Raw genomic sequence first — 72089 nt, forward strand, 5'->3', positions numbered from 1 at the left:
CTATGAAATATGTCATAAATTTTACAATGAATGAATGCATATAGTGTCATTTATATAGATTTACGTCGAATAGTCGTACAATGAAACCTTTTGAGAAAATATATCTTTTAATATATTTCGTAGGTAAACCAAAGTATCTTCCCGTGTAATATTGTTAAGACACATCTATTCAAATATAAAAACTAAATTCGCCACGTGTCAAAATGTCTTGAGAGAAATTATAACTTTGAATTTGGGGCAGACACGCCAGTGCGAACCATTTTTATAAGAAAGTATTGATAGTGATTGATGTTTAATTTCAAAAATAAAAAGTTTAACATGCATATATCAAGATACTGTGTCCATTTACATTCACTTTAGTTCCCAAAAAAAAAATCAAGAGAACTCTTAAGAACTGAGAGAATTCATGTTACTTACAATGGATTCTCAAAAGTCCTTTATAGGTTTAGTTATGTCGTTGGAGATTCATTATTAATTCTAACAACTATTATCTTCATATTTCAATAGAAGAATGAAGACTCCGGTATCATATGTCAGTATAAGTAAACTATCTCACTGACGAGCTGATGTACAACCTTCAATGTGGGGTGAAGATCTGAAAACTGCTGAATAAAGAATGTGGCCCTTAATCATCAAGATTATATTCGTTGGTGTTTGCTTGATGTCTCGCGTCTTATTTTTTACCTTTTCTAATTAAATCCCGCAAGAAATCAGATAAAATACGTGAATAGTTAAAATAAATGTCAGTTTAGTTGAACAAAAAATGTTGAACATCATGTGTTTAAGAACATGGAAAGAGTTTGATTATCAAAAGTCACAACCTTGCTAGCTTAACTGATTTGCAACCAAGGCCTACCTGTACATAAGTTTGGTTTTTACAAACTCAACCAAAAGAAGTGCCTAGACAGTGAAACATGATATACAATGGGACAGTGCACACCGTGATTGTCACAGTTAATTATTTTACATTCAATCTATGAGCTTGGTTTACAAAAAAACAAGATGCTTATTTTTAGCTCAATTTTTGCCAAAAACAATCAATAAACAAGCAGCATGACTAATAGAGTTATAACCCTAACTTTATCTTCATTAACCAATTATCAAACTAAATATTAAAATTTTAACTTTATGTGACTTGAGTAAACTTTCAAAAAAAAAATTGATAAACATCATGAAAAATTAAGAAATTATACCTTTTTAACAACTTGTCTGGCTTCCGAAACACTCTTCAACAAGGATTATGTTTTATCCAAATCCACAGGAGATTCTAAAAGTGTTTTCTTTAAAGCATACAAGTAATAAGTTGCAAATTTTATTTGCTTTTTCATAACGAACTATGTTTATCGGTTACCAATGCAACCCGAAATTTTTAGATACTCATTAATTGTATGCTCGTCGACTAGGGAAACTGCAATCCCAGATCGTTAAGTTATACCCACTTGGTGAACATAATGAGAGTATCTTACACCTGGTTAAAGTAAAATTACCAACCTCAAAGTTGTTCGAAATGTTATAATTTATAACAAAATCCACATGTGAAATTTTAAAAAGTCGACTCACACCAACAGTGCATATAAGAATTACATGTGTGTGACCAACTAACGTTCCGATATTTTCCCTTTATTAGCTTGTAAGATAACCCGACAAATCAATATTATAATTTACAACCATAGAAGAAAGTAAAAGCAATGAAGCATATTGATAACACAAATATACCTCATCCATAATAATCTTGATTGGCGTGACCTTTTGAAGAAGCATTTTTAGGAATACTCGTGTTTTTTGTCATTTTAGGGATTAGATCATCTAGTGTAGCGGGATAAGGGTGTCCTAGTAGTTCTGATTAGTATACTAGGATAATAGGATTAGAATGCTTAGAATACTAAGTGATTAGAATACTAAGTGATTAGAATATTAGGTATCCTAGTAATTCTGAAATGACTAGTTTTTACTTACTTAAATTACTTTATAAAAAATACATTCACTTAAAACAGAAAAACAATTGAACTGAACCATGGGAAAACATAAATATAACCTAACCGGATAAAAAACGACTAAGAAAAAAAGTCGACCTAGCCAAACCTATATATTTTTCTTCGTATATGAACAACACATTAGGTTTGGCAAGAAAAAAAAATAGTTGAAATCTGCAGTTTGTTCTTCGTATATGAACAACCCATTAAATTCAGGTAGAACATAAAAATAAAACCCAGTCAAACCGTTGGAAAAATAAATAAAACCTAGCTGAAAATAATCAATTAGGGCCTAATCGAACCTATATTTTGTTATTCGTACATTGATAACACAGTAGTTTCGGTTAGGAAAAACAAAAACGTAGTCATACAGAACAAAAAAAAATAATAATAATATAATAACATAAAGGTGTATTCTCGTCATGAAAATAAATATGTGGATATGGGCCTATGAGGATCCCCTTCAAGGTAAATGTAGTTTGTCTCTATATATTAAGTCCCAAACAATATGATCATCTCTCAAGAAATGTTTCTTTTTGACATACATTATCTGCAACTTATGGGCTATAATAGGAGTGGTTTTAGGGTCGATACAAGAAATTATCGTTTTCCTCGAAGACCCCACATTCATGTAATGCATAGGGACAATCCTGTCACATCATATTCTCTTAGATTAAAAACCTTATCCTCCTATTAAGTACGACATGATTAATGAAAAGAAAAGAAAAACTTTGTACTGCAAGGGAACAACGCGATACTGCTGCCAATAGTATATTAAGAAGGAAATCAATCTGCATGATGACATGTAAGGTCTTAAAAGATGAAAAACCTTTTGATGGATAACGAAAATATCAAGCATACCAACAAATAACATATGTACAACACTTGGATGTCGACTTTGAAACTTCATTTAAAGATATATGACAAACAAAAAAGTTATTTTCAGCCATAGTTTAACAAACTTCCTTAGATGCCCATGTTGTAGCTTTTTTACCTGGCCAATAATCATCCAACACGAAAATTATTAGATCTACGAAAGACACCATGAAAAAATAAATTATTCCAATTAGAATATTGACAATGAGAAGCATCGTTACTTGATTGAAATTGCTGATGATGTTCAATATTACGTGTAGGTGTATGTTGGTGTTGGTGTTGGTATTGGTGTTGGTGTTGAAGTAATAGATAAATCATTTGGGAAACCTAAAGTAATTTTTTATTCTTCGAAGAGAAGAAAACCTAATAATTCAGATAAAGTTATTGGACTTGAATACTTGAGTTGTTGAGTGTTAACTAGATGTTTTGAAGGCATTAAATTCAGCATGTAAACCTCGATTATGGAAAACAAGATCCTCATATGAAAGTGGTCGATTAATTTGAGCTAGCTCATTCATAACCACAAATTCTTGCTCGGTAAAAGAATACAATTACAAAACCAAATCATTTCTTGAAGTTGACTAAATAAATCTTCAAACTTATAAGACTTGATCGATTTAAAAATGAGTTTATTCGTTCACAATATTTGTTTGGTTATGTCTCATATAAAATGGTCAAACACGTACAATGAACATTAAGTTATGATCAATTTGTTTATTTTATTAGATTAACAGAGAACTAATTACAAGTAAAACTAACTAGATAATTCTCTTCTTTTGCAAAAAAAATAAAATAAATAAAATAAAATAAAAACCTACAAAAGAAACGTTATACCAATTAATTGATGTATGTTAGCCAATACCCCAACATAACTACCTAAAAAAGACTAAGCTAAATAATACAAAACATCATCACTGCATTTTGAGAAAAACTAGTAAAACATGGAAGTTTCTTGAAAATCATTCATCATCACCCTGCGATGATTCAGTTCCAGTCCATGACGAAAACGAGTCATCAATAACATATGTTAATACCATATAACCAAAAAAAAAAAAATATATATATATATATATATATTAATGGGAAAAATATATCAAGATTTTACTGACTAAAAAGAGTAACTACAGCCAGAGGTTATTGATGCCAATTAATACAAGATTTAAAATGTCAACTATACTCAAAATAATAAGTATATTGTGTAATTCTTATTATGTTGCTAAGATTTGTTCTAATTAAAATTGTTGCATGCAGGATATCTTAGAGCATACGATCAATTACCAGCCAATACACGTGAATCCTTTAACAAAATTATATTACTGCTAAGAGTTGATCCTCATTCCATCGACAAGATTATCGCCAACCGACCTCCAATTGGATGAGTAAGATTTTTTTTTAACTGTAAAAATCGATGCAGCCAAATGGATAAACTATATTGTTGAATATGGATCACAATTAAGGTAAATTTCTAAGATAAAGTTCTTCTGTTAACTTAATAACTTTTTGATTCCCTCACTACAAGCACATGAGGTAAACCAACCAAACGTCTTGTAGTCACCTAACAAAGATTTATAAAATCGAAATATGTTGATCTAATAATATTAGACATATCATCAGATTCCAACAGGTGTTTACTGAGTCTGGTAAGTTATATTTGACAGCTCTTGAGGGGCCTTATATCAAAAAAGAATGACCTTAGAATAAACAAGAAGCAAATACCAAGAAATTTACGAACTAATAAAAAGTAAATAAAGTGAAAAGATAAAACCAGCTTCTCAATTGGTTCTAAATATAGATACTTCCAAGATTCTCCATCCATTGAGAATACTTAAAAGTCACATCCTGATCTCGAAGATTTTGAAGGTTATAGGCTCCGCAACTTTTCAACTTAATCAAAACATACTCGTGTGATACTGTAAGTTGATATCTTTGCAGAGATCCTTATTCATAATGTTCGACCAAGACTTTAGATTAAAAATCAAGCTAACTTTGCTTGATATCTAATCTATGTAATTTCTGAAAATGAACCTACCATTATTAAGTATATTTCTATATAAGTTACTTAGCTAGATCTTCTAGGATATACAACCATAAATAACTCACTTGCGTTAAATACAAAGATATTGTTTCCAATATGGTATACATGAACTTCTAACACTAATTATTGTTTAAGATATCCTCTAGATTTATTATCATGTTAAGGATACTAGAAACTATGCCAAGCTCTGAGTTATATCAAGAATACCTTTGTCAAGTATATCAACAATAATTTTCTTAACCAATAATCTTTTCAGTTAGTTTTGTAGACAACTTATAATTGACTAATTTATAATCCTCATTAGTATTTATCAGTAACTTACCTATGATACACACCTAACATTGTCAAGATAATCGTCCCTTAGGTAGAAGTGGAATCATGTTGTAGTGTATTAAGCATAGCCAGATTTACTCTCATATTAAGGATACTAGAAACTATGGAAATCTCTGAGATATTTCAAGAATACTTTTGTTAAGTATGTCAATAGTAATATTCTTAACCAATAATCTTTTCAGTTAGTTTTGTAGACAACTTATACTTGACTAATTTATAATCCTCATTAGCAGTTATCACTAACTTACCTATGATACACACTTGACATTGTCAAGTTGGTCATCCCTTAGGTTGAAGTGGAATCATGTTGTAGTGTATCTAACATAGCAATGGATGACTAAGTGGAACTTGGTTAGAATGTCTAGCCTTAAGTTACGAAGTTTTGATAGAATTATGAACTTAAATATATACGTCACGATTTTTGGACTTATAAATTTCCTAAGTGCTTTACCTATGAATTTGAAATTTATCCTAAAGTATTCCACTTTTGGAAAGCTAGTAATTCAATTTCTGAAACCTTGGTAGTGAGCAAACCGTGGTCGCTTGCTAAGTTCTAAAATCGAAATAGCTTAGTTTCTGAAAGTATGGTAGCGAGCATTAAAACACGTCACTGCCTCACTTCAAAAAGATAATGAAATTATTTTTAAAAAGTATGTCAGCGAGCAATGATTTTGACTTCCTCGTTTACTTATGAAAGGTCAGAATATCAGCTTTTGGAAGCTATGTGACTCAAATAGTTACATTTCTCAAGTTTCAAAAGTTCAATGGTAAGGACTAAACATCGTACATCTTCCGACCATGAGTGATGTGAAAGTTAGAAAATCCCATGTTTAGATATATACGATGAGTTAGAATAACACTAGTCATGTATTTCACTACTTCGAAACTTTGGTCAAGTCAACATCTCTGTTTTATACTTTGTTTCTTTCTAGTAGATGAATATATATATATTTATATATAGTGTATAATCATTGAAAAGAAATCAAATATTAAAATATTAACATCTGACAACGGATGATGTCTTCGTGTAATCTTCAGTTCTTTGTCATCAATTTTTCAGGGGTAACTTAAGTGTTTCATCATACACCTCTACACTCTAAGTCTAACCTATTTCAAATTCCAGCTTCGGTAAGCAATTAAATAATGAGTTTTGGCATCTAAATAAACTTGACAACGTACTTTTCGTACCAACGCCTTTGGGTTCAAACGATCATGCTTTAGTTATTTTCCATTTGTCAATATAATGAAAAAACTCTATTACATATGGATATGGATATATATAAATAAAAAGGTAGACTTCAAGCTCAACTCTAGGTCTAGGAATACTCTAGAATGTATATGACTGAAGTATCATACTCCTTGAGGACCAGATCACTAAGGAGGTGCTTCCTTGAGCCTATAGATATGTAATCTCAGCCTCAAAGCTAGGGATACCACCTCCAACCTAACTTCAAGATTCTTGCAATGAAGTACAAGTTCTTTCTATAATGACTCGACCCTCCACTGATATTTCCCCCACTTGGCCATTGCGGTCATCCGGAAGTATGACGTTTTTTGCAGGCATTGTTGCGGTCATCTAGGAGCAGCTTTCTGGGAGGTTATACATCCTTGGATTACTCCCGCCCAAGCATGCTTAACTGCAGATTTATTTTCAGCCCAAGAGCTAATAGTGCTGAAAAAGCCTCGATCAAAGGTAGACGTTCATTGCTTATTGTGAGACCAGAGTCCATCCAAAGAATACTCTCCCACCAGACCCATCATTGGTGTTTGGAAACGTCAAACCATTATTTATACTCCATTCAGTGAACCCTACCTCCCAAATTTGGGTATTACAGTACCACCATCTTAACTGGAGGTCCTCGGCTCCGGAATATATAACCCAGATCCTCGACGTTCCCTGCCCCTCATGAGGCAAGCACCTAACCCAACCCATCCAACGTATCTTCTCACCCTCGATAGGTGACCTGTCATCGGGTCTAATGACCTGACCCTCCATCGATATTAGTCTCACTTGGACACTATGATCGCCCGACATTGTGGGGTTCTCTGCGGGCACAATTGCGGTTATCCAGTAGCGTCCCGGAAGGTCCCCCATACCTGTGTTATTCCTGTCCAAGCACGCTTTACCGCGGAGTTCTTTTCAACTCTGGAGCTGATTGTGCTGAAAAGGCATCAGTATAATGTAGACGTTTCTTGCCTCTTGTTAAACTAGTATCCATCCAAACCACCTAGCATACTCTTTTACCCGAGCACAAACGTCCCATACCAAGTTGTAATGATCCCAATTATCACTGATATTTCCCACTTATTCACTGCGTTCCAACAATGTGGGATTTTTATTGTTTCTACGGCGGTTATCCGCAATTTCTCGTGAGGTCACGCAACCTGTGACTACTTCAGGTCGAGCACGCTTAACTGAGAAGTTTTTTCTCGCAACTCAGTCAAGTGAACCATCAGGCGTCGGTGTTTAAAAATGTCAAACAATTACTTATTTTCCATTCGGTAAATCCTACTTGCTAAATTGAGGTATTACACTTTCTCGTGTTTCTGTACTTGCCTTTGAGATTAATAGTGAGTTACGCACTACATTTTCTACTTGATTGATTACGGTTCCGGCCTATCGACACTACTAATCCGTGGCCAAAGAATAAAATGCCTTGTTTAAATTACCAGAAGTTTGGATTTCATTTCATCTAAGTCAAAAAAATAGATATGATTCTTATGAAAATTAGAGGTTCGAGCATTATCAATGCCTTCCCACCTTCTACGGTACTGGGTTTGTTTTGTGAGACATGTTTTTTCGGTAGTACCGATGAACTAAACTAGAAAAATTACTGGGACAAATAAAGGTGTATATAAATCAAGTGATGGCTGCCAAGGATTACTCTTTAGTGCAGGTTAATTCATTGCTTTGTGTAATTAATTTTGAAACTTTTATATTTTCGTCGAATGGATAGAAGAATTTTCTCCAATGAGTGACATGATGCAACTAAGTCCTCTCGCCTTCTTGTACACGGTACTTTGTGCATACAATATCCAAAACCTCACATCACCAAAGAACTTTCAAAATACATTGTGAAGCTTTCTTTTCATTGATAAGGATTTTTGGATTCCCTCGATTTCTTTTGCATGTTGGACTCAAAACCAAATAACACTCTTCCACATCTCAATAATAGCAAGTTAGGGCCAAAAAAACGATGTTTTTTTTTTCTATTGCAACTATCAAATGACTTAATCTCCTATGAAGATTATATAACCCGGTATTATCAATATATATCTTTTTAATAAAATGGTAAAATGGTTAAACTAAAAAGTTGCTTAGCTTCATCATCTACTAAAAAGTTGGTCCCCAGCCCAAACCACTTGAAATCTTCCTCTGGGGATCATTTAGGAATCAAAACGAAAAGTCTCCGATGAAGAGAAAGACATCCAAAAATCTCATATTCAAAAGTTAAAAAGAGACTATTCAAAACGTAGGGACACAGCCATTGAGAAAGTGCCAAGGAAACAAGAGAAAAGTTGTTGTAAGAAGACTTTATAAGAAGACTCTGTTTGACCATTGACTAATCATTCATTGGCTAAATGCCGGCCCAAAACCGCGGCTTCCCACTGTCAACTCTTCCTTTCTCTCTCTAAAATTAACCAGAGCGATCAATTCTCTATTTCCTTCTCTCTCTGAAATTCTTATTGATCGAATTATAGTCTGATTTTTGTATTAAGAAGAAGATGAATGATTTGTTAGCAGGATCGTTTGCTAGATTCAGAAGCGATGATGTCGAACAAGGTGGTGGTGGTGGTGGAAATATACAGATGGGAGGAGGAGGAACAGTGGTAGGTGTAAACCTAGACAAATTCTTTGAAGATGTTGAAAGTGTTAAGGATGAATTAAAAGAAGTAGAAAGAATACATCAAAAACTTTCAGATGCAAATGAAGAAAGCAAAACAAGTCATAATGCTAAATCAATCAAAGAAATAAGATCTCGTATGGATTCAGATATTTCATTAGCTTTAAAAAAAGCCAAACTCATTAAAGTTCGATTAGAGGCATTGGATCGAGCAAACGCATCAAATCGAAGCTTTCCGGGTTGCGGACCAGGTAGTTCATCAGATCGTACAAGAACATCAGTCGTTAATGGACTCCGCAAAAAACTCAAAGATTCAATGGATAATTTCAATTCTCTTCGTGAAAAGATTTCATCTGAGTACAAAGATACAGTCAAGAGAAGGTATTACACAGTTACCGGAGAAAATCCAGCTGATTCAATTGTTGATAACTTGATTTCGACTGGGGAAAGTGAATCGTTTTTACAGAAAGCGATTCAGGAACAAGGAAGAGGAAGAGTTTTAGATACTATAAGTGAAATTCAAGAAAGACATGATGCTGTGAAGGAAGTTGAGAAAGGATTACATGATTTACATCAAGTGTTTTTAGATATGGCTGTGTTAGTTGAGGTACAAGGTGAACAATTAGATGATATTGAAAGTCATGTTGCTAGAGCCAATTCATTTGTTAGAGGTGGAACTGAACAATTGGTAACTGCTAAGAAACATCAAAGAAGTACTAGGAAATGGACTTGTTATGCTGTTATACTGCTTCTGGTTGTGATTCTGGTTATCACTCTTCCAATTGTTCTTAAAAACACCGGCGGCGGCGGCGGCAGTAGCAACACCGCCCCCAGTAATAAGTGAAGAAATATAGTTTGGTGAAATTTTCTGTAATTTTTTGGTTTTTAATTTTTCTTTCTGATTCTGTTTTATTTTACTGTAATATGAAAATTTTATTCGTTTAGTATATCTATAATCATATTTGTATTAATTTTTTTGGGTATATTTGTTGTTAAATAAGAGATGTCAGAGTCAGAATTATGTGATCCTATCACAAAATTACATGATTTAACATTGTGTATTCTTTTCTTTCACAAGTTGGAGGCAAACACCATGTCAAAGGTGGTGGTCTTAATAGAAAAATGGAGAGTGGTTTGCTCGTTCCAAACCATATTCACCAATTGATGGATGGGCACAAGTAATTAAAGGTATTCCTGCATAAAATATTAAACTGAATCTGCATAATACAGAACCTTGAGCCGACTAAGTCAACATACAGAAACTACAACCCAAACAAGTTAAACAAGACTTTCCTAAAAGAAAAGTCGGAATATTTGACATGATAACATATTCTACTGTATCTTCATGAGTAGTTCTTCATCCCATTTAGAAGATCAAGCTGGTGAAACTTTCTCCTGTCTGTTTTTTTTTTTTTTTTAATTTTTTTCCCGGGAAAGGAAGGTTGGACTACCTAACCAGTAATCACGACTTACTTCATGTCTCTCAATTATTATTAAAAAAAAGGGGGAGAAAGTTGTTGTAGTGGACGGCTACAGCAGCCTTTTTCTATTTTTTACTAACACTTACACTGAGATTATTACATCTTTGGTAACTTGCATATTTTCACCACGTAACTGATTTTTTAAACCTTCTAGACAAACCAGATTATAGTATTGTTCACATGTTTAATTATTTAGCTTGCATTCAGGTGGTACTCCTTGAGGGAATCGCTTATAATCAGTGCAGTAATTATAAATCATGTAATTTCTTTGTACCCATTGCAGTTTCCTTAGATGCCCATTGCTGAGCGCTTGATGATTCCACCATCTTCCTTTCACCAATGGCAAAGAACACGATGACTTTCCGGCTGAGTACGTGCATGCATCTGTTTTAAAAGCTCGATACGAAGCGACGAATGGGGCTCGACTCCAGTCAGTCTTAACAATTCCACCTTTTGTTGCCCAGTTGTCAGCACACCAAAGACTTGAGTAAAGACGCATAGGTTGGGATTTTGGGTAGGGAACTCCTAAATGTTCAGCATTTCTGAAAACCCTGATGGGTGTGCCATCTACTGAGAAGATTATCTGATGTTCATTCCAGAGAATCGAGTAAGTATGGAAGTCTAGTCTGGGATCAAACCAAAGATAGAACTGCTGTTCACGTTCACCCTTCCCTTGTGTATAAATATTTGTATGAAGAATATAAGGCTCTCCACTAACATTCCCAAGAAACTCGAAATCTATCTCGTCATGTGTACTCCCTGACGAAGACAAGTAGTAAGCGGTGACTGTGCCGGCGGAATTACCCGGTACAACTTTGATTTGCATATCTATTTTGCCAAATAAATATTCATTTTTTGTTTGGAATCCTGCACCAGATATTTGATCAAGGGAAAGTTGTAAAAGATTTCCATTGTCAATGAATTTAGCACGATCACCACCCCAAGATAGATCGATTTCGTTATTAAATTGAGCTGAAACTAAGAGCAAGCAAGGGAAGAAAAAGAACGAAAAGAAAATCAATGGTCTGTAAATCAACATTTTGGTATCATACATATCCAAGAAATAAAATGGAGAGTGAAAGTATTTTGGGAAACTGGGGGCGGTGGGATAACAATAGCAGACTAGTATTATGCATTTATAGCTAGAAAGATTCATGAATGTAAGAGAAGATCGGCAAATTGGTTAGTCAGGATATGCATCTGCAAGAGAGGAATCTGGTGGTGGTGACTGGTGGATTTGCAGCTGGCATTTTGCATGAAACCGAAAGAGATTTTTAGATTTTCTGTAAAGATGATTATTGACGGGTGGCTTTTTTCTCAGAGAATCACCGTAATAGTTTCTTCAATTTTCTGTTCCCCCTGGATCAGATTTCGTCCAACCAACCTGCCTATGTAATGAATAAAAAAAATACAGACAGATGTACCAAAATAGACCAGAAAATTTAAGTAGTGCACCTTCTACTGAAGCTTTGAAAGCAACATATACTGTACATGTAGCGCTACCATGCATGCTTATTGCTTAATGCTTCCCGGCCCTGCTAGTATTTTAAGTTACAAAAGGAAAAAATTCGGTTTAGTCCAAAAATCAATCCAAAAGTATGGTATAGTCCAGTCCGAGTCAACTAGGTACAAATTAGTCCAAATATACGGAAAATACACTAATAACCTTTATTATTTATAATTTAGTCCAAATATTTAAAGTTTAGTCCAACTTGATTCATGATGATGTCAGCAACTTTAAATAATATAAAAATAACTTAAAAACGATTTATTTTTCGAACCGCTCGTCAAAAATTCATAAAATTTATATATTTGAAAAGTTATTTTCGATATCTACAAAAAGAATAACCATATGACTATATAATTTTCATTTTTTTAGAATTTTAATTTATATTGTTGTGTACAACTATGTACACCACTGCAAAAATCAAGAAAATTGAACATCCAGACCCACATAACAGGCAATATATCCATGAGGGGTTACAAACAAATGTGCCAAAACGTCATTAACGCTATCCATCTTCTGGGTGACTCGATCTGACAAAGTGAAAAATGGAAAAAAAAAAAATGAGGGGTTCCGAACAAATGGGATACAAATGGAGAAGAAAATAAGTAAACCAACAAAGGAGAATCCATAATGCCGAATGATAAATGTTATATTGTTATATGTATAGTTTTACTAATCAGTATGAATCTGATAAAAAAGCTCGTCGCAAACCTAGGTTATTTCAAATCTCCCATATATTTATTACATACGAGCAGCAAATTTTAAATAGTGGTTTATGTGGTCATGACAAGAAATAAAAAATGAGAAATTCTGCTTTAAAAGTTGAGGAGAAATGTATTTCGTAGGAAACTGAACTCACATGACAGAGACTCGGAATACTTTCGTCTTTCAATGTCTAAATTAACAGGTGTACAACTATGTACATATTAAGAATCAACTGATGTACAACTAAATATACATTAACAATCAACAACTATGTATACATTAACAATCAACAGGTGTACAACTATGTACACACTAACAATCAACAGGTATCTAAGTATATACACATTATAGAATCAGCATGTATATAACTATGTGACCTAGTTTACTCTCAGCAATAAGGCAACAACAAAACAAAATGAGCGAGAACACTATCAGGAATCTCCATAACCATGTGTCATTTATTCACATATGCACAACTTCGTACACCCTAGTTACAATTAAAAAAAGAAAGACAAACTCACCTAAATCAATGATTTTTCGATGTCATTCTTTGCACATCTTGAGTAATGCCTGCAGCTTTCTCTTTACCAATCCACAGATGCAATAATCATGTCGCCTAGTTTAAAATCTTCAACATCACACTTGGAAACAAAATCATGTAAGAACTATTCAAAATCTTAAAAAAGTAAAAATAACATTGATTGTTACAACATATGGTTTCAGTCCTAAATTGTTATGCAAATAAATTGGGCTTAAAACAAGATAAAAAAAAGTGAACCACGAGCATACCAATAAATCCACATAACTGTGGATCTTGTAAATGCGGAATTCATAACAATGAATTCAACATGAATGAAATAACTCCCCAGATTGCATCCTTCTTCCAGCTATTGGAGATAAAATAAAGAACGATATCTGATACTTATAGGTTAACTGAAATGCAGACAACATTATAAACATATGGTCAACAATTATATTCAAATGGAATTGAAAATTAAAATTGAAATGCATGTAACGAGTCTGAAATCTTATATATACGCAATTGTAATACATCTTACCACAAATATTAATGCCTCTAATCATTAACTAATAATATTTGTTGTCAGAAATCCTATATAATCAGCTAAATTTAGTAATACAAACAAGTACAACAAAATTTACCTCCAAAAGATGTTGTGAAGCCTCCATTCATTTCCATGTAAATTCCTAGCAAATCTGTGTAAGAGATTGTCGGCACATCCCTTCACCAAAAATCAAAAAAATGGAATCAGATGCCTTTCAATACATAATCAATAGGTGTACAATTATGTAAACATCAACGATCAAAAGGTGTACAACTATGTGCACATTAAATGAAAGACCACTTTAGGTATTACAGTTGATGTTAGCTAAAATCCGAGTCTGACTAAGTTGACCCTAAGATAAAATTCATTAAACTAGATATCAATTAAATACCTACTAAAATTAAGAATCTATGTTGTTACAGTTGGTAACATGGGCTATAATGCTAGTGACGCACTTTAGGTCTCTTGAGAACTGATTATAATTCCAACACTAGAATACAGTATTGTTACTGCTTATTCCTAAATTACTGTGTTGCAATGATACGGATACGCTATCGGATACAAGATACCAATACGCTACTATGATACACCAACTTGAAAACTAAAATACGGCGATACGGCATACTCAATATTGATCAGTAGTTTAACATAAAAATATTATATATAAGATAGAAACTTAACAAAATACATACATATGTTTGCATGATTAAAATATAATCTGTATGATTAACCTTCATTTGATCATCTATCTTTTTTCATCTCTATTTTTCATTATTTGTTGTTGTCAATCTGCATGGGCATTTGCATTGCAGGTCGAGTATCAACAAAATGTACATCTAATTCGGGGAAACCATGAAGCTGCAGACATCAATGCTTTATTTGGCTTTCGGATTGAGTGCATAGAGCGAATGGTATGTGATTTTGATAGACAACTATATAATTTTCTTATTTCGGTTTCAATTTTATCAACTGAATCATTTTGATGATAGGGTGAGCGGGACGGAATATGGGCTTGGCATCGCATAAACTGGTTGTTTAATTGGCTTCCTCTGGCAGCCCTAATCGAAAAGAATATCATTTGCATGCACGGTGGCATCGGGAGGTCAATTAATCACATAGAACAAATAGAGAGCCTTCAACGTCCTATTACAACGGAAGCGGGTTCAGTTGTTCTTATGGATTTATTATGGTTGGTACATTTCTCACTCCTGAACATTTTTCCCTTAGTGTAAGCAGCCACTTCTTATTAGATTTGTTCTTTATACTCGGTTTCATCTGATATTCTATTTATAGGTCCGACCCTACAGAGAATGATAGTGTTGAAGGGCTGCGGCCAAATTCCAGAGGTCCTGGTTTGGTTACTTTTGGGGTGAGCACCTTGACTGTATGCGTTACTTTTTTTAGATGTTCGGTTAATATTCGAATCAGCAGTATGTGTTAAGGCATACAATACGTGTGTGTTGCCTAACACACGTATATTTTGTTAAGGAAGTCTTTTGTATTTTTAGGAAACTATTTTAGGTTTGGAAGTCTTTTGTATTTTAGGAAATTGTTCTAGTTTTGGAATTCATCTTATCTTGGAGTTCAAGGAAGAGTTAGTATATATATATGTATCTTGTAAAGATCAATTGTACACACAAGTTATATCAATAGAACGTCTTGTATTCAAGTTCGTGTTCTCCTCTTATAGTTGTGTTCTCTCCCAAACAATACGTGTTCTAGCTTGGTATCAGCTTATTGATCCTATATCTTCCGCTGCATCTACTTCTTCCTCTGTCCTTTCAACCATACTCAACTCCTCTCAATCAATGATGGCTTCCTCTATCTTTTCTCAACCTCATCACATCATCACTGTCAAACTTGATGACACCAATTACTCCCTCTGGCGTGCTCAGTTTCTCCCATATCTTCAAGGTTATGAACTCGATAGTTTTGTCACAGGTGACAATCCTTGTCCGTCTCCAACTCTTCCCAACAGTGATACACCCAATCCGGCATATGCTCCTTGGCTAAAGCAAGACCGTATTCTTCTTGGCTGGATTTTTTCCTGCTGTTCTTCGACAAGTTCATCGTCTCCAAAGTTCTCATGCTGTTTGGTCCTCTCTTGAATCTCTCTTTTCTTCAAAATCAGATGCTCATATCCATCACTTGCAATGTGAAATTCGGGCTTTACGCAAAGGATCTCTTTCTATGCGAGATTATATTGATCGAGCTCGCAATATCGTTGACAACCTTGCAGCTGCCGATACTGTTGTCACTGAGTCTGAATTACGTCACTGCATTCTTGCCGGCCTAGATACTGCATATGATGCCATTGTTACCTCTCTTACAACTTCCATGGGAGCCATGAAACTAGAGGATTTTATCACATATATTCTCACGTATGAACTTCGTATTGAGAACCAAGCAAAGTCACTGCATTCTCAGCCTGTAGCTAACATTGCAGCATCCGTCCCAACTCGTTCAGCTGCTTCCAGCTTCTCTCGTCCAGCTGCTTCCAATTTTTCACATCCTCCTACTCGGTCCAGTCCATCTTCGGCCCAGCAATTCTCCTCCCTGTCAAGCCCAGCTCTTCAAGCTTCTTCCAACACTTCGAATCATTCCTCTCTTCTCGGCCCAGCACAGCCTCACAACTCACGCACAGATGTGCGTCTTCCCTGTCAACTATGTGGTCGCAAGAATCATGAAGCTAATGACTGTTGGAATCGTTTCGATCGCTCGTTTCGTCCTCCTCGACGTCAGCCACCTACCTCTGCTCTTCGTGCTTATGATGCTCAAACTGGTTTGTTATCTACACCTACGTGGACTCCTGATAGTGGTGCTACAGATCATATAGCCAATGATCTTTCTCGTCTCCAATTTTCTAATGAATATACCGGTCCGGATCAAATTCAAATGGGTAATGGCTCTTCTATTCCAATCTCTAATGTTGTATCCTCTGTTTTGGGAAATCCCAACCGTAAGTTGTGGCTTCGTAATGTTCTTCATGCACCAAAAATTTCTCATAATCTTCTGTCTATTTCTCGGTTTACTACTGATAATAATGTCTTATTTGAATTTCATCCAACTTTTTGTATTGTGAAGGATCGATGTACCGGGAAGGTTCTTCTTCGTGGCAGTAGGATGGGTGGTCTCTATCAACTTGATAATTCGTCTCAATCTTCTAAAGCCTACATAGGAGAGCGTGCTACCTTACAAGATTGGCACTCTAGATTAGGACATCCAATGATACGCACAGTGCGTAAGGTTGTTTCCCAGTTTTCTCTTCCTGTTTCTAGTCAGACTTTTAAGTTTTGTTCCTCTTGCCATGAACATCGGAGTCATAAAGTCCCTTTTCCTTCTAGTAAAACTACTTATTTGCATCCATTAGATTTAATTGTCTCTGATGTTTGGGGACCTTCTCATATTCTATCTAATGGAGGATATAAATACTATGTCATCTTTATTGATGCTTTTAGTCGCTTTACTTGGATGTTTCCTATGTCTCAGAAATCTGATGTCTTTTCAATATTCTTTTTGTTTCAAAAGCATGTTGAAAATCTCTTCAATCGAAAAATCAAAATCTTCCAATCTGACAACGCGCTGGAGTATCGAAAACTTACTCCGCATCTTCAATAACTGGGTATTTTTCATCGATTTTCATGTTCACATACTTCTGAACAAAATGGTTTAGTCGAACGACGTCATCGTCATATTCGTGAAACTGGTCTTACAATCCTAAACATGGCTTCTGTACCATCCTCATATTGGTACGACTCTTTTTACACCGCTTGTTTTCTAATGAATCGTGTTCCGTCTACTTCCATTCATAACTCCTCTCTGTATGAACTTCTTTTTGGTCTTTCACCAGATTACACTTTACTTCGGGTGTTTGGTTGCTTGTGCTATCCATACTTACATCCATATAGATCTCATAAAATGAAGCCTCTTTCTTCTCCTTATGTTTTTATTGGTTATAGTCCTTCTCAAAAAGGCTATAAGTGTCTTCATAATCCTACAGGTCGGATTTATGTTAGTCGTCATGTTGTTTTTGATGAGACCACTTTTCCTTTTGCCGCCACAGCACAGCCTTCTCCGGCGTCGACGACTTCACAGGTACCTTTTTCTATTCCCTTTTCTTCTCCCGTAAATCTTTCTCTGCCTTCTCTTCTGTCTACTGCTTACGTGCCGTCTTCTTCCCGAGACCAATCATTAGCCACCGTTCATCATCAGCCGTCAGTAATCATTAGCCGCCAGCAATCATCAACTATCAGTAATCATCAACCGTCAGCAATCATTAATCGCCAGCAGTTCTCCGCCGTCAGCAATCATCAGCCACCTCCAGCAATCATTAGCCAACATCGTCAATCATTAGCCGACAGTAATGATGATCCTCAGCCGCCAGCACCAATGATTAGCCAACAAAACCAATCATCAGCTGTCAGCCATAATGTTTCTGAGCCGTCACAGCCGCCGACAGTTCCCATTATTATGTCCGATTCAGCCACCACTGATTTTTCTTCCCCAGTTCTTCGTATGCAGTCTCCGTCTTCTGTCTCTGACACTCATCCAATGGTGACAAGGTCTAAAGCTGGTGTTTTTAAACCAAATTCCAAATATGCATTGGTATGTGATTCTCTTCTCGAACCTACTTGTATTTCACAGGCTCATAAAGATCCCCAGTGGCGTATGTCTTCCGATGATGAGATTAATGCGCTACTTCGGAATGGTACGTGGTCGTTAGTACCATATAATTCTTCTATGAACGTTATTGGATGTAAATGGGTGTTTCGTATTAAACGCAATCCAGATGGTACGATTGCACGTCGAAAATCACGATTAGTTGCAAAAGGCTATAATCAGCAAGAGGGTATTGACTATTCTGAAACATTTAGTCTGGTTGTTAAACCATGTACTATTCGTCTTATTCTTACATTGGCTTTGTCTTCCAATTGGCCAATTCATCAACTTGATGTGCAAAATGCCTTTTTACATGGAGAACTTCAAGAAGAGGTGTGTATGAAACAGCCACCGGGCTACGTAGATTCTCGTTTTCCTACGCATGTCTGCAAGTTGCATCGTTCTCTTTATGGTCTCAAAAAAGCTCCCCGTGCGTGGTATCACAGGCTTAGTACCTTTTTGTTGCAAATTGGTTTTGTCACTTCGAAGTGTGACTCGTCCTTATTTCTCTATAACGGCTCTCTTGGTACTATCTATTTACTAGTCTATGTGGATGATATTATTGTTACAGGTTCTAACTCTACAAGTATTAAGTCTATCATTGATCGTATACAACAAGAATTCGCAATCAAAGATCTTGGCTTCTTGTCTTACTTTCTTGGCATTGAAGCAGTTCGTACATCCTATGGTTTGTTTCTCTCTCAACAAAGGTATGCTCATGATCTCCTTATTCGTGCGAAAATGGATGGTGTTAAGCCTATTCACACTCCACTTAGTACTTCTGGGGACATGTCTTCTGATCACAGGACCTTGTTGACTGATGCTACTGAATATCGTAGTATTGTTGGAGCTTTACAATATTTGACTTTTACTTGTCCGGATCTAGCATATGTTGTTAATAAGTTTTGTCAATTTATGCATGCACCCACTGAGTTTCACCGGGGCTTAGTAAAGCGTATACTTCGTTATCTTAAAGAAACATCTATGTTTGGTATTCTTCTTCGGCCGTCTTCTTCTCTACAGTTATCCTTTAGCGCATATACTGATTCCGATTGGGCTGGTTCTCTTGAAGATCGACGTTCAACCAGTGGTTATTGTGTATTCTTGGGTGGTAATATTATATCTTGTAGTGCTCGTAAACAGAAAACCGTGTCACGTTCTAGTACTGAAGCAGAATATAGAGGTCTTGCTATTGCTACTGCTGAAATTATGTGGATTCAATCACTTCTATCCGAACTTCATGTTTCTACTCAATCACCTCCAGTTCTATGGTGTGATAATCTTGGTGCCACATATCTTACTGTTAATCCTATATTTCATGCAAGGACGAAACACATTGAGATTGATTATCATTTTGTGCGTGATCAGGTTGCTTTGAAACTTCTTGATGTTCGGTTTATATCTTCTAAGGATCAAATTGCCGACATTTTTACAAAAGCTTTGTCTAAAGATCGGTTTTCTCTATTAAGGTTCAAGCTAACGGTTCAACATCACCCGTTACGCTTGCGGGAAGGTGTTAAGGCATACAATACGTGTGTTGCCTAACACACGTATATCTTGTTAAGGAAGTCTTTTGTATTTTTAGGAAACTATTCTAGGTTTGGAAGTCTTTTGTATTTTAGGAAATTGTTCTAGTTTTGGAATTCATCGTATCTTGGAGTTCAAGGAAGAGTTAGTATATATATATGTATCTTATAAATATCAATTGTACACACAAGTTATATCAATAGAACGTCTTCTATTCAAGTTCGTGTTCTCCTCTTATAGTTGTGTTCTCTCCCAAACAATACGTGTTCTAGCTGTATGTTTCCTCTTGCTCTAAAGAACGGGTTGCTGATTGCAAACATTGGCTGAATCATTCTTATGGAAAAGTGAACTTCTGCTGTACACCGAAATAATACTATTTATGATTTTTATTCTCCTACTTCTGCATCACTTGTTAGTTTTCCCTAGCCTAAAACTAACTTATGCCATATATTATAGCCTGACCGGGTTATGGAGTTCTGCAATAACAATGATCTCCAGTTGATTGTGCGCGCACATGAGTGTGTAATGGATGGTTTTGAACGTTTCGCTCAGGGACATTTGATAACTCTTTTCTCGGCTACCAATTATTGTGGTACGTTACTTCCAGTATCCTTTCCTTCCGGATTAAACTCTAAAGTGATCTTATTCTTTTATTTTTTTCTGGGTAATTGCTTGCTACAGGTACTGCAAATAATGCAGGAGCTATCCTAGTTCTTGGAAGAGACCTTGTGGTCGTTCCAAAACTCATTCATCCTTTACCACCAGCAGTTACGTCACCGGAGGCATCACCAGAGCGCCATGTAGATGATACATGGATGCAGGTAATTTATATGATTAACTTGTACTCCATAAAAAACATCTTTTTAGCTGTTCTTTCCATATTGATATACATTAAAAAAAAGAATATTATCTTGTATTTCTAGGTCGTTGTTTTCTAATGAATTTGTCATTTACATTTTCCTCCATCCTCTACAAACCGACATACATACACACTATTTTCTCGTATCTTCCAGATCCTCTACTCTATCCCTTCACTATCTAAAGATATTGTGTGTGATGATATGGTTTGCAGTATTGTTAGTCAGGGAGCATACATGTTCCCACAGCTATTATGTTTTATATATAATGCTGCTTAGTCAGAAATGCAAATTTTTCTTACTTTTGATAAACTGACTGTTTTCTTTTGGGAACCATTAGGAGCTTAATGCTAATAGACCACCTACACCAACCAGAGGTCGGCCTCAAACTGCAAATGATCGTGGTTCTCTTGCTTGGATTTAAAGGTCATTCTTTCTCAGAAAATTGATATTCGGTGACAAGGTTTTGCACCCCGCTAAGCTGGTGCTAGTGAGTGCTGTCTGGGATTTGTTTTAATAAAATCTTATGTGAAGCACGAGGCATTGGAATTCGGGAAAGAATTATAAAATCAACTTCTGATTTGTTTGTGAAATCTAAGTATTCTGAGAGGAGCCTTCTGTTTCAGTTGCAGTAGTACCAGAGGATATTTTGACTTGGTAAATCACAGGTGGCATGGGTTGCATTGACCACCCTACAAAGAAAAAACAGCTACATGAGTCTTAGTATGGTCGTCCCTTGTAAATTGAACAACGAGCAAATGGGAATTTTACAGTCTTTGTTCTGGTTAGTAAATGGTATTTGCTTCATCAATTAGGTATATTATTCTTTCTTTTTGCCGTTGTTAGCCATCTTTTTTATTTTATATTTTTGGGAAGAAATATTCATATGAATCACTGCCGGTGTTCATTCATCCATGTATCATATTGTGTTTTCTTGTGTAATTTCCCTTCGTGGTTACTGCCTGTACAATGTATAACCTAACCTCCTATATATCGTGTGAAGAGAAGTGATTTTTGTCTCTTAATATAGTAACATTTGAGAAACTTGAAAGAACAGTGATAATTTTGTTTCAGATTGTCTAGTCAGAGATTTTGTTCTTGAATCTGCTTTGAAATATTTTTATCTATACCGTAGTTTTGTAAAGTAGAAATTTACGTTTACTCCCATAGTTGTTGGGCTTTGGACGTTCTAGTCTTTCAAAGGGAAAAATACGGTTTAGTCCAAAAATCAATCCAAAAGTACGGTATAGTCAGTCCGAGTCAACTAGGTACAAATTAGTCCAAATATATGGAAAATACACTAATAACCTTTATTATTTACAATTTAGTCCAAATATTTAAAGTTTAGTCCAACTTGATTCATGATGATGTCAGCAACTTTAAATAATATAAAAATAACTTAAAAACGATTTATTTTTCGAACCGCTCGTCCAAAATTTATATATTTGAAAAGTTATTTTCGATATCTACAAAAAAGAATACCCATATGACTATATAATTTTGATTTTTTTTAGAATTTTAATTTATACTGTTGTGTACAACCATGTACACCACTACAAAAATCAAGAAAATTGAACATCCAGACCCACATAACAGGCAATATATCCATGAGGGGTTACAAACAAATGTGCCAAAACGTCATTATCGCTATCCATCTTCTGGGTGACTCGATCTGACAAAGGGAAAAATGGAAAAACAATGAGGGGTTCCGAACAAATGGAGAAGAAAATAAGTAAACCAACAATGGAGAATCCATAATGCCGAATGATAAATGTTATATTGTTATATGTATAGTTTTACTAATCAGTATGAATCTGATAAAAAAGCTCGTCGCAAACCTAGGTTATTTCAAATCTCCCATATATTTATTACATACGAGCAGCAAATTTTAAATAGTGGTTTATGTGGTCATGACAAGAAATAAAAAATGAGAAATTATGCTTTAAAAGTTGAGGAGAAATGTATTTCGTAGGAAACTGAACTCACATGACATAGACTTAACAAAATACAAAATACCAATACGCTACTATGATACACCAACTTGAAAACTAAAATACGGCGATACGGCATACTCAATATTGATCAGTAGTTTAACATAAAAATATTATATATAAGATAGAAACTTAACAAAATACATACATGTGTTTGCATGATTAAAATATAATCTGTATGATTAACCTCATTGAAGAGAAAAAAAAGTCTGGATAAGAAGGAAGAAAGTCTAGAGCAAGATATGTGGACAGATTCGGAACTAATATTTTGTCACTATAGTTAAAACTTCTCATACAATCTAGTAAAATAACTAAATTTTCTAATATTTAGTCAAAGTTTTCTAACTAAGTTGTATCTTGAAGTATTGGGAGTATTAGTACGCGTATCCGTGTAAATACGTATCGATACGACTGATTATTCTTTTTAGGTGTATCGTTGTAACACAGCTAAATTACAATTCATACCCTAAGGTTAATGCCCGTACCCATGCTTCCATCTATTGTGGCCCTTCGGCACCATCCAGTGCACAACCAACGATAGTGCCATCAATCAAAAGTTGTTTCAGATCACAATGGTCCAGCAACCAAATTCGGTAAGGACATCACAATATATAACTGGTGTACAAGCATAAACACCTCGTATAGCAAGCACATAGAAAGGTGTACTTTTATGTACACCCATATAACTGGTGTACCAGAAAATACACCGGTTAAGTAGTTATCACACATCAACTTAGAAAATACACAGTAGGATCGAGTGTTCACATAACCAACTAAGAATTGCAGAGTTGGTAAGTTAAAACATGAGAAAAACTAGCTAGAATTACTTCTTAATGTACACACAACAACTTTGATATCAACTAAGAATTGGTTGGTGTATGAAATTTTGTGTGTACCTTACTTGAGTAGTTTTGGAGTTGTAGATGTCACATGAATGGACTGAGGAACACAAAGGAAGTGTTCAGGATCGCTTGTGGTCCGTTGGGGAGGCATACAGTACGTTGAGGTGCAAAAGGTCTGCACCTCACTTCTTTCTTGCATCAACGGCTGCTTTTATCCGCAATACTGCCTCATCCATCGAATCCACTTTTCAACCTTGGATATGTCAGCAAGCCTTTTGAGGTACCTTTTCAAAGAAAATAAGACGATAAGTATCAAGACCAACTAATGTAATGACAAAATCATGTTAAACATGTGTACTACTATGTACACATTAGAAATCAACAAGTGTACAACTATTTACATATGAATAATCAACAGGTATACAACTATGTGCACATTAGCGATCAACATGTGAAGAGGCATAAAAAGTCAAGGATACAATCACATAATGATTTAGGATTGTTTTCTTTTCAAAGTAGCAAAAATGCAACATATGTAAAGAAAGAGTTATGTATACTGAAAAGATTTCCAATGGACAAAGAATAAAACAAAAAATATCATATATAAGATACTATATAAGGTCATTACAAAAACAAAATGAACAGTATACAAGCGACATACATTCCTGCCCGCTTGTACAAAATATCCACCACTTGTAGAATCCTCACAGCAGAATGTGTAACTAGAGTCGGTACTTAGACATAAAGTAGGACTTGGAGAACCCTGATTGTCTTCACATATTCTAAAAGGAGTGAAAAGTGAAATGTATGAAATTCAGTTGAAATTGTAAATTACTCATGGACTCTAATAAACTGAAAACCGACATGACATGCAGCATCTATGTATGTCCAATTTACTCTTGTAAACGAAATAATTTCACCCACTTCCCTGACTAAGTACTTTATGGAACTAGATAGTCATAAATATAGAATCTAGTAAATAAATTATGTCACTTGTACTAGAGAAGTATGCAGTATGCGGATACAAGGAGGTACTTTTTTGACCTTGAAAACGACCTTCACTACCGGTACGAAACGTTTGGAGGCCCGACATTTGATAGCTAAAGTATATGCGAATAGAAGGAGGTTACTCTTTTAACTATGGGTAAAGATGTTTTTTTATGATAGATTCTAACTCTAGTATAAAAAAACGCAATATGTAACCAGCTTGAGGAGTCCATTCATTTCATAATCATTAGTGCACGTTAATACGATTTCATAAGAAAGTATATGGATAACTGTGTACAACCGAAGCAAGTTTAGGCTGGAAAGAATAAACATATATAAACCACAACCAAAACAAGCAATAACAACAACACTTGTTACCTAACCCAATTCTTTATATTAGCTCAAAAATAGGCTGAAATATCCTAAGACTAGAAAGCACTTTTTTGTTTTTTTTGTTTTGTTTATGGTACTATTATGTGTGTACAACTATGTACACATTAAAAGTCAAAATGTGTACAACTATGTACACATAAAGAATCAACATTAGTAATTACATGCTTCTGCATATAAGATTATTAAGAAGATATGAGCACTGTTAAAGATATGAGCATTAATGACGAAAAGTTTGAAGCATTGTTGCTGCATGCACTAGCAGTTACGTATTCCTACATGAGATTATTAAGAAGATATGAGCACCCAAGATATATCAACTAGCATTATTTTATAATTTGGTTCATTTATTCAATCAAATGCAAAATAAGGGTGGTACCCATGGCTACGACCCCTATCACCTCCACTGTATCCTCCTATTGCTTGTGATCTACTTGAGCCACTGCCTCTATCATCTCTCTGAGACGGTAGGGGTGCAGGAGTCTGTGCACAACGCCCTATACCAATTGCACTTCGAACAAAATGACCTATACCAATTGCATTGCGAACAAGAACCGATACAATTTATTTTTTTAAATGTCATGAATGTTCAAATTATTACGTAACCATGTAGCTGCAAAAGCTGAACCTCTAAGATCCTTATTCAATACCTTATAAATATTTTGTTTTGCGTCTGGGCTTCAAATGATGGAACCCAAAAAGTAAAATTGAGTAGTCAAAACCTTTGTTTTAAACTATCTTTGGTGCTAAGTAATCCAATGTCCCACACATTGTATGTCCGACCATCCAAAGTCCCTAACTTTCAATCGTCCCTGCAATAAAAGGAAATATGCAACCAAAATCAACTCTTTTTTTCTAGTAAACTCTACTTGAGTTCAGTATCCACAAGTCAAAATTGATAACAAAAATAACTAACAAGGGTATATGAATCATTTTCATATACTCTTTCCTGGGCAAATCCAAAGATCCACTTCCAGGAAAAACAATTAAATTCTTCATATTTTCTTCTTCTGATTGGCATACAAAAAAATACATCTTCACTTACCCCTTGTACTACCACTACTCATAACAATGCGCAATAAAATAAAAACTCATCAGAGCCCCTTGTACCATCATTACTCATAACAATTAATAGTATTCAGTGTTATTAATCTAAATTCAGAAGGTTAAGGCTGCGATTCCAATAGCAAAGAAAGAAACCAAATGCTGAAGTTTAAGAAAACTGTATGTAGGAATGTATTGTTGGAGTCGGTGGAATTATACGTTTATAGAAGTTAGAATACCAAATACTTAATTACCAACTTAATCCAAGATGAAAAATATCACTAAGTTTATAGTAAATCCGTGTAATCAGCCATGTCTTGAGACCTACCACACGTGAATATGAGATTCTGATACAAAACTTCAATTAAGATGATTTTTTGAAGTATTCATACACAACTAATAAGTTGTTTAGTTTATTAATCAATTTATGATACGGCTAAATGTAAACTAATTATGAACCATCATTTCAAAATCCAGTCAGTCTTGCTACTATTAAGAAAAATTATTAAATTCAACAAATTCAACACAAAAAATTCAACCTAATAGTGGAATTTAAATGATAAGCAGGAACATTAATTTACTACTTTTGGTCAGCAATTATTTTGTTTGACTCCAGCAATTTCCTTCTCAAATACCTCGATTCCTTCTACAATAATTTAACTGAAGTTCTCGCAACAACTGGTAATCAAACAAGCAACAATTGATGAAATAATAATAAAAGGAAAAAAAAAATCAAACACAACAAGAAGGTCGATCAAGATGAGATGATTATCAATCTAAATTCTTATTATTGATCGAAAAGGAAATTCGAATTGAAAACACAGTAATTAGGTTTTTCAAACGTGGAACAAAAATATCTGAAATCGATTTCAAATCGAAAGATTAACAGTGGCGATCAAATCAAAAGATAAGAACATATTCACCTATCTTTCAAATCGCCTTCAATGATGAAACCCGCTGAAACTAAATCTCGTCGATTTTTCCTCTTAATTTCAAGTTAATCTTCCAGAAGATAAATTGATGATTTAGGTTTTCCAAGTTGAACCGAGTGTTTTTTTTTTATTATGATGCTTTGGAGATTGAACTTCCCATGACACGACGAGAGTAGGTATTACGATTTCTTCTTCGCTCAAGAGAGCTGGTTCCATGAAAATGAAATGAAATCACAAAGAGATAATATTGCATTTGAATGATGGGTATTTTTGTCATCAAAAAAAAACAATTCTGGACTGAATCGTCCATGAAAAGACTAAGTCGTCTAAGTTTTTGTGAATTTGGATCTCCTAGTACTAGGTTTGAGAAGGGAGGACTAGAACGTCCAAAGCCCAACAACTATGGGAGTAAACGTAAATTTCTACTTTACAAAACTACGGTATAGATAAAAATATTTCAAAGCAGATTCAAGAACAAAATCTCTGACTAGACAATCTGAAACAAAATTATCACTGTTCTTTCAAGTTTCTCAAATGTTACTATATTAAGAGACAAAAATCACTTCTCTTCACACGATATATAGGAGGTTAGGTTATACATTGTACAGGCAGTAACCACGAAGGGAAATTACACAAGAAAACACAATATGATACATGGATGAATGAACACCGGCAGTGATTCATATGAATATTTCTTCCCAAAAATATAAAATAAAAAAGATGGCTAACAACGGCAAAAAGAAAGAATAATATACCTAATTGATGAAGCAAATACCATTTACTAACCAGAACAAAGACTGTAAAATTCCCATTTGCTCGTTGTTCAATTTACAAGGGACGACCATACTAAGACTCATGTAGCTGTTTTTTCTTTGTAGGGTGGTCAATGCAACCCATGCCACCTGTGATTTACCAAGTCAAAATATCCTCTGGTACTACTGCAACTGAAACAGAAGGCTCCTCTCAGAATACTTAGATTTCACAAACAAATCAGAAGTTGATTTTATAATTCTTTCCCGAATTCCAATGCCTCGTGCTTCACATAAGATTTTATTAAAACAAATCCCAGACAGCACTCACTAGCACCAGCTTAGCGGGGTGCAAAACCTTGTCACCGAATATCAATTTTCTGAGAAAGAATGACCTTTAAATCCAAGCAAGAGAACCACGATCATTTGCAGTTTGAGGCCGACCTCTGGTTGGTGTAGGTGGTCTATTAGCATTAAGCTCCTAATGGTTCCCAAAAGAAAACAGTCAGTTTATCAAAAGTAAGAAAAATTTGCATTTCTGACTAAGCAGCATTATATATAAAACATAATAGCTGTGGGAACATGTATGCTCCCTGACTAACAATACTGCAAACCATATCATCACACACAATATCTTTAGATAGTGAAGGGATAGAGTAGAGGATCTGGAAGATACGAGAAAATAGTGTGTATGTATGTCGGTTTGTAGAGGATGGAGGAAAATGTAAATGACAAATTCATTAGAAAACAACGACCTAGAAATACAAGATAATATTCTTTTTTTAATGTATATCAATATGGAAAGAACAGCTAAAAAGATGTTTTTTATGGAGTACAAGTTAATCATATAAATTACCTGCATCCATGTATCATCTACATGGCGCTCTGGTGATGCCTCCGGTGACGTAACTGCTGGTGGTAAAGGATGAATGAGTTTTGGAACGACCACAAGGTCTCTTCCAAGAACTAGGATAGCTCCTGCATTATTTGCAGTACCTGTAGCAAGCAATTACCCAGAAAAAAATAAAAGAATAAGATCACTTTAGAGTTTAATCCGGAAGGAAAGGATACTGGAAGTAACGTACCACAATAATTGGTAGCCGAGAAAAGAGTTATCAAATGTCCCTGAGCGAAACGTTCAAAACCATCCATTACACACTCATGTGCGCGCACAATCAACTGGAGATCATTGTTATTGCAGAACTCCATAACCCGGTCAGGCTATAATATATGGCATAAGTTAGTTTTAGGCTAGGGAAAACTAACAAGTGATGCAGAAGTAGGAGAATAAAAATCATAAATAGTATTATTTCGGTGTACAGCAGAAGTTCACTTTTCCATAAGAATGATTCAGCCAATGTTTGCAATCAGCAACCCGTTCTTTAGAGCAAGAGGAAACATACTGCTGATTCGAATATTAACCGAACATCTAAAAAAAGTAACGCATACAGTCAAGGTGCTCACCCCAAAAGTAACCAAACCAGGACCTCTGGCATTTGGCCGCAGCCCTTCAACACTATCATTCTCTGTAGGGTCGGACCTATAAATAGAATATCAGATGAAACCGAGTATAAAGAACAAATCTAATAAGAAGTGGCTGCTTACACTAAGGGAAAAATGTTCAGGAGTGAGAAATGTACCAACCATAATAAATCCATAAGAACAACTGAACCCGCTTCCATTGTAATAGGACGTTGAAGGCTCTCTATTTGTTCTATGTGATTAATTGACCTCCCGATGCCACCGTGCATGCAAATGATTTTCTTTTCGATTAGGGCTGCCAGAGGAAGCCAATTAAACAACCGGTTTATGCGATGCCAAGCCCATATTCCGTCCCGCTCACCCTATCATCAAAATGATTCAGTTGATAAAATTGAAACCGAAATAAGAAAATTATATAGTTGTCTATCAAAATCACATACCATTCGCTCTATGCACTCAATCCGAAAGCCAAATAAAGCATTGATGTCTGCAGCTTCATGGTTTCCCCGAATTAGATGTACATTTTGTTGATACTCGACCTGCAATGCAAATGCCCATGCAGATTGACAACAACAAATAATGAAAAATAGAGATGAAAAAAGATAGATGATCAAATGAACAATTAGTGTCAGTAAAAGCGTTCTAAATTTTAAAATGGAAATACTATCCCAGGTGGTACCTTCAAACCAAGCAGAAGGGCTATAGTTTCTAAACTGTGTTGTCCCCGATCAACATAATCACCCAAGAAGAGATAGTCAATATATCTGCAGGACATTAACAGAAAATAGCACAGATGAATGAATACTCAATCTGTTTGCAATGTGGGTCTTATATCATTCCTCAAAATCATATACACAGCAACACACCAAAAATATTTGCCAAAATCATCCAACATTTGAACATTGTAACACTATCAAAATCAGGTGTTATGTAGCATGCACATAATTAAGAAAAGCAGGGACTTACGATATGTCTCCAGCAGTTGACGGAGATCCATACTCATCAAACAGGCGCATGAGATCCCCAAACTGCCCATGCAAATCACCAAATATCTTCACAGGAGCTTTGATTTTTAGAACAGTTGGTTCAGTAGAAAATATTCGTTCCGCACAATCACAAAGCTCGGCAATTTCATTACAATCTAAGAAAAATTGCCTGCGTACAGGAGGCTTCCAACCACGAGGCTTCAGAAGATGTGCAATTACCTGAGAGGTATAAAGTTTAAGAAGGATAGTGAAACTACTAGCATATAATCACATAATTTATTTTTCGTATGTAAGAGACTTTGCCATTTGATGGTTAATACCAAAGCATCTTTAATTCAAAATATGAAGATTATAGTGCTCAAACACCATTTGAATCAAAAATTCCTCCACATTCAAACAGAATACGAAATAAATTCTACCTTCTTAGCCACACTATTGATAGACATTTGTCTATCCAATAGCTTCCTAGCCGCTGTGGCGCTCTCAGGAGTTCCATAGCTAACCCTCCTGCCTTCATTTTCAAACTGATCAATTGAAAGCTGCCTGACCATACCACCTAGAGCTCCCCCAGTCTCTGCAGCTACAACCACCTGTAGATATGTAGGGAGAATAGGGCCAGAGTTAAACTAGAATAAAGAATAACGGTGTTTTTATATCAGAAACCCTGCCAGACATAACATTCAAATATCAAACACAGGTACGGGATATTTCTACTTACAGCTCTGTGGTGTAGCCGAACGCCAGGAGCAGGGATGATATTTGACATAGGAGAATCTTGCATTTTAATTGTAGACATTTGTTTTCCGCTTGGGGTAGCTTCTGCCCCACGGTCACTCCTATCTGGTGACTGCTCAACTTCTCCATTAACTTGTCGGGCTTTAGCTGCGGCTAGGGCAGCACTAATAGCCTCGGCCTCCGCTGCTGAGGCTTCTACCAAGTACTCAACGCCTTTCGGTCTCCTGCAAAAGCACAGTCCATTCTAAGAACCCCCGTCAAAGAAACTACTAAGAACGAAGGTAGTAAGTCAGAAATTAGCATATTAATGGATGTCTATAAGTTTACCTTGGAAGCAAGGCATTGTCAGTGCTTATATCGGTGTACATATCTCCATTCACAGGAGGAGCTACAGGACTTCCCAACACAACAGCGCCACCATCTGGACTTGCTTCTGCTTGCCTCGATCTTTCATCAAGAAACCCATATCTTCCAGTTAATCTCCCTGACTGTACATTAGATGCTGCAGCTGCTGCAGCTGCATGTGAAGCTGCACTTGTTGTTTCAGCGGCAGCTTGATCTTCAGCAGCAAGAAGGTCATCCAGCAACACCCCTACAGAGATAAAACCGTAAATTTGCTGGATAGTTTCAATCGTAGAGATCAACCAAAACAAAATTCAGTAGTAGAGATGCAAAATGTAGATACATAATATGATACAAAAGCTCAAAAACCACATCTAAATGCTGGGTCGATTACTAGCTGTGCTCGAAAACCATTGTGATATTGTATTTGTAGCCAAAAGTTTACATTTCTTGAATGGTATACGCATTTAACCACAACAAGAAGACTTGCTGGGATAATAGATCGGTGTACAGATATTATAAACCATGATCAAGAAAAGGTACTTTGTCGAGAGAAATAAGATATTGTTTCTGAGTACTGTCTAGTGATGGGGCCAAGTATATACTGGCAATTTTGTCAAACCGGAACAATGGCTAGCTGGTTTAACCACTGAATATGTGATCAGGAAACCAGATACTGTGATTTGTCATTAACACTAGATTTCTAGTGATTCTCATTAGAGCACCTAAAAAGTCTGCAGTCCACCATAAATGAAAACAAGTGATCCTCATTAAACCAATGCACGGAAGTCATAACTAGTTGACCAAACACATCAAAACTGAATGCACCCTCAATAAGAGGTAAAATAACCCGGTTCTTATCTTACCACCACGAAGTCCACCATAAATGAAAACATGGTCTCCAATAGCAGCAGCTGCATGCCTACAACGTCTCGTCAACTCAACAGCAGCATCTCCACCAGCTGCATCAGCACTATATCTGCCAGTCCTGGGGGTTGTCACAACGGCTTTTGTGTCACACCAGACTCCAGCGGCAGTATCCAGCACTTAACAAGGAAAAAAAGGATAACATCCAAATCGCTCTTAGTAACTGTTTTGGGATTAATAAGGATTCTAAAAAAAGGAAGACAAGAACTCCTGAAGAGTAACAAGTATCTCAACCAAATCAAATACAAGTTATCCAATCTTTGTTCATAAGAAGAGCTAAAATAAAATCTCATCTGCATTAGAAAAAAAGTACTCTTGTTTTATTACATAGTTGTTATTTTCGGATCTCCTCTTTTAAGAAGTTATAATTAAAAAGCACAAGGATCTAAGTAAGTAATTTCAGAGACAATTATAGGCTCTGTTTCTCTAGGTATTCCTAAACAGATACACACAGATTATACATTGGCAATAAATCTCAGGTTCGATTGACCAATTCGCACTTAAAATTGACTCATAAACTGGTCACTCACTGCGGTAGAAGGTTTGTTAAGGCGTCCTGCACAGTAGTCCAACTGTACAAAATTGGGCAGCACAAGGCATAAACATGTGTTTCTTCACCAAGGCTTAAAACTTCGATGATACTCATTACTGTGCAGCACCAATAGATTTTTTATTTCTGTTTCCACCGACTTTACCCCTCTGTAATATCCATCTTAAATTGCCTACTAGTTGTCAAGATAAGTGCACCAGTTTACTCTTTGTACAGACAATTTTCAGCTCTAGCATTATATCATACTAGTTGATCTTCGAACATGAGTTTTTCCAATCTGAGAGACTTTGCAATTGTTTGTGTTGTCATTTTATTTAGACTGCAATATAACGGGTGGATTTATGACATCAAGATTCAACTAATCGAACAATTTCTTGGTTTTGGAGGGTGTGAGTCGTGTTACTTAACATGCTCAGTATTTTATTTTTCTTACACATACTTTAAAAGTGATATACTTTATATCTTCATTATGAATTTATATTTTTTTTAGGAATTCTGAGAAAGAGTTTGTAAGATGAAGTGAGTTGCATAAAAGCGCATAAGGAAAATAATTTGGACTTTGAAATATTACCAAAGGAAAGTAGAAAACTGAATACCGCATGTCCTAATATCCACTATTTAAACATGAACAGAAAACGATGGTGATATGTATCAGGTTGGCTACTGAGAAACTATAAGATTGGTAACTACAACAAAGGAGTGAAAGCAGATAATTAACAACATTATCCTTTTAAAATAGGGAATAAATCTCCTCTGTGATGGTTCTCGATGTTGAAGGTTTAACATTAACTACCCACATCTTCATACTCCATATACATTAAATTAACACACATCTGGGAGTGAGAACCAAGCATACCTGCAACACTTGATGAGTCTTCAACCATGCGCCCACCACCAAGTGCACCTCCGGACACATGAAGCCGTGCATTAACAAAAACCTAGAAAAAGGAGTAAGCACTACATAATCCAAAAAGATAAAACAACAATATATCTAATAATAAGAATCTATAAGCACACAAAATGACAAGGTAAAGTAAGAGGAACTAACTGCTGCATGTTGGTATCGTGGAGATGGCGAGACACCAGGGGCAATTGCCCATTCCCAACGCCCATCTCTATGTTTTGCAAGACCATATGCACTCGCTAATGGCTGCAAAGGACAAGTTATGAATGTTATGAGACATTTACCAGAAAGGAAAAATGGCTATATAGAATTTTTCCTTCTTCCTTTTCTACTCTAATAAGTACGCATTGAGTTGCTATTTTAGCTCACCACACTGTTCGCATCCCTCCCTCCGCAAAGCAAAAGAAGACCATCAGAACGTGCACTAGCAGTTGCATACCTACGTGAAACACCAAGCAACAATCAGATAGAAACAGATATACTCTTCCTGCTACATGCTTGCCGTAACCACGGGACCAAGAGTGCACTCAAATTAGCTGACCCTATACGAAATCTAATCAGTGAAACAACCATCTCATCAGAATCATAAATGATTCTCACACTTTTCTTTCATAGAAGCACCGCTCTCAACCTAACATCTGAAGTTCACCGCACAGCATTTATCATTCCAAGACCCATACAGATGGTAAATTGCACATATTGCGTAAAAAAAGTAGATTATTCCTCCTTAGGGAACATCAATAGAATATAACAGATGTAGTTCCCGTAACTTCACAGACAGATGAAAAACATTAATTGTTTTAGTCTTCGACGAACAGTTGGCATTGTGAAATTGATGCATCTTCATTAATACTTTACAAGCTTACTAACAATGAAAAAACACTAGTGTCAATGGTATTTTATCCAACTAACTCAAATATTTGACCATCTGGAGTAAAATTATACATAGAGTAAGAAAAAGTAAACTCGGCATCTAGCACCACCTAAGCCGGCATTTCTTAGTGTAGAATGTATAGATGTTCCTTTTTCTTCTTTTTCCTCTTTTTGCTGATTCGTTATTTTTCCTCTTTTTGCTGATTCTTTATTTTTCCTCTTTTTGCTGATTCGTTACGTACAAATCAGGTAAGAAAGTCACAAGCATTTACATAGGATAAAGTAGGAAACTCACATGCACGGAGGAGGACCTTCCCCTTCAGGTTCCAACTTACGCCATTCGTAAGGCTTAGCAGCTGTGTCCAGTGCCCAAACATCAGCTAAAGGCCTTTTCCCTAGAAAACAGAGCAATGTTACCAATATAATCTCAAACAAACCCCAAGAGGCAACAACTAAATGCAATGGACATTGTAATTAAAGAGGTCTTCAACTGTGATGAGTGTTTCCTTACCATCATTTCCACCAATTGCCAAAAGAAATCTTTGCCCAACAAGAGCCATGACATGTCCATAACGTGGCCCCGGTCCAGGACCTTGAACAATAACCCTATCAAAAGAATAAGGGGCAAGTAAAACTTGTTTAGACCAAGAAAAATCATCAAAAGAAGTATTCATGCATCCATATTGTCAAGCCTAACCTGTGCCATCGTGGTCGTTGTTGTGTAAGGTCGAGCACGTGAAGATCCTCCGCGGACAAACCTGCTGGACCGATTCCACCCTGGTAAAATAAATCCATTTATGTCAATTGGCATAAATAAAAGATTAAATCCTAGCAGCTCACTAGTTTAGCTTTCAATGCCAACCTGAATAACCACCATAGTACCCACAGCAGTTGCCACATGTGCTGCCCTTGGTGACGGTTGTTCTCCCAGTGGGACAAGCCTACAAAGAATTTGATGGAAAGCATAAATTAGATAGGAAAGCTACAATTAATATCTCAAGGAAATCAAATAAAGATGAAATCCTCTGACCAATAAAGATCAAAAATCGCGAAGCTCACTGCTTACCTAGACCATTTATTGGACAACACATCGTAACAGTGGACATCAGCAGTTGCACCAGCTAGACCTGCAATCAACATTTGCAAGTATAGAAAAATCAACTCTAATGGTTGTTCTTGCAGTAGGCAAAAGAAAAGTAAATAAATTTCAATTCCAGCATTTGCTCTTTCTAGCCAATGTAGCTTATCCTTTCATGCTTTTCTATTAAATCTCATCGCAATGTCATTTGTAAAGGAAATCTCAATAGACTACAACCTTGTTTCTACAAAAATTACATACAACAAAAAGCTAATTCTTTTCAGAATATAAAATTAGGGTTTTCATCACATTTTCCTCTAATTGAGAACCCAAATGAAATAATCTAACTCGGAAAAAAAAAAGGAAAAGGATTGGAGAACATACGAATGCCAGCAGCAGCAGGAGGTGGACCAGAAGTAGGAGGACCAGAAGCAGCAGAATTGCCTTCAAGAGCAGTAGCACCACCAAATAGAATAAGACGAGGACCAATATAACCAGGTGTACCTTCTTCTCCGACGGCTGAAACTGCTGTTAAAGTATGACCACACCTTGAACCTGGTCCATCCTCTTTCTTATCCATTAAAGCATTAACCACTGTATAAGATGGAGCTGGTCTTGGTCCAACAACAGAAGACGAAGAAGAAGATTGTTGTGTTTCTGCCATGGTTGGTGTTGATGCACCAGATGGTATTTGCTCATCATTACCACCACTAAGCACTTCACCACCACCACCATGTTTATTATTATTATCGATAGAAGAAGATGGTGAATTAGGGTCTTGATTTTGAACCGGATCCCGATCGATTTCTGATGATGTTGAATCGTCAACCTCCATTTTTTGATTCAAAAACCTCCTTGTTGTTATTCAAGATTCAGTAATAACGATTTGATTCTTCTTCTTCTTCCAATCGATTCGAATCATTTTTCATCGTCGTCATCAACAACATTATAATTATTATAAAGAATTTTCATTACAAGATCATTGAAATTAACAAATGCAAACAAACCCTTTTGCTCTCGGATCAAAGATGAATTAATGATGATAAAATAAATAAACAACTAGTAATAAATAATTGGGGAGATGCAATAAATGAAAAAAAAAAAAAAAAAAGAGAGATTAATTTAGGTTTTGGTTCTAAATCTATAGCTTATTCTCCATAGTTTTTGTTTTCTGTTTTTAGTTTTTCTTCTTCTTTTTTCCCTCGAAGAGTTCGAGGAATAAAAACGGGGGAGAAGATCTCAATGGCCCTAGAGACAAATCTAAGAACCCAAACTCCGTTCTCCGTTTCCTTTCTTTTGTATTTCTGAACCGGGAGTACTATTTCGGTATTAGGGTGCGATAAAGCTTTATTACACTAAACGCGAGGAGGGCACTGCTGTGATTCCTGAAGAAAATGAATCTTCCCATCTGGTGTGAAATTTCAATTTCAACCGTTGATGGATGGTAAATATCGGTACCCTAATAAAATACAATAAATTCAATTTTACAGACTTTATTTGAGCGTCATAAAAAAAACATAAAGATGTAAAGATGATGTCACTTTAAGCAACTCCAAAGATTTTACATGATTATTTCAGTATGAGAAATTGCGTGAAAATAAATTGATTGCTTGTGAAAATTGAGTGATGAAAATTCAATTTAAAATTTAATTTAATCGTAAAAATTGTCACAATGCGTGGATTAATTTAAAATTTATATATACTGTACAATTTTGTGTTGTACAATGATTTTTTAATCAACTTGCATCTTATATTAGATGCAGCATTATATGTCAAGCAATTCAGTATTATTCTCTGAAACTTGATTGATGGTAGTAATAGTTTAGCATTTGACTTTCTTGTGTCTCTGATGGTTCATCTCACTTGTTGTTGCTAACTTGGTAATGCAATGTGGCCTTTGAAACACAGTTGCATACTTGAACTTATAATCAAACTTACATATATATTGGCTTTATTATGATTAATGATGATAGTACAACGATTGTGAAATATTCATATACTGTTAATCGGGCCGACCGATTCCGAGGGCCCAAAGAAAGGGAGTTCTTTTTATGACCATTTTTTTTTTTGAACGGTTTTTTTGGGGACCATGATTTTTTTGGGGGATTATGGTTCTATTTTTAATAAGGCATTTAGAAGTAAATCTAGGTCACCTCTTATCTAGATATTTATATTATTACCTAAACTACCCTCCTGATTAATTTTGGGTAATGATTAGTGAAATCATTAAGCTAAAGAAGTAGAATTATTGAGAGAGTAAAGTTAGAGAAGATGAAGACGAAAAACATGGAAAATAAAGAAAAAAAATTGAGTTCACTAATCTTGATTATTCAAGTGATGATTCAATTGATGATAGCACGTCTAAATCTCATCTCCTTCCGCTCCTAGAGTATTTGTTAATCTTCACAATGATCCGGATATGATTTATTTCTTAGATGGTGATTGTATTCTTCCTAAACTCAATCTCAAGATGAAAACGATGGATTTTACCAACCACAACCGGAGGAAGAGCATTTGGGTTATCAGGTATGCTTCAAACTTAGATAATGTTGGTTTAATTGCTCCAAACTTTCAAAAAAATGAAATTTTTTATGTAGATTTAGGCCAGTTCGGTTACCATATGTCAAGAACATGTAACCGAACACACCTGAAAGTGTAGTTCGATTACGTTTTCCAAACACGCAGGTTACCGAACTCGCTCGTTAATGGAGGTTTTGGTCGTACAGTGTAATGTTCGGTTTGCCCGCAATATAACCGAACTTTAGGGTCTAGAAGTTCGGTTGCTTTGCAAACAATAACTAACCGAATTTTACGTGAAAATAAAATTTTACCAACTGTACATAGTTCGTTGGTCCGCAAAGTTCATACCAACCAACTATCCAACAGAATTTTACGCTAAAAAAATTATTCCAAGTGTAAGAAGTTCGGTTGGTTCGCAAACTTTTATCCAAAAGCGTATCTAATCGAACTCACCGATAAAAAAAAAAAAAACCAAAGTTACAGTGCTATATTCGGTTACCTGGTATAAAATGGTAGGTAACCGAACTTTGAACTTAACAATTTATTTGGGTACATCTTGTGTGTTCGGTTACATATCAAATTGCTCTACCAATCGAACTTAAAGTTCGGTGATATCCTTATTTTGTGAAGGAACCGAACTTATGGACTTGTGTTGTTCTAATACAAGGAGTTCGGTTAAAAGTATTTTTTGCGAATCAACCGAACTCTGAGTTCGGTTAAGAAAAAATTAATTCGTGATAACCGAACTTTTTGCGACGTAACCGAACTTTTCTCTGGAAAAAAAACCTCCATCAAACCTCTCAGCAACTTCCATTTGCAACTCATTTTGATGATTACTTCTCATTTATTCAACCAAAAACGAATGACAAGTAATAGGTTTGTGAGAATATATTTGTTAATGTTTTAAATTAAGCTATATATATAGACGTGGTGGTGGTAATCGGAGGTGGTGGTGGTGATAATCGGCGATGGTGGTGGTGGTGGGAGGAGGTGGTGGTGGTGGTAATCGGTGGTGGTGATAATCGGCGATGGTGGTGGTGGGAGGAGGAGGTGGTGGTGGTGGTAATCGGTGGTTGGTGGTGGTGATAATCAGAGGTGGTGGTTATATATATATATATATAGGTGGTTATTAGGTTGGTTTTAAATTAAATTAGGTTAGGGATAGGTTAGTCATTTCAACACTTTAGGACACCTCATATAACTATAGCGAAGGTGGCCTAATAAAGCCATGGTCACTAAAAAATCATTCTTTTTTTTTCTTGTAAATTGAAACCTCACATAAATTTGCAATTTCATAAAAAGATTTTGACAGTGTGCACTTGATAATACCAAAATATCCCTCCTTTTTAGTCTAACTACTATAACTCCATGGGTATCCTATTCTTTAGGGGTATAATTGGCAACCAAACTTTAATATAACATATCTAAAAATCCGTTCCTTAAAATTTTACAAATTTTATCTCGTTAGAAAGGTTATAAAAAAATCTACGCAGTGAGTACAGACAAGAATATAAAATTTAGAATTTTTACGAAAAATTTGGATGTATTTATTATTGTAGGCACAATTTTAGAAAATTATATGTATATTCATTATGCAAACCACCACAAAGGATAAATAATACTTTGTGTAGCCATATTTTGATTTATGCATCTAACTAATTTTCCGTTGCAACTAATAAAACGATGTACTCCCTCCGTTTCAGGAAAACTAATACTATAGTTTTGGAAAATTCAATGCATAGCCATCACGCAAACCACCCTCTGTTTCGGGAAAAATGATACCATGGTTTTGGAAAATTCAATGCATAGCCATTACGCAAACCACCACAAATGATGCATAACATATTATGCCGCCATATTTTGGTTTATGCATCGACTAATTTTCCGTTTCAGAAAAACTGATACTTTCACTTCGTTTCAGCAAGAAAAATGCTTTCACTGGTCGGCCCTCCTACCGTGACAGCGGTGTTCTAGTTTAAATTTACGTACTTTGACATTTTCATAATGATTATTCTTATCGAAAACCGCTTAAATACGTATTACGTGATTTTTTTTCACTGATTTCATCATCTATCTATTAAGATATTTATCAAAGAGTTGGGGTCACTAAAATGAATTAGAAAAATCCAATTTTAATAATACACGGAAGAGTTGGAACTTGTAAATGCAATGTCTTTTTCATAAGAAGACTTGTGCACCCTTGAAGTTTTGTTGCGAACGAGTAGTCAAATACTTGTTTAGTAATGTTTTCGAACCCGTCCACTACTACTGCTACTGCATGAATATCTCAATTCAGTGACAATTGATTGCTGAAGCTCACTCTGGGCGTAAATGCTAATTTCCCATTTATTACGCCACTTATCTATAATTAATGGAATGAACCACAAATCCAAATACAGTACTCTAGCAGCCAGCTTAATTGGTAGTATTGTCAAATTATCAAATGTCGATGTCCTAGGAACCTCTTGTCTCGTATTAAATGAAAAAGAAAAACATTAAACTGTTTGGAAAAGCAAAACTTAGTGGTTAGCTAGTCAAAATATTTAGGACCTAAGTATACTTTAAGACATTATTAATCTTCCACAAAGGAGAAAATGTTTCACTTTCACACTGACAAGAATGAAGATAGACTAAAAGATCACAACTTCAGTCAGTTAGATATGCATGCATGTGAAAATGGGAATTGAGATGTTTTCGTGGGCCATATATTGCATTTTGTAGACATCCCCATCAGGATTTACATGTGATCACCACTTGTTCTCTTTGAGCCATCATGTGTCAACTTGTACTATTTATAACTGGATAAGTTTACAGTGAGACATGAGCTTATGAGCTATATGTGCTAACTCAATAACTTTTGTAGGGCTCGGATCAAATATTTGAAATTGAAGTGTCTCCGGCAGCATTTATGTTCAGCTAGAAAGCATGCTTTACACAAAATTGGTTAAAAAGGTCAAAATCAATAATTTTTGGATGAAAATGACACTTAGATTTTGATATTGTTTAAATTGATAAAAATATAAAAATAGTTAGGATGCAAACAGTTTCATCCTGCCAATTTTCAAATACTTTTTTTTATTTTTTAATTTACACAGAATGTATCCAGTTTCATCCTCGCTATTTTTTAAGTTTAAGCCAGGATGAATCCAGTTTCATCCTTGATATTTTTTATGTCCATTTCACCCATACTAATTTTTACTCGTCCATTTGAACCATGTTTTAATAATATTTGCACAAATGACCCATTTTGCGTATGTTTTATCCATGAAATCAGGATTTCATTTTCAAATAAAAAGAAGAGCGTGTATTATCAGGGAATAATAATAAATAAATAAAAGTGCAAATAGTATAAGATGCGGACAAATGGTTGACTGGAGATAAAGTAAACGAATTGTATGATGTTGGTTGCTAACAAAATCGTTATCACCAGAGACAAACAAAATCGTTATCACCAGCCGAAACCCCTGTCAACTTCTCCACATGGTGAGAGGCAAGGCAACAAGATTATACAAACTCGGCTAATCCACAAATCAAAAGAATGGCAAGTATCAATTGTTAAGATCTTTTGAGCTATAGTCACTCAAGATATATGGAGACAAGATTATAATAGTTCAACAGTAACTCTGGTAGTTTAATTATGCGTTGGAATCTAATCCAATAAATGGTGAAGTTATAAACGCGCCAACTTTTTGTGACAGAGTGCACAATGGGAAGATATTCCACAAAAGAGTGTAGCTTCTTTTTTTTTTTTTAAGAAAAGAGTCTAGGTGCCTAGATAGACAACCCACTCATGGTTACAGCTTGGATACTACCTGAGCCTTCTCGAGCATCAGATATATCACTCAAAATATAATTATCATTATTACAGTAATCCAGTTGAAAGGTGTTTGTGGAATTCTGTAAAACAAGCATAATGGTTTGTAGATTAGTTCCTTTCCATCTAGAGTCAGAGAATAGGTTAGATTGCCTAGCTAGCCTGGCTAGATTGATAGCAGCATAGTTTTGTTGGGCAGTAATTTTTGTGAGTTTCCCTAAGACGAAATCAATTGGTGCATTGTTGTTGTTATTGTTGTCCTGGTTTTGATTTCTTCTTCCTTTGAATCGATGTTGAACCTCCAGTTGGTAACCTATTTTGATAGCTTGTAGAATTTCTTCAGTTTCAGCAGCAAAGTTGATGTTTGTTTGCCGCATAGTCTTCCCCCATGTCAGAGCAAGTTGAGCTCCTCTGCTTGATCTTTCTGTTCTTCCGATTCCAGGGGTATAGTCCTTGAAGTTTCTTGTTCCCATGTATTGACCTGTTAGGGACAGAGCAACAAAGGAATAATTGGTATAGGATTGATTATCACTAGTAACATGACATAGGTCAACTGGATCAATATGCATGTTAATAGTGACTCCAAACTTATCAGTGGTGTGCCTGTGTTGACTGTAATTCTCAGGTGGAGAATTAGTACTATTAGAATGGTAGTAAAGGTTATTAATGATGTGCCCTGGTTTATGGTGCATTCTTGAGTGATTGCAGAGATGCTGAGTTATGTCTCTTGCAGTAGTTGTAGCAGCTAGAGAAATATTTCAAAAGACCCAGTCGCATCTGGCTTCCAGATAAACCAGCAGATAGTGGCATAAGTTTCATTCCAGCTTGCATTGAGGTTGTTTGCCTAGAACCAGTTGTTAAACCAATCATGAAACGAGTTGAAAGAGGAGAATATATTATGATGTTCTCCAAAAAGCTTCTTCCAGACTTCAGAAGTGGCTGGGCAGGTTAAGAGGACATGTGTTATGTCTTCAGCTCCATTGTTGCAGTAAGAGCATATGGGATCTATGTAGCTCAAGATGCTAGCTGTTTTAGCATTTGTTGGGAGAATACCATGAGCACATTTCCAGATGAATAAATGGATGATTGGGTTAGTATCTAGGCCCCAAATTTGGTTCCAAGGAGCTATCTGATTGTCGTTAGCATACTTGTCTTGAATCTGTTTGTCATATAGGGATTTGACAGAAAACTTGTTGGTGGTGGTGAGAGCCCACTGGATTTCATCTTGGTCATTTGGGAAGTGAGGGGTTTGAAGAATGAGGTGTTTAATGTCAGGTGTGAACCATTGGTTTAAGATATGAATATCCCATTCTCCATACGTGTTGAAAAGTTAGATGCGTGTTGTGAGGTTTTCTGGACATAGGATAGGTTTGGTTATTCTATCAGAGTTGTTGGTGATCCATTTGTCTTCCCAGATATGAATTTGCATTCCATTACCGATCTTCCAAATGTAGTTCTGCTGAATTAAGGTTATGCCTTCCAGAATTCCTTTTCAGATCCAAGAGTCAGTAGTCTTAGGCTTTGTATCCATTCTTATAACTTCAGTATTGGGGTAGTGAGATGCCTTCATGGTGCTGCTCCATAGTGAGTCTGGTTCCATAATTAGTCACCAGGCGATCTTGGTGAACATAGCCAAGTTGAAGAGTTCCATGTTTTTGAATCCCAGACCCCCAAGATCTTTAGGTTTGTTGACAGCATCCCAAGCAAAATAGTAGAGACCTTTGGATTTGTCTTGTTCTTTGTTCCATAAGAAATCTCTTTGAATGACATTGATCTCATTGCAAGTAGTTTTCGGAATTTTGAAGCAATTCATTTGGTAGATGCTAGAGGTGGAAGTAACTTATTGTATCATTGTCATTTTCCCAGCAGTTGAGAGATTTGTCTTCCATCCAGCAAATCTGAACTTTAGATTGTCAACACAAGGTTTGAATGCTTGTATCTTACTCTTAGTTGTGAACAGTTGAGATCCTAGATATTTTTCAGATGTATTGATCCTTTGAACTTTCATAGTATTACTGATGTTGTCAGCTATTTCAGGAGCAGTGTTCTTGCTGAAGAAGATGCCAGATTTTGAGAAGTTTATTAGCTGACCTGAAGATTGCCCAAATTCTTGAAAGATTTGGATAAGGTTATTGCATTCTTGCATATTGGCTTTGCAGAATACCATGCATTCATCAGCAAACAGAAGGTGGTTGATGGCTGGGGCATCCCTGCAAATCTTGATTCCTTGAATTTGGTGTTGAGTTTCAGCATGAGTCAGATATCTGGGTAGAGCTTCCATACAGAAGAGGAAAAGGTAAAGGGATAGGGGATACCCTTGTCTTAATCCCCTGGAGGGTTTGAAAAACTTTCTTGGAGATCCATTAACTATGACAGCCATGCTGGTAGTTGATATGCATTGGTGGATTAGATTGCACCACTGAGGACTGAATCCCATTTGAGATAGAACTTGAAGAAGGAAACCCCAGTTGACTCTGTCAAAGGCTTTAGCCATATCTATTGTTATGCCCATTGTTCCATTGCTCCCTTTTTTTCCTCTTCTGGTATTCATGTGGTGGATTATTTCATGAGCGATGGCAATGTTGTCAGATATTTGTCTTCCATGAATAAAGGCAGATTGAAATCGAGATATAATTTTGGGTAGAAGGGGTTTGAGTCTTTGAGCAAGAAGTTTAGATATGATTTTGTAGGTGGTATTACACAGGGAGATAAGTCTGAAGTGAGCTGGTGTGGTAGGGTTATCAATTTTGGGAATGAGGGATATGAAGTTAGAGTTCATTTCTTTTAGGATGTGCCCAGAAGTGAGAAATGTTAAACCATGTGTACAATGTCTTCTCTAACAATGTCCCAGTTGTCTTGAAAGAAGTTAGGGGGAAGCCATTAGGTCCTGGAGCTTTGTCTCCAGCCATGCTAAAGAGAATATTTTTAATTTCCATAGCCTCAGGGGTTCTAGTAAGGTTCTGGTTCTCTTGATAAGTAATGGTGGTGGGAATAAGGTTTAGAATGAAGGGGTTGATATTTATGGTTTCAGCAGTTGCCATGTTGGCAAAGTGGGTTGTGAAAGTCTTAGTGATCTCAGAATTGTCTTGTATCCAAGTACCATCTTCTTTTTGTATAAAATCAATTTTATTCCTTCTATATCTTTTTTTGGCTGCTAGGTGAAAATATCCAGTATTTCTGTCTCCAAGTTTGATGTGTTGATCTCTGCTCTTAGTCTTCCAGAATGACGCTTGCACTTGATGCCAATTTTCCACTTGAAGTCTTGTTTCTCTAAGATTTTTTCCTCTATTGGAGTTGAATTGATGCTTGGTTATCCAGTCCAGTTGTTGTATGCTTTCTTCTAAATTTGTCTTGATGTTGCCATACACTTCTTTATTCCATTTCTTTAGTCTAACTTTTATATCCCTGAGTTTCCTGGATATTTTTATGGCTAGAGAGCCTTTATTGTTGGCCTTTCAGCATTCAGCTATAATGCTTTTGCAGTCTTCATAGTTGAGCCAAGGGTCAAAGAATTTGAATGGGATTTGACCTTGTTTCCATGTTGGATTGGTATTGAGAATGATAGGGTTATGATCAGAACCAATGGCAGTGAGGTTGGAGATGGTAGTGTTGGGTTTATTTTCTAGCCAAGCTTCATTGGCTAGTCCTATGTCTAATCTCTGCTCAGTGAGTTTGGGACCAGTTATTTTGTTGGTCCAGGTGAAGGGACATTCAGTGTAACCCAAGTCAGTGAGATTTGCTTCTTCAATCTTGTTTAAGAATATATCAGCTTCAACATCAATGGGATGTTGACTAAATTTCTCATGTTCATGAAGGACAAAGTTGCAGTCTCCCATTATTAACCAAGGCAAAGAGTTAGCAGCATAAGTATTTTCAATCATCTTCCAGGAATTAAGCTTTTCACAAGTAGTATAAGGGCTACCATAGTATCCAGTAAATAACCAAGGCTCTCCATGTAAAGGGTGGATGGTGGCACTAATATGATGGTCAGAAAAGTCCTCAATAGTAACATCTAGATTGGTTTTCCAGGCAAGAACTAGACCTCCAGCAGTTTTGGATTTTCCCTTAAGTTCTACAAACCAGAAATTAGTGACATCTATGTTACCTAGGATTTTCTTAAGATTTCTAGATTGTTGTTTGGTTTTATATAGGAAAAATATGTCAGGGTTATGTTTATTCAGCATGTTATTTAGGTATCTAATAGTGTTTGCTTGTCCTATGCCTTGGCAGTTCCAAGTTATGATGGAGTAAAATTTCCAAAAGTAAGATATGATAGGATAATTAAAGATAATAATTCTGTATCCTAGTAATGTTATGCAGAAATTCCTAGCATTTATGACTAGAATAATCCAAAGACACGAGTTCATTTTGAAAAAGGAAAATATGTCATTGTGAGAATGTATACTGCAGTATTGTATGGATTTTATCTGGGGTGTGTTAAATGGATTGACTCCTTCCGGATTGCTAGTAGTTTCTTTTGTCATATGGTCCTCTTCCATTTGGGTATTCTTCGTGTTACTCCTTTTGGTTGATTGATGCCGATTCCACTGCAAAGATTGATGATCAGGGTAGGTGGGTAGGTTGTACAGTTTTCTCTTGGTATCAACTAGCTGAGGATGTTGTTCAGAATCAACAGCTTTGAGCTTAAACTCAGTTTTTATTTTCTCCCATAAGAGCTTTTTCTGATTGTCAAACTCCTCCATCATCTGTTGTTGAACATCAGCTAAGGTGGGAAGATTCATGAGAGCATTGTTTGAAGTAATGTCAGTATTATTGTGATGATTGGTGTTATTGGTTTTTGGGAAGATGGTTGTAGGGTCAATTGTTTCCTCTAGTTCAGTGGAAGTGGAAATGGTAGTGAATTTCCTTCTTGCTGCAGCCTTGATGTTACTTTTCTTCTTCATCAGGGACTCTTTGTTTCTGCTGCTTTCCACTAGCTTCTTGTGTTTCTTATGGAAGGCGACATCCTTAGGGTTGGTAGTGGGTATGTCACAAGTGATAGGTTGATTTAGACCAGCTTGGAAGATTAGATATTGTGGAGAACCATCCAATTACTCAGAAGAGTTTTGAAGGACAATCTTCTGTTGAGCAATTCTCATTTTGATTGCAAACTCTTCTGCAGCAGTTTTATCAGTATAATAGCGGATAAGAGGTGGTTTTTTCGGGATGCTGGCCGGAGTGTTACTGGTATTAGAAGAAGAAGGGGTAGTGGGTGTTGATGGATATTTATTTTTGGAGGTGGATGTGTATTGGTTATTGGGAGTTTTCTGAGAATCTTCTTCCTCTTCTAAGCAAAGAGGACCAGGATGATCGAGAATTCTACAAATTTTACAGAAAGCTATTCCATTAAGATCATAAGCCAGTTCCAACCAGTAAGAGGTATTAGCATCCTCATAAGCATCGATACCATATTTTAGAGCTTTAGTTACGTCTATGGTGAGCAGGACTTCCGGATTCTTCTCATCATCGTCTCTTCCATAGGCTTTCTTGAATCCTTGATAAATTCCAGCTGGTCCAATTAGATTGCGTATGTCAGGTATGATGTGAGTTGGTATTCTTTTCACCAGCGTCCAGATCCAAACTTGGTAGAAGTTTGCTTCATCAATGTAATCCGGTCCTGAGGATGGAACTTCATTAAGAACAATAAGCTTGTCGAAGATACCTCTTGTTCCTCTTTTCCTGAAAACTTTGTAGTCCTCAATACTAGTCAGCCTGATTTGGTAGTAGTTTCTTTTCTTCCTCCAAAGTGAGACTTCTGCGCTTCGTAGTTCCCAGTTGTTGTTGATGAATCTGGATATAATTCTTGTTTCATGAGAAATTTTGCTGCAATACCTTCTAATGAAAACCCATTTCTAGTCTTCCTTTTTCTTTGGTAAAACATTGGCTTGATTTATAAAGACTTTTGGGAACAAATACTCTGGGATATTTAGGGAAGAATTCATTTGTTTCACTAGATTGTCAATATTTTCAGAGTTTTTAGTTCTTGAAGATGAGGCCATGAAAGATTGTATACTGAAGTTTATGTTGAGGTGTTTTTCAAGTAATAAGAATGAAAGAGGGGTTTTAGATTGGAGGGAGAGGTTGTATTGTTGTGGTGCACTTTAATTTGAATTTTGAATTGTTGATCAGAGAGGTTCAGATAGTATATATTGTTGTTTTGTTGCAGTTGGGCAGTTTGCAGTGGATGGCACCAAGAGATAGTTGAGCTGTAAGTCAGGGGCCATGTGCAAGACCATGGACTCCATATAGGGGGTTCCTTATCAGAGCTGAGATTGTTGATGACCTTGACTACTAGCAATCTGTTGGAGTAGAACCTGTCATCCAAGCTAGAACCAAGATAAATTCCACAATACGGGTGATTGATAAGCAAATAAAAACATATTTTTTGGACTTTGGTTTGAAGGAATTTCTTTTTGTTCAAACTATTATCTTGACAATTCATGTTTATTGTTTTCCATGTGATGGGTATGTACTTTATATGCTGATAGTGACTTAGGCTTTGCTCCCTAGTGGAAGTCATATATGAGTACCAATTTATGTGGTTTAGAGGTAAGAGGCTGGGTAGTCCTATGTACTTTAAGATTCTCTCAAGTTTGAACTGCATTGTAGCTTCTAGGAAAGTAACTTGAGAGACAGTGATGATAGTAGTGAACTGACTTTGGCTAAGGATCAAATTGAGATCATACCTGTAGCACGTGCAAATGCGTACCTTATGATCCGTATTTCAGTTGGTCTTATTCCTGAGATTGTGGTTGAAGTGGTACCTGAAGCACGTGTGGTTGAAGTGATACCTGAAACACGTGCGATTGCTAACCGTATACCTTGAGTTGTATGTGGGCTTGTTCATGAAATTGTAGTTAACATTTTCTGTTGGATGAGTTGTTGTTGGGACCCAACTTCCTTCCACGGTAATGACTCTGCTGCGTTGTGTTGGATCCATTTGCGGGTCGAAATGTGGTGCAAAACCGGGTTAGGGGGAGGCAGAATCCGATTCGAGTTCCTGCTTGTGTAGTAACTTCCAAGTGTTGGTTGTCGCCTCGTATTAGCCAATAAACTTGAGTAGCGTACAATAGGACATTTCATGCATGCATGTGCCTCCTCAAGATCCGGATAACCCAATCTCTATGATGCTTAATTTATGGTTGAGATGCGATAACTATTGGTCTTCCCATCCATATATCTTTCTAGAGAGAGAGCAATTTCAATTTCCAGACCTGATAATTCCAAGCATTTCTTTTCCCATTTATTCGATGTCGAAGAGAAGCCAAAATGCTTATCAGAATTTGAATAAGCTTCCATCTAGGAGTGGAGATCGATTGACCAGAGATGTTCCGGGGGTAAAGAAGCCCAAGATTGATATGCATGATAAAAAAAGTACTGGTTTTTGACACTCATAGTCAAATAGGCAAGGCCTAGATGTCGAGTTTGGTTTTCATACCTGTAGACTGCAGTGATTTATGTATTTAAGAATCTGATTACCAATAATTTCCATTTCCTCCACTTTGGCAGGTGGTAGAAATAAGTAGCAGTAGTGAATCTCCAGAGGCGGACATGCATGAAGTTACAAGTGGTGTTAATGGTGGCGATGAATAGAAGGTTGCAGCTCGGGGTTATTCCGACGCTTCTGGTGGTGTTGGAAGACAAGAGCCTCAGCAGGTTTCGCATCCTCAACTCAAGGGGGGTGCAAGATGGATGGGTTCTGTATGTTGTACATCCTGACAGAGGTCAATTTGTTATCAATGAAGGGGTGGTTCTTGTTGGAGATCAGCGGGTAGTCTGTGGCGGTGCTAGGCAAGGATTCTTTTCTGCACCAGTTCCAGAGGCATACAAGGCTAGAATCCATGAGAATGGTTCCCTTTGCCTTCCAAATGATTTTGTGGTTTTCCCAAACATCTTTATGTTGACACCTGTGATGCGGCAAATGGCTGAAGATGTTTATGATATTGTTATATTTGCTCCTGGGAGATTACAGATCCGCATGAGATTGCAGAGGATAGGGTACTTCCCTTTCCTCAACCAAAGGATGGAGGGATCTATTCCGTCCCTAGGAGATGTGCCGCACCAGAAGATACTGTTGTTGAAATGAGAGGGGCAGGAGATGATGCAGGAGGGTCTGGAGTTGCACCAGGGGCTTGACCAGGAGGCATCTAGCTCCTGAACTTTGGTGATGTAAGTATCTCATTTTTTTTGTTTTTTACGGTGTTCTGCTTATATACTCCAAACAAGTGATTTTGAAACTAGTGGTGTTGAAATTGGTATCATGTGAACTGGAATTGAAGACAATGGGTGAATGTATAGATGAATGAATATGTTTATGGTTTGTTATAATGTGAGCTAAGTTTGAAATTGCGTGTTTAAGTTTTTTATTTTCCATGATTTGAAACATAGCATAAAAGGTAAGGTTTCCATGGTTAAAAGAATGAAAAGCAGGGAGGGGTTGTGTAATGGTTGTTATGCAGGTTTTCATGGGTTTTCTGTGTTTGGTTTGTTTATTTGAGAGCTTATAAGTATTGACCCAAATGTTAGCATACTTAGAGTTCCTGAAAGATATATGTTTAGGCATACAATAACTAAAAGATAGAAGAGAGTAGTGCAAATACATACCAGTAGAGTATATTTTTTTTACTCGGTCAATAAAATAGAAAAAAACAAAAATTGTACAGGTCCTAGGCTATAATGAGCTAGCCATGGGCTACCAACAAAACTAGCCTATTTAAAACGAAAATAAACCTCACCCGGTCATTCTACAAAAAGCATAGAAATTGGCCTCCCCTCATAAAACTCAAAAATGTCCTCATCTAGCAAACAGGCTTGCTTAGCCGAAGCATCTGCAGAAAAATTAACTTCCCTATATTTATGAATGTAGCAAATATTGGAGTATAAACTCCTCGCCAATCTCCACTTCTGACATAATTTCCAAGGTAAATCCTCATTTTGAAAAGCTTGAATGCAATTCATCGAATCAGATTGTACGCAGATACTCCTAAAATTCCACCTTCTGGCCAACATAGCACCATATATAACTGCGCACACTTCCGCATAAAAGTTTGTCTACAAGCCTAGGCCAACGCAGAGGACTCCCAAAACAGCTGCGTTTCCATCACGAAATTTAACGCCAGCACCAGCCGGGCCTGGATTCCCAAGGGACGCACCATCACAGCAAATCATGATTTCATCTTGGTTAGGAGGACACCGCCTTACCTCAATTGGAGAAGAAACTTTGCACGATCTATGCTTCACTTTGAAATAATTCAAGATGCGTAAATCCTCCATTGTATTATTCATATGGACCTTCATCCGTATTGAGTTATCACGAATTAACTGATAAACTCTACCTTTAAAACCAAGCCAATGCACAACAACATCTTCAAAATAAACTTTGTTGCGCAGCCTCCATAACTCCGTAGTAATTGCAAGATTAGCAACCAACCACAGATCCTTAATCATCCTACTGCACCCCTTAGCAGCCTTATACGAAGCCACCAAATCTTCTCTTGGTTGCACATTTAAAATACGTGCCGCCCAAGCCCAAATTCTCTTGGAAAATCTGCACTTCCAAGTAATATGGCTAAGAGTTTCGCAATCCCGTCTACACAAACGACACATTGAAGGCAAACACCTTCCAGTCTTCTTAATGACGTTATCATCACTAGCACAACACTGATTTTCCCAGATCTTCCAATATTGAAAACTTAAAGTAGGGTGCACAACTGGCCGAGAAAACAGAGTTGCAGTTGGCAGAGTTTCCGCATTCTCTCTAATGACAGCCTTTGCAGATTTAACTGAGAAGACTCCTTTGTTATCTAAAGCCCAATCTTATAGTCATTTCCCCCAGAAATAATAGGCAAGTTTCCAACATCAATATTGAGCCGAACCATCAAATCTCGTGTGCTTTGAGGAATATCCCAAGCACCATCAACAATGATATCACTAACCTTAGCCTTAAAATCATTAGGGCCTATGGAAGTAATACCTAATCTCTTCGCAATCGAAAAATCGCCAAGCCAATTATCAAAGAATAAGGAAGTATTAGTGCCATCACCTATAATTGTCCTAGTGTGTTGCTGCACAAAATCATAAACCCACCTGATTCCAGGAAAAACCGTAAAACCAAGTTTGTAATCAATCAAAACTCCATTCAATTTGAAGTACTTCGCCCTCAAAAATCTGTCCCAAGTCTTGTCTGAATCACGAATTGAAATCCATAACTTCATAAGCATAGCCTTGTTAACATCAATCAATCTTCTAAGGCCCAGGCCACTTTCACGTCTTGAACAACACAGGTTGTCATATAAAACCGTAAAGAACTTACGCTTTTCCGCATCACCCGACCAAAGAAAATTCCTAATGGCCCTCTCGACCTGTTTAATGATATTGAAAGGCCATTTATAAACAGCCATAGAGTGAATAACATAACTAGCAATCACCGATCTGATCAAAACCAGTCTAGCATGAAAAGATAAGATTTTACCCTTCCAACCAGCCAACTTGTCCATAATCTTTTCAACCACCTGTCTGACATGAATGTGACGCACAATGCCAGGCTTTAATTAAAATCCCAGATATTTATCCGAAAAAAAGCTCTTTCCATGCCCAAATAATTAGCAATAGCAATACTCCGAGAATAAGTGCCACCACCGTAATAAAATTTGCTCTTCGCATAATTTACGCACTGGCCTGAAGCCTTCTCATATACACTAAGCATAGTCTTCATGAAGATTACCTCTGCAGAAAACAAGAATATCATCCGCAAAGAGAAGGTGTGTTGGAGCCACACCTTTCTTACTAACCATGTTGTGCATACTTCTATTAGCAAGTAATTTAGAGAGATTACGACTCAAAATATCTTCAATAAGAACAAAAATCAAAGGTGAGGATCACCTTGGCGCAACCCTCTAGTGATGCTAAAGAAACCCTCTAGACTGCCATTTATTAGCACATAAATCCTAGCCGAACTAAGAATACTATGAATCCAAGAGCACCAGGTTTCAGAAAAACCATATTGACGGAAAACTTCAGTTATAAACTCCCAACTTACAGTATCAAAAGCTTGAGCAATGTCAAATTTTAAGCCGACATTACCAAAGTTCCTTGGCGCGGAAATCTCGTTAATCAATTCAGACGCAAGAGCTATATTTTCATGAATGTTCCTTCCCTTCATAAAAGCCACTTGTTCTTCAAAAATCAGTCTATTCAGAACCGTACCAAGCCTGGTAGCCAAAAAATTTGTAATGATTCTGAAGAAAAAATTACTCAAACCAATAGGCCTAAAATCCTTAATAGCATCCGACCTTGTGTTTTTTGGAATGAGAACAATAAAACTAGAATTAATGTCATTAGGAATTTTCCTCATCAACCAACAATTTGTAATGGCACTAAAAAGATCAGTAGCAATAATATTCCAACAATGTCTGTAGAAAGAACCTGAGAAACCATCTGGGCCAGGCGCCGAATCCGCTCCCAAGTCAAAAACAGCTCTCTTAATCTCGTCTAGAGTTGGCACAGCATCCATAAAAGAACTCTCAGGGTCTGAGATTCTTTCATGCTCAAATTCGAACAAATTTGGATCAATGACAGCCAATCCACCATTAAACTTATCCTTATAGTGATTGACAATGAAATCTTTAATTTCATCCTGCAAAACCAAAGTAGAGTTAGATGAAATCCTAAGTTCGGATATTGTATTTTGACTCCTCCTCATACGAATGCTATTATGAAAAAATCGAGTGTTTTGATCACCATCCTCCAACCAAGTAACTCTCGATTTCATCTTAAGCATTACTGCAAAATCAGTCCGCACTGCATCCACAACATTCTTGGCATCTGCCACCTTGGTGAATTGGACTTCATCCGCCGGATCTAAATCTAGAAGATCATTATCAGATTCAAGACTAAGTTCATCCTGTTTCAAATGAAATTGAACATCACCAAAAACAGTTCTATTCCATAGCTTCAAGACTTCCTTCAAACGTTTTAACTTTCCAGCAAAAACAAAAGGAGGCGCACCAACAAGGCGCAAATTCCAGTTATCTTCTACCAGCTGCGTAAAGCCCGGATGATCAAACCACATCTTCTGGATTCTAAATGGAGCTCTTGCCGGCCTTGGGCTGTCAAAGGCAAACCCAAAAAGAGAGGAATGATCTGAACAGATCCTTGGCAAAGCTTTGCACCTTTAATTTTCATATTTGTAACTCCAAGCATCATTCACAATCGCCCTATCATTCCTCGAAACAATACGACGATCACCACTCTGACAATTAGACTAAGTATATTTTTTGCCAATCGAATCCGTTTCCACTAGCCCATTATCAGAAATCCAACTATGAAATTCATTCATATAAGTACTTAACGTTGGCCTACCATCCTTTTTTTCATCCAGACGAAGAATACAATTAAAATCACCAAGCACCAACCAAGGAATAGGTATAAAACCCAACCCCAATTGTTGCCACAATAATCTCCTTGTAACCGGATCCCAAGAAGAATGAACAGCCGTAATCCAAACACCATCAAAGTCTAAAGTAATTGCTTCTTTAGAAGAAGATAAAATACCTGGTCTTGCCAAAGAATTCTTCCACATAACCCATATGTTACCTTTTTCACCAACATCCTCATTAGTGATAACATCTTCACAAAACTCATCCAATCTCAAAGACCTAACAAAATGTGTAGTGCAAAAAACTTTCGGTTCTGCAATACAAATAACATCAGGTTTGTGCAAGTGATAGAGCTCCTTTAACTTGGCCTTTGCACCATCTTTGGCCAAGCCTTGAGCATTCCAATAAAAGACCCTCATTGATTATCCCTATCAGGTGGAGGGCTTGCCGAACCCCTTAATTTCATGTTATTTCTTGTTTCAACATGGCTAGTACTCTCTGCAGGTTTAGAGCCCGATTTATTTTTTGGTTTAGTTTTTGTAGTGCCAGCCGCTTTCTTTTCCAAAGTTTCTTGCTTCAATTTGTCTGCCGCTGCCTTCTTTTCCGCTCCTCCTGATCCATCAGAGCACTCCATTCAATCTTCTTAGATTCAACATCTACAGGATTAGTACTTGGTTGCGTAATATCAGGAGGAATATCAGAGACAACCTCCTCCGCCTCTTTGTTAACTTCCTCAGTGCCAGATTCAAATCTGTTTGATAAAGATATATTATCTACAGAATTTTCCGGAGATGATCTTCTAGATGTTTTAGTAGCAGCACTAAAACTAGCCTCGCCAACAGGTTCCAACACAGAATTTGTAGGGAGCAAACCTGTAACTATAGTTTCAACAAGGTTTTCAATATTATCTTGAACAAAATTGCTCTCAGCTTGCTTCTTCTGCTCAAGGGCCAGTTTCCTCTTCTCAAGTGATAGTTTCTAAGGGTCTCAACCCTAGTATGCGCCATTTCTTGCTCAATTTTGTCCATCTCTGCATCTCTCTGCAAATCACAAGTCCCTTTCTTCAATTCTTCGAGTTTTTTAATAGCATCAAGTTCTTCATCATACATCAAGTCGACATCCTCAGAAGAAGTCATGACCAAAACAGAACTTAAAGCACCATCATTGTGCATCCCCGCAGCAACAGAACATTGCGTTCAGAAGAAGCGCAATCTTTGCGCTGGCTTGCACTATCTTTGCACTTCTACGAATTATCACTATGCAGAGCATCATAAGACGCACCAACATTACTAACTGGAGGAATAGATTCATCAACAACACTCGTTGAAGGGCTATCGATATATCTATGGGCTCCAGCAAAAACCTTTGTAATTGGGACTTTCGTTGTTGGAATAAGTGATGGTGGCGTAGTTTTTGCGTCCGATTGATCCACCAGATTTGGGACTTTATCCTTTGATATTTTCTCCTTCTTCCAAAAATTTTGTAGCTCAGCAATCTCAGCTTCAATTCTGTTCTTGATCTCTGGATCCTTTTCATCATCAACTTGTTCTTGTAAATTCCTACGTTTCTTAATACGACACTCAGCATTAATATGACCGATGGATATGCAGTGATCACAAAAGCTAGGCCAATTAAGGATTTCATAGTTTTGAACAAAAGCTTCCTCACCATTTTCACCACTAATAATAATCTTACCAAGTGGCTTCGAGAAACCAATATCAATCAAAACCGCAGCAAAATAACTATACTCATAATTTAAGGTTCGCGGATCAACCGCACATGGCTTACCTAAACCTCTAGCCATTCTATACAATGATTTTTCATCCCAATATTCCCATGGAAGAGCTGGAAAACGAACCCAAACAGCAGCCCTTGTAACCTTGTTCGACTCAGGATCAAACATTGGCGTCCATGGCTGAATTTTGAGCTGTTGCTCATTAATCTTCCACGGACCATCATAGCTAACCCTCTTGCGATCATCCTCATTGTCTAACTTGATAACAAAATAACCTTTAACCCATGGAATAAATTGAACCGAACCTCCCAGCTTCCATTGATTCAATAACTCCCTTTTAACAACATCAAATTTGAGTGTCCTAAAATCTAAACGACCAACCAAACTAAACTTCCAAACAGTTTTAATTCTAACATGAGTTTCACACGGAAGCGTAATAAAAACTTCACCTGTTGATGTTCTAACAGGAGGATGTGACAAAGAGTCTGCATCAATCTTAGATAGAACATGAGTTCTCTTCTTAACTATGGATGCCCGTGATCGATTACCACCATCACCATCACCCGCAACCATATTACCATCTACAACCTGTTTTCCAGAACCGATGGAATTAGGGTTATGGTTAGAAGTTTCCTTAGGCCTATAGAACTGTCGTGATCTAGCATGGTTAGCATTGTTGAAGAAATGACCACGTGCATGATATGCAGGTTGTGATTGTTCGCCTAAATCAGGCGGAACTTGATTTTGCGCCATGAACGCGCAAAACCGAGAAAACTTGAAACGCAAAGAAAAGAAAGGGAGAAACCAGTAGAGTAAATAGACATCAGAGAGGTAGGGAGATTATCACAAAGGACGAAGAGGTCAGCACTTGCCAGCAGATGAGTCATGACTAGAGTAGCTTGATGAGATCTGATTGGGAGTCTACAGTTGCCATGCTCGAGTTCATCAATGGAGTTACCAGCTTTGCATAGAGATTCTGGAAGGGAGATGAAGATCCAAGAGTGGTTTGATTTTGCCTTTATAGGTAAACTAAGGATGATGGTAAGGTGAGTTCGTAGGTTTAATCTTCCAAAACTAATTAGTAAGAAGTTTCCAGGATAGGCATTGATCTTCAATTTCAACTTTACACCTTTGAAATTGGGTTTAAGGTTATATAAATTGAAGCACTGCAGAAATCCAAATTCTAGGATACCAGGGATGGTGATTTGAGGGACAAAACTAATACCAATATTGGTTTGGGTAACAGTAGTGATACCAGTGATGGAGGTGATGAATATGTTGTATGTGATGAGTGTATTGCCTGTGTGGTGTGTGATTTCAGCGAAGTTTGTGTTGTCTTTGAATTCAGAAGTTGAATCCATCTTCGCAGTTCCAGGGATACTGTAATTTTGATTGATGCAGTTGCAGTGACATTGATTAGGGTGAGTTTTGGTTGTCATTGGTTAAACTCCGGTTAGAACATCCGGTGGAAACTATCCATTGAGTCGACCGTTGAGGCAAGCAGACAAGGAAAAAACGGGAGGTTAAACAGAGAGGGGGAAGAAACCGGGAGAGGAGAGAGGAGAGAAGGCAGAGCTCATATTCACATGAATTATTTTTGTTCTGTCCAAAAGAGTGTAGCTGATAGGTTCCAGATTTCCTACCTGTCCCTCAGACCGGGCAGATTATTTTTATTTAGTTCTATATGCTTGGTTTTTAAACACAAAAATAGAAAGATTATTTCCACATGAAAATCTAACATAAAGGATAAATCTTATGGAAAAATTCCGTTGGATAATAGCGACATAGAATTTGGTACATCCATGGTTTTATTGCCCTCTCTTCAAACGCAGTGAAACAAAACCTGGATAGGAAATGAAACCTTGTCCAAAAAAAAACCCTGTATAGAAAAAACTATAAAGCGAGAATCCATACCTTATTTATTATTTTTTATAAAAAAAGAAACCGACAAGATACTTTGATCCACTTTTAGTATTATATAAATAAAATATTTTTTTGGAAGGATTGATATCTAGCCCAAATCTTTTTTCCTTCACGCACCATAAGGCTCTCAGGTATTCCCCCGATCTACCGTGTCAGCATTCTGCAGGTGGTTGCGGGAACGATCAACGAGACTTAGGGATGCACAACGGCCGGTAGATCCGGTTTTCAGCTACCACTGATGACCGAACTGTAACAAACAAGGTTTGTAATTTTGAAACTGTGATTGAACGATTATAGGCTCTGTTTGTTTGGAATCGGCCTGACTCGATTACAGTTTTCTTACGGTTTGTACCGGTGATATTTTTTTCATTTTAAAAATGAGTAAACGAGTCGGTTCCACCCCGACCCGAGATGACCGAATATATCTGACAGAAAAAATTCTGCTAGATCCAATTTTCCATACATATCATACTTCACAAATAAATTGAAGCATGATTTGCTCTACTTAAAGTCATAAACAACGATACATAATGTGATACACATGTTCAAAAACAACAAGTCCTCAAAATTCAACGGGAAAAAAAAACTTCAAAGAACAATTCAGAACATTAAAAAAGAAAGAGAAAAAAAAAAGGTCTTTGAAGTTCGAGATAAAAGACTACGAACTATTTCAACATGTTCATTTTCGAGTTTCAATGATCTCTGACCGGGGACCCAAAAGCTATGCAACAAGAATGTCAAGAAATGAACTTTTAAGTAAAGTCAAAAACTTGACAACGTATACAAACTTTAAATCGGGAAAGAAGAAAATAGATTATATTATCTTCCTAAAAATTTACCACAAAATGTTAACAACTTAAGCAAAGCATGAAACATTCAAGTCCTCAATCCAATCACTTACTACTGATGTCAAACATAAAAGAACAAATACACATGAGAACAATTTCTATTATGAAGAATTTTTATTCCATTAGGAAAATCAATAATCAAAATGCTTTGTTGCGTTTTTCACTATCAATGATTTATCACAATCTATTTTACAAGCATTCAACAATTCAGCTACAAACATTGAATCAAACAATAAAACACCCAGCAAAAACTAGTTTAGTTATTTAACCATTGATTTTTTCTTTACATGCAAACAGATGAACAAAAAACCCAAAAAAAAAAACACACAACAGAAAATGGTTTAGTTATTCAATCATTGAGTTTAGTTATTAAACTATTGAATTTCCTTTATAAGCATATATATATTCCATTAGCTTGATTGAATATATTTATGAATGAAATAAAGTATGCTTTCTGTTATAGGAAGAATAATCAAAAGTCTTCACTTAGGTTGATGCAGACTTCTAGACCTGTAAAGGACGTCAGCTAAGGGAATCAAGTTTCGGTATCGGGAGATCCAAGGATGTAAGGAGCATGACTGAAGCTGAATTGCTTGGACGCTCGGTTCGATCTCAAAAACAATCCAGTCCGGAGTCTGATGGTATGCTAGTATCTATAGCGGCTTAATACAGTGTGGTGTTGAAGTTCTGAACTAGGTCCCGGGATTTTTCTGCACATTGCAGTTTTTCTCGTAACAAAATTTCCGATGACTTGCGTAATTTATTTTCTGCATTATACTGTTTATCTTTATGACAGAAATATCACAAGTAGTACGTTAAACAACCTAGACAGTTTTTCAAGCTTAGAACTGTACAGAACCTAGAAAATTTGTTCTTGTGAGTTCATATCTTGAATATATATTACAAGACTTGTTCTTGGTGGAAGTTAGTTCGTACACAGTTTGGGTATTGAAAATGTGGGGGTACCAAAATACACCACCAACTTTGTCTTAGGCAACTTGTATAGACTAAATTCAATTACAATTCTGAGAGCTACAACTTAATGAATCCCAATCATGATTTATAAGAAGAGCTTATATCTCTATCTCTCACAATCAGATTGTAAACAAAGACAAGTCCAATGAACTTGATTACTCCGTGAGAGTACGTGGACGATTCCAAAGATCAATCAAGTCGTATCCAACAAACAATGATGGATATATATAATTTGATTGATTTACGTACAACATGTGATATTTTAATTATAATGATAAACAATATAATGCGGAAAAAGAAATAACACATAAACGATAAATTTTGTTAACGAGAAAACCGCAAATGCAGAAAAACCTCGGGACTTTGTTCAGATTTGAACACCAAACTGTATTAAGACACTACAGACTCTAGCGTACTATCAAAACTTCAGACTGGAATGTAGTTGAGACCGAATTAAACCGTCACAACAATTCAGTTACAGTCGCGCTCCTTATGCCTCTTGAATCCCAGCAAAACTCTATGAAATTGATTCCCTTAGACGTCCTTTACAACCTAAGAGTTTCTTCGACTTAATTGAAGACTTCAAACCAATCTGCCTCCCACGGATAATCCTATATGTGATTTTCGTTCTAATCAAAAATCAAGGTGAGGTAAGAAATCGATTACAACAGACAAAGTCTAGCAAACCTCAATATTCGGTCTTACGACTCCCGAAGAAGAGCCTAGATTATCATTCACCTCACAAGTATAAACTTGTGGAATCACAAAGTCTGAGACGAAGAAACTTAGTGATTTATATCCATCTTTCCTATTGGAGCAAAGCTCAACAATCAAAGCAAAATCATGATACACGAACTATCAAGATAAAGATAGTTGAACCTGGCTTCACGAATCCGTAAGTGAAGTCTTTTTAGTTGCTAAAACCTTAGAAGGGCTTGAAGGAGAGGACGACTCTAGTTTAAAACTAGGAAAATAGTGTCAGGAATTCAAAACCCCATTTGTGATAGATTCTCCTTATATAGACTTTAAAGGTCAAGGTTGTTTTGGATTTAGGCTAAGGTAGCTTTGGAATTAAGCAATCAATAATCACCGTTAGATGAAAAACTTGACTTGATACAAACATAACATAATATACACTCTGGTTAGGATGAACCATAACCGAACCGTGTACAATGACTTGTTCATGAAAGGTTAGCCTAAACTAGCCAATCGAACTATAAGCTTAATCATTTTCATATAACACTTTAAAATTTTTAATCTTGAGTCACAAGTGTGATCAATCATGTCTAGATAGTGTATTTAGAGAGTTTTTCAAACGTCGATTATCTCATAGAAATAATTCTGACGCATCTGAAAATATTCAACAGGGTAAGTACGTGTATTGTACCCGTTCGCGAGTCTTTTTGTCATAGTACGTATAACGGGTATGTGTACCCTTAAGGAAAAAACGGGCTCAGGAACTCACAGATCTTTTATGGTCTGCAAGCTGGGTATGCATACCTTTTCGATTTGACAACCAATAGATCTTTTCTGTTTTCATACTAGGTATGCGTACCTTCCTGGTTCACGAGTCAACAAACTTTTTATGGTATGGATACCGGGTATGTGTACCAAAAATTGTTTCCGAGCTATAGCTACGTCGTTACGTGTACTGGATACATATACTTCGGCTCCGGACTTATAACAGTTCTCCAGTATGTGACTGGTATGCATACATGATGGTTGTCGTAAGTGTAATCAAATTAAATCACTTATTTTCACACAATTAACTGGTAATATAATGGAAGCAAAGATAGTTCCCACGAAAAGCAGTGAGTTTTAGTTGTCAAAGTGTCACAAAGGGGTTTTTACTTTTTTTAGATTTTAAACAATATAAAATAAAGCGAATAAAGTTGAGTTGTAAGTAATAGAGAGAGATGATCGAGGAATCCTTTTTTTTTACTAAACCGTCAATGAGCTATTATACTTTTCTACTTGTCATTAATCATAGATTATCAATAGCCGTAAATTAACATCTAGATCAATGTTATCCCCTAAATTCCTTGTATCACTGGATACAGAAGTTTTCGACTACCAGATTCTATTTGTCTAAACCACCTAGTAGTAGATGTACTCAAGGTGTAATTTGGTATAACGTTTTTTCTTTTGTGAATTTATTGGTTGATCATACTAGTTACACTCTTAGATCAAGGTGAAAAGGCGAGGGTACCCAAATATACCTCAAGCTAAAACTTTTCCACATATAAGTCCTTTCTCCGAAAGTGATTGTCTACGGACTGAGTCGAGACAATATAACAGATCGGTTCACACTTCGTGTGATCGTCTATGGATAGGAGATCAAGACAATACAACAAACAAAGTATGTTTAATTGATAAAAGGTTCGGACTTAACCAACCACAATAGTATTACTTACCAAGTAAATATGAATTAACGTTTGTGTATTTTATTTCTAATTATAATAAAACAATTATAATTAAGGAAATAGAAAAGTAAAAGACACAGTAAGATTTTCTTAACGAGGAAACCGCAAATTCAGAAAAACCCCGGGACCTTGTCCAGAATTGAATACTCTCAGGATTAAACCTCTATACAAAATCAAACCAACTTCGTATAGTTGAGACCAAGTAACTAAACCTATAGTTCACCTAGTTCCGTCGGTATTCCCACGCCTCCGACCTGTAATAAGTCACGTACTTGGAACAATTCCTTTGGTTCGTATTCCAAACAATAAAGGAACAAAAGATCTGTTTGGTATCAACTCTCTTCAACCAAGTGATGTGAGTTCGACAAAGGCTCTTCTGTTTATCTCAATAAACTCCTTCGTCAGGTTCTTAGATCTATCTTATTATCAACTACCAAAGGTAATTGTTAAGATTTTGCAATCAATACTTTTAATCACAAAGAATTGTATTGATGCCGATCTACACAGCTAATCAATCTAATCTACCACAAGGATAAACCGATTGTAGTTGGATCCTCTTATACCGAAACAAGTATTGTGCACACCAAAGATTATGAATCCCAAATCATAAATCTTCAAAGTCTTCTTTGTATTCAAATCTTCTTATATCTTCAATAAACACCTGCACACAACAACTTGAATCTCTTGTGATCAATCGAGCACAGAACGGAGTCTGTTAACAATGAATTATCACAAGACGTCTTTAGATCTACAAACAGTCTAAAGATCCCTGTCGAAAGTTCGATCTAGTTTGAGTGAATCTTATATCAGAATAGAAGATTCTCAAGCATAAACAAACCAGGTGGAATCAAAGTTCAACTACCGTTAATCAATCAAATCAATCGAAAACAAAAGATAAACCGCAATTATCTAGTTTCCCACCAATGGTACTAATAGAGCTTCTCAATCCCAAAGAAGTCTTTAAACTGAGTGGTCGTAAGAGATTTCGCCTAATTAGGTTACTCTCCTCTCCGAATAGGCGGCTTCACTAGTAACAACACAACTGAGGAATTTTGCTATCACGAAGGATTAGTTTGCTAGAAATGCAAACTTTAAGTATTTATAGACCAAGGAAGTTTGGACACCAAGGAATTTCCAAAACCGAAAATACTCTCAAGATATGCAATATATTCCAAATTCAGTTTCCATAATTCCTGTAAATGCTCTTTCCAAAATATTAACCGAAAATCTCTTAGAAAATCTCCAACTAGCAAATGCACATTACTAATTTTTATTTTCCAAAAATAAAATTAAAAACCTTAAATAAAAGATTTTTAACTTATTTATTTTTCGATCCGAGATTTTCTTTCTTTAGCTATGAAGGAATAACTTTGAACAATAAAAGATAAGCATTACTGCACGCGTTCAAAGTATGTCGACATCCTTACTTTGTAAGTCCTCTTTCATACTTATGATCTTGAAACCGGTTTTCCACACTTCCAAACAAGTTTAGAATTGGTTCATCTGACTTTCAAGAACTATGTGATTGATCAAGAACACTCAATCAAAAATCATATTAACGGTTCTACCAAAACAAGTTTCGGTTCTACCTCCATGTGAGTATTGTGCATAGTTACACTAGCTTTACAAAATTCGGTTGACTAGGTACTAGGGTCGGTTTCTCACATATATATGGTATCTAACTTGTAAGTGTTGCACATGTCCATAGGATCGGTTCCCCTTTTCCTAAAATCATGTTGCACATGTCCATAGGATCGGTTCCCCTTTCTGCTAAAAACTTGCTGCACCTCATACAAGGATCGATTCCCCTTTGTGATGTGTTGCACCTCTTACTAGGATCGGTTCCCCTTTACCCAGAGTTGGTCATACACAAAATCACAAAATCGATCATACCATCTCAGGTGATTACTTAAGATCGGTTTCACTAATAAAAGTCATACAAATACAAAAGTCAGGCCTTTGTGAATAGTTTTACCAAGAACGTAAACAAGTCTTGAGCGGTTATACTAATCACACATATTGGTAGTTCAAATGATATGCAATGAATAACAATACCAATAATGCATGGCGATTTAATTTTCGATTAACAAAACAAGTTTATGAATATACTTCCTTAAAACAAATGTAAAACTTCCTAGGATGAAATCCGCACCTTATACCCATACATAATCACAATAGCATTCAGACGATTATGTCGATGTCTTATATACAAAGTTTAATGGTTAAGCAATAAACCTCGTATTGTATTCCTTAATAATATGTCTATCTAGAGTGTCATCATGCTTCGCAGTTTTGTTTTCAATATGCACGACTTGAAAGATACATTAGGGAACGAAACAGTTCAAGTCAAATATCACTAACCTCAAGTGGAAGTATGATGTTGTTTTTGTAGCTCCTTACTTCTTCAAGTCTTCGCAATACTTGTAATGTCTCATATCCTAATACTTTCAAGCTAACCTATACGAAGTTGACTCTAGTACATAATCAATCGACTCTTAAAATGAGTTTTGATTCACTAAAATATGATAACCAAACTTGACATACCAACGCTTGGTGGTTTCAACCGAGCTATGCTCTAACAAACTCTTACATCATATGGATAAACAAATTACAAGAATTTATTACACATACGCTTGATTCCCGAATTCAACAGCACAATAACCTGTATACATTCAATCCATAAGTGTCGTTGTTGACATTATAATAACAAAGCTAATACTCCCCCTAAAGGTAAGATAGGTAGATTTTATCAATCCGCACGTCTTTGTTTATTCCCTTTGTAATGATATGTTACTCCCCCTTAGTCTGTGCTTTTACTCTTTCGTTAGATAAACGTTTAAGCACCAATGTCCTTTCCCTTAGTGATACCAATCAATATAAAATTAATACCAGTATCACTTGTTTACTCCATATATTTCTCCCCCTTTTTGTCACAAAATGACAAAGAAATGAAAAAATAAAGGACAAACCGAAAGGATGTTACAAATCTCAAAATAGACTTGCAACCTATAGAGTTAAGTACGAGGGTTCCACACACCATTTTTGATAACCAATATCAAAACCGAAACTACAAAGTAATTTTGTTTTGATATGTTACCAAGGAAACAATAGCCCGAATCAATTTTCCATAATAGTTTAGCAAACCAAAAATCAACTAAGCACCTTAGTTCCTTTGCTAAACCGATTGTACAAATACAACAACTTTGTTCGATAAGACCAAAATAAAGATAACTCTATTTTTCTCATCAGGTTCTAATTATCCATATAACTTAGACCTTTCAATTTTAAACAAGACAAGTACTAGGTTAGTTAACTAAGATTTCGTGTTAAGGCATTCGATTAGACTTGAATAACCGAAACCTCCACTTTGATAAGTCTAACTAAGATCAGAATTAACTTAGTTTCTCTTATCCGGAATCGAATTGGACTAAACAATTCATCCCATAAACCTTTTATTTCGCTAAGTCATAAACAATTCATACAAACCAAATAAATTAACTTGCATAATTATTCACCTCAACCGGAAGCAATTGAAACAACAAAGACATTAAAGCACCGCAATTGCACCGAAATTTTGTAAGCCTAAACGATTGATACCACACAATAAAGCAAGATAACAATAGTTTTTCTTAACTGGAACCAATTGAATCACACACACATCCATACACACATAATGGAATAAAACATCAATTGTACCAAATTTTTTTTAACAAAAGCAATAAAGATATACTCAATAAAATCAGGCTTTTCTTAAACAGGAAAACAATTAACTAACAAGATTGTTACCTCAAATTTCGCATCTTCTTCTCCAATATGTTTGCATCTTCTTCCAGGGAGAACTGATATCGAAATATCATAATGTTGTCATCCTTATGCAAAGTAAAAGAATAACAACAACCTACCTTTACCAGAGAAAAGTTGAAAACCATTTTTTAACTATTTGTAGATGGGGCAAAAAGAGTTGCTGGTTTTTAAGGAATTGAGGAGACGACCGTGCGAAGGAAACTCCTTGAACCGAGCGAACTGTCTAACCTCACACAGATGCACCGTAAAAAGGGAGTACTTTGAATTCGAGAGATCAATATGTAGGACTACGGCCTAAACCAAGACAATGGCCGTTCCAGAGTCAATTCGTTCACAAGAGAGGATGAGTCGATCTGTAGGAGGGAATCTGAGAAATGTGTGAGATCAATGGTAATCGAAATTGTAGGTATGTTGTGTATTCTGCGTGAAGAAATAAGATAAGTTATGATTGATTGAATTTGCTCTATTGAGAGTAATTGTTCAGACGCTGAGTTTTTTGTTCTCTTGTTGTCTGTTGTTTCAATCATAATTCAGAGACCTATTTATATTGCAAGAATTGTAGACACATTGATCCCATGAAGTGTGACAGTTGCTGGAGTCAAAGAGTGGGGAAGTGGGAAATCGTGTCAAAACCAGTTGCTCATTGTGCGGAGACTTGGTTGATTTTCCACCCACTACTTTGTTAACTCCTCTAACTGCTTGCACGACTTGCATGCTCACATTATCATCGTGTGTATGAACACACATGCCGTAAACCGCCATACCAAAACCCTAGTTGATATCCTCCATGTGACACGGTTGATGTCTCGTGATTGTGGAGTCTGCAAGGCAGACGTGTATTTAGTTAGTCAGTTGACTTTATGAGACGATGAGTCCTTGTATTGCTGAGTCGAACGTGATTTTTAAATGTTCTAAGACTCATGAATTGAACGTGTCTGTTGAGACAGAGGTATAATTCTCGAATAAATGTTGATAGTTAAGGTGAGAAAATATTGCTCATTTGATGAATTGTTGAATATTGACAGTTGAACCAATATTCTTTAGTGTGAGCAAATGTTGCTCGTTTAATGAATTATTGGTAGCAGGACCAAATAAAATATTAATTTAAAATATTGACAACTGAACCGAGTATAATCAATTAAAATGTTGATCACCGGATCAACGTAAAATTATTAGTGTTTGAACCTGCTCGGAATTATGAGTCTTGGGTTTGGAACCTTAAATTATTGATCAATTGATGATTTATTGAAAATCAACCACGGAGTGAAGGAGAAACCGGCTACAGGGGATGATGAGTCGTCCATGTAGCGTTCAGATACTTGGATGAGCAAATACCAAAGTTTCTTGAAGTCCAGTTGGTGGAAGGATGATTAAATGCTGGTTTAATCATTTATTAAAATAGTGCTCGTCTAAGTGTTAGGCAATAAAACCTAATTATTAAGAGATGAGGGACCGACCAAGGGGTCATGAAACCGGCCCTGGTTGGTCATGGGACCGACTGACGATCGTTTTATGAAATTCCAAATTGTTTGGAAGAGTATGAACCTAATGTGAACAAATTAGGTCAAATGATGAAAATATATGGAACCGACCTCTTACAAGCAAAAGGGCCAACCTTGGTTGGTCAAGGTAATATTCTCATGTCACCAAAGTGTTTGTGTCTCAGTCCTGAGAATTTTGATATTTTCTGATGCGCATTTGAGCAACATTTTGAGAAAATATGAAGAAATCAAGGTTTTAGCTCAAACTGAAGAAACTTCATAAGATAAAAGAAATAATGATAATAAAATAAGGAATCATGAAGTGTGGGACCGGCTATGGCTAAGGCATGGGCGGCCGGCCAATAAGCCCGGTCCCATGGCACTTTTCTTGATTTTATATTATTTTCATGATTTGAAGGAAATATCATGAAATCAAGGAGTTTGTTGAAATAAAGGAGTTTCCTTAAAGTGAAGGAGTTTCCATCAGATGAAGGAAACAATAATAATAATAATTATAATAATAAAATAAAGGGCGTGTGGGACCGGCCATGGCCAGGGCATGGTCGGTCGGATGGTGGCCTGGTCCCGTGAACCTCCCTAATTTTATATCCTTTCCTTGGTGTGAAGGAAATATCATGAAATTGAAGAATTTCATGGGATAAAGGAAATAATAATAATAAAATAATAAGGAATGCAAGGTGTGGGACCGGCTACAACTAGGGCATGACCGCCATCTAGTGAATCGGTTCGTGACACTTTTCCTAATTTTATATTATTTCCTTGATACGAAGGAAACACCATGAAACTGAGGAGTTTCCTTAAAACGAAGGAGTTTTGTTTAAATGAAGGAATTTCATGAGATCAAGGCAAATAATAAAATATGATAAAATAAAGAAATAAGCGTGGGACTCCCCACGACATGGTTGGCCGGCCGGTGGGCCCAGTCCCCTAGCGCCTTAGCTAATATTTTATTATTATTATTTTTCTTCCTATTTTGCATAGGTTCATCGTTCCTTCGTATTTTTGAATGATCGTTCGTGCATTCAAGTACTCGTTAGTGCATTATTGTTGAGTACACTTACACCATTTTGGTCGGGGCTTACTCGATAGCTGCTCAGATGCCCGTACATTGAATATTTATTACTAACCCATGGAATTCTGCTGGGAAGAGCCATGAATTGAAGTAATGAAATATTATAAAGAACGTAGAATATTTTCTAGGAATTCAGTTAATGAATCTGGTGAGTATAAATAATTAATTGATGGGTCTATACTAGCACGTCGTCTAGGAGCATTAATTATTCAAGAATTGAGCGATATTAGCTTGTTGACACGTCATATTCCTTTTATATAGTCAGGGAAAACATTGTTACATACTGAAGACGTTATCGCTCTATACTAGCATGCAAGATGTCTAGGAGCCGTCCAATCGTTCAATTCTATATAAAAGTGATTACTGAAATTGCTCAGTATTCATAAGATATGTCGTTGCCTCAGTTGAGAGACTGCATATTCACGTATGCTCTGAGAAAAAATATACTCAGTCAGAGACTCTTGTGGCATGAGTTTTCATACTTCAATGAGAGACATGAGCCTCAATATTCATCTGATTGCTGGATCAGGAATATGTAAGATTATGGTTTTACGATTTTACCCTTTGTCGAAAATCCACCATCAACACTATTGCAAGCAAAATTTGAAAACCCCGAAACACATATGCTTTTATGATAAACAAAAACCGATTCAACATATTGTGACTTTTTCACATATTGTTTCTATCAGAACCCCTCATGATCCTTAGATAAATCCTACCAACATGGGCTAGAACTTAATCCTGCTATCAAAAAGTCACCCAAACCATAAGGGTTCACAACATTATGAGATCGAATATCAAGGTAATAAAACCGAAATCAAACATCCCATAAACATGCATAGTAATAATATAAAGCATTCAAGCACAGGCTATGTAAATCAAAAACTATCACAAGAAAAATTATAAATCAAATAATTTTATTCATAATAGTTTTATTTATAATAGACCTAATACAATCATTGAAAGAAATCAAAAATTGATGTGTATTTTCCTGGATTAAGTATTACAGCATATAACTTAATCTCTAGTGGTGCTCTTGTTGTTCACTGAGGTTTCTTCACTGTTCAAACTTTTGAAACATGTCTCAAGAGACTTCTCAGCAACCACTTCCTGTTTCTCAAGCTTTTCAACTTGAATCTTCATATCAGCTTTTGTTTCCTCAATCTTATCTTTGAGCCAATCTTGATTTCGAACCGTTATTATGAGATTGGTTCTTAGTTCCTTAAAACCTTGGATATAGTCAATCATACTATCAGAACGAATCCACTTGGTTTTGGTTGGATCTTGTAGGTTGTAATCCAACAGACATGACTTATCTTGTGATCCAACTGAACTATTAGAATCATAATCAGACATGATATTTGATATGTTTCTCTTTTTCCTCTCTGTATTGATTCCTTGACAATCTTTAACCTTTTGAGCTTCCTCCTGAAAAATCGGGGGTACAACAACCACACTCAATATTTCGATTACCAATATGTATGGACTAAATCCAATATACTTTTAAGAGAATCAACTAGACAGTCAGACTCAATCTTAATAAAAGTATATCAAAGAGTTATATCTCACTTTCTCGATTCAATACTTACTCAAGCAAATAGAAATCTGCGAGTCTAATTGAATATAAGAGAAATCACTTGAATGGTACCAAAGACCAATGTTCAAGGATCAATCAATTTCAATCAACAACCAAAGGTTGGATTTCCCAATTGATTGATTCAATGCACAACCTGTGATATTTCAATTATATAACAAAATATAATGCGGAAAAGAAATAACATAGACATCATAATTTTTGTTAACGAGGAAACCGCAAATGAAGAAAAACCCCGGGACCTAGTCCAGTTTGAACACACACTGTATTAAGCCGCTACAGACACTAGCCTACTACCAACTAACTTCGGTCTGGACTGTAGTTGAACCTCAATAAATCTCACACTGATCCAAGGTACAGTTGCGCTCTTTACGTCTCTGATCCCAGCAGGATACTACGCACTTGATTCCCTTAGCTGATCTCACCCACAACTAAGAGTTGCTACGACCCAAAGTCGAAGACTTTAATAAAAAAATATGTATCACACATAAAAGTCTACAATAATAGATAAATCTGTCTCCCACAGAAATACCTACGAGTTTCGTTCCGTCTTTTGATAAATCAAGGTGAACAGGAACCAATTGATAACCCGGACTTATATTCCCCACGAACAGCCTAGAATTATCAATCACCTCACAATAATCTTAATCGACTAGCGAAAGAAGATATTGCGGAATCACAGACGATGAGACGAAGATGTTTCTGACTACTTTTATATCTTTCCTATCGGAGAAATCAATCTCAATCCAATCTTTAAGATTGTACTTAGTACGATAGAAACAGCAAGATCAGATCACACAACTACGAGAAAGTAGTATCGGTCTGGCTTCACAATCCCAATGAAGTCTTCAAGTCGTTAACCTACAGGGTCTCGATAGAAACCTAAGGTTTAAGGAGAATCGACTCTAGCTTATACAACTAGTATAACACAGGAGGTGCGGGGATTAGGTTTCCCAGTTGCTAGAGTTCTCCCTTATAGTCTTTCAAATCAGGATTTGCAATCAGTGTTAGCTTAGTAATAAAGCATTCAATATTCACCGTTAGATGAAAACCTGATTAGATTCAAGCTAATATCTTTCAGCAGTTAGATCGAAACTTATCACACAAATGAAATGCACGTTTTAGGTTTGTGTAACCGTACCCAAAACATGTACATTTAGTTGGTTCAACAGTAGTTAACCAAATGGTTAGCCATATGAGCACTTTCATATCAACCATATTCTTCTTTACCATAACTAGTTCAAATGACTCTAATGAACTAGTTAGAGAGTTGTTCAATTGCTTAGATCTTATAAATTTGTACAAGACACAATTGAAGCAAAAACGATTTGATTCACTCGAACCGATTCATGAACTTTATAGCTACGGTTTGCAAAATTGCATTCCTTAGTTTATATAAGTTTAAGTTCACGAATAATCATTTTTAGAAAATAACCAACTTAAGTACGTGGACTTGGTACGCGGACTTAAGTACCCAGAATAAGTTTCTTTTCAATTCACAAACTCCAGCAGAAATTCTCGGGTCGAGAACTTTCGATAGTACGCGGGCTTGGTACGCGGACTTAGTTCCGATATTCCTGAGCAGCAAAGTACGCATACTTTGGTTCAAGGAATAATGACTTATACATGTATGAGTTTCCTCACAATGCTTATATCCAACAATGGTTGTATAACCTAAACTCTGATTTCAATCATTGAAACATTCTTAGAGGACGTTATATAGTTGTTGTTCACAAAATATTTTTCGTCAAAGCCATATTCAAGTAATTGAAACATATATGACTTTCGTCACTAGTAAAGATGAACTTGGCCAAAGCGAAAGCTTATC

General features: G+C 36.2%; 5 protein-coding genes across 5 annotated transcripts; 2 read left to right on the forward strand and 3 right to left on the reverse strand.

Moving 5' to 3' along the window:
• The first annotated feature begins 8816 nt into the window (after positions 1 to 8816).
• Positions 8817 to 10076, forward strand: LOC113320330 (syntaxin-121-like). The gene has a single exon (XM_026568246.1). The coding sequence runs from the start codon at positions 8944 to 8946 to the stop codon at positions 9904 to 9906; it is 963 nt and encodes a 320-aa protein (XP_026424031.1). The 5' UTR covers positions 8817 to 8943; the 3' UTR covers positions 9907 to 10076.
• A 651-nt stretch (positions 10077 to 10727) lies between these two features.
• LOC113324227 (xyloglucan endotransglucosylase/hydrolase protein 24-like) lies at positions 10728 to 11582 on the reverse strand. Its single transcript, XM_026572547.1, has one exon. It carries the CDS (start codon positions 11580 to 11582, stop codon positions 10728 to 10730), a length of 855 nt encoding a protein of 284 aa, XP_026428332.1.
• Positions 11583 to 14958: 3376 nt separating this feature from the next.
• On the forward strand, positions 14959 to 21906 carry LOC113321184 (serine/threonine-protein phosphatase BSL3-like). The gene is made up of 5 exons (XM_026569066.1): positions 14959 to 15008; positions 15113 to 15188; positions 20462 to 20597; positions 20687 to 20826; positions 21203 to 21906. The coding sequence occupies exons 1-5, from the start codon at positions 14995 to 14997 to the stop codon at positions 21284 to 21286; spliced, it is 450 nt and encodes a 149-aa protein (XP_026424851.1). The 5' UTR covers positions 14959 to 14994; the 3' UTR covers positions 21287 to 21906.
• A 5641-nt stretch (positions 21907 to 27547) lies between these two features.
• LOC113323658 (serine/threonine-protein phosphatase BSL3-like) lies at positions 27548 to 36509 on the reverse strand. The gene is made up of 21 exons (XM_026571992.1): positions 36059 to 36509; positions 35663 to 35723; positions 35459 to 35537; positions 35294 to 35373; positions 35108 to 35202; positions 34892 to 34991; positions 34093 to 34162; positions 33868 to 33969; positions 33676 to 33757; positions 32209 to 32388; positions 31328 to 31592; positions 30984 to 31224; positions 30685 to 30855; positions 30246 to 30484; positions 29959 to 30043; positions 29720 to 29818; positions 29442 to 29641; positions 29262 to 29337; positions 28883 to 29018; positions 28654 to 28793; positions 27548 to 28278 (listed from the first exon to the last, which is right to left on the reverse strand). The coding sequence occupies exons 1-21, from the start codon at positions 36507 to 36509 to the stop codon at positions 28195 to 28197; spliced, it is 3036 nt and encodes a 1011-aa protein (XP_026427777.1). The 3' UTR covers positions 27548 to 28194.
• A 7339-nt stretch (positions 36510 to 43848) lies between these two features.
• Positions 43849 to 44520, reverse strand: LOC113324228. Its single transcript, XM_026572548.1, has one exon. It carries the CDS (start codon positions 44518 to 44520, stop codon positions 43849 to 43851), a length of 672 nt encoding a protein of 223 aa, XP_026428333.1.
• Positions 44521 to 72089: the final 27569 nt, after the last annotated feature.

This window comes from Papaver somniferum, chromosome 11, assembly GCF_003573695.1.
Source record: "Papaver somniferum cultivar HN1 chromosome 11, ASM357369v1, whole genome shotgun sequence".
Lineage (NCBI taxonomy): Eukaryota > Viridiplantae > Streptophyta > Magnoliopsida > Ranunculales > Papaveraceae > Papaver > Papaver somniferum.

Bases quoted from the DNA above. Each gene is read 5' to 3' on its own strand.
- LOC113320330 (XM_026568246.1), top strand. From the start codon at position 8,944: ATGAATGATTTGTTAGCAGGATCGTTTGCTAGATTCAGAAGCGATGAT.
- LOC113324227 (XM_026572547.1), bottom strand. From the start codon at position 11,582: ATGTTGATTTACAGACCATTGATTTTCTTTTCGTTCTTTTTCTTCCCT.
- LOC113321184 (XM_026569066.1), top strand. The intron at 15,189-20,461 runs GTGAGCACCTTG...CATATATTATAG, and splicing joins CTGGTTTGGTTACTTTTGGG to CCTGACCGGGTTATGGAGTT. The intron at 20,827-21,202 runs GTAATTTATATG...GGGAACCATTAG, and splicing joins TAGATGATACATGGATGCAG to GAGCTTAATGCTAATAGACC.
- LOC113323658 (XM_026571992.1), bottom strand. From the start codon at position 36,509: ATGGAGGTTGACGATTCAACATCATCAGAAATCGATCGGGATCCGGTT. The intron at 34,992-35,107 runs GTAAGGAAACAC...TCTGTTTTCTAG, and splicing joins GGCAATTGGTGGAAATGATG to GGAAAAGGCCTTTAGCTGAT. The intron at 33,758-33,867 runs GTTAGTTCCTCT...TCCTTTTTCTAG, and splicing joins CACGATACCAACATGCAGCA to GTTTTTGTTAATGCACGGCT.
- LOC113324228 (XM_026572548.1), bottom strand. From the start codon at position 44,520: ATGGGCATAACAATAGATATGGCTAAAGCCTTTGACAGAGTCAACTGG.